The sequence below is a fragment of the Rhinolophus hipposideros genome, assembly GCF_964194185.1.
Source record: "Rhinolophus hipposideros genome assembly, chromosome: X".
NCBI lineage: Eukaryota > Metazoa > Chordata > Mammalia > Chiroptera > Rhinolophidae > Rhinolophus > Rhinolophus hipposideros.
The window spans coordinates 55,508,726-55,565,295 of record NC_138046.1 but is presented as its reverse complement, the minus strand read 5'-3'; the positions used below and the strand labels follow the sequence as shown (position 1 = coordinate 55,565,295).

Sequence of the window (56,570 nt, the reverse complement as noted above, 5' to 3'; positions counted from 1 at the left end):
GTTAAAAACAATCACAAAAACCACAATTACTTTTGCACCAACCTAATACATATGTACCACTACTTCTTTATACAGTCCTCCATTCAGGGACACCAGGATTCCTTTATATATTTGCTTATGTAAATAACGCTGCAATGAACATATGGATGAGCATGTCCCCTTGAAGTAGCATTTGGGGTTTGTTCAAATGCATACCCAGAAGTGGAATAACTAGGTCCTTTTTTGTCTCTTGTTATAGTCTTTGTTTTAAGGCCTATTTTGTCTGCTATAACTATTGCTATTACAGTGTTTGTTTGTTTCCGTTTTCATGAAATATCTTTTTCCATCCCTTTACTTTTAGTCTCTCTGTGTCTTTTGATCTGAAGTGAGTCTCTTGTAGGCAATATAAGTAAGGGTCTTGCTTTCTTATCCAGTCAGTCCCCCTATCTTTTCATTGGAGCATTTAATCCATTTACATTGAAAGTAATTGCTGATAGGTATGTAGTTACTGCCATTATATTATTTATGTTTCTGATTTTTTTTTCATCTTAAAGAAGTGCCTCTAAGATTCCTTGTATTAGGTTGGTGTAAAAGTAATTTCAGTTTAAAAAGTTGAATTTTTTCACTCCTATGTTTATTGCAGCACTTTACACAATAGCCAAGATATGGAAACAACCGAAATGCCCATCGGTAGATGACTGGATTAAGAAGCTGTGGTACATTTATACAATGGAGTATTACGCAGCCATAAAGAAGAAAGAAATCTTATCATTTGCAGCCACATGGATGGATCTAGAGAACATTTTGTTAAGCGAAATAAGTCAGAAAGAGAAAGACAAGTACCATATGATCTCACTTATATGTGGAATCTAAAGAAAAGACTATGTGAATGAACTAATCAGAAACAGTTTTGGGGACACAAAGAAAAAACCGAGAGTTGTTAGATGGGTGTGGGGGGGGTTGGGGATAAGGGGAAAGGTGAAGGGATTGGGAAGCAGCTGGTAACCACAAGATGGCCTCAGGGTTTTTTGAAAATTAATTTGGGGAAGGTATTCAATAATGTAAAGATTTTGTTGGGTATCCGATGGACATGCGTCTTATTTGGGAGACCACCTCAGGGATACTGTGGATACCTGATCATGGCATTGTACACCAGAAGCTAAACATTAATGAATGCCAACTATAATTTTATATATATAATGTGATGGCTCAGTGTGAGGTCGGAGGGATAGTGGATGGGGGGAGGGGCGTTCACAGTGTGAGGGATATAAATGATGAACGTCTAAGTATTACCTTGTCTTGTACACCTGAAACTAACAAATAAATTAAAAAAAAAAGAAAAAAAAAAGACTGGAAATGTATATACTGAACTACATCAGTGCTTACTTCTAGGGAGACAGGGTGAGTAATATGATGAGTAAAGTGGGATTCTCATTTATTTATTATTGAATTATTATAAGGAGATTGTGTCACTATTGTAATGTTTAAATTGGCAAAAAATAAACATATTTTAGATCACATCTGATCAGAAAAAAAAAAAGTTGAATTTTTTTTTTTCAACAACCTCAATTTCTTTTGCACTAACCTAGTAACACTACTTTGGTGGTGATGAACTCCTTTAGGTTTTTCTTTTCCGGGAAGCTCTTTAGCTGTCCTTCAATTCTAAATGATACCTTTGGTGGATAGAGAGAGTAATCTTGGTTGTAGGTTCTTTATTTTCATCACTGAATATTTCAGGCCAATCCCTTCTGGCCTGCAAAGTTTCTGTTGAGAAAGCAGCTGACAGTCTTAGAGGAGCTCCTTTGTAACTAACTGCATTTCTCTTGCTGCTTTTAAGATTCTCTCCTTTTATTTAACCTTTGGCATTTTAATTATGATGTGTCTTGGTGTGGGCCTCTTGGGTTCATTTTGTTTGGGACTCTCTGTGCTTCCTGGGCTTGTATGAGGTCTGACAATGAGGTTCACTAACTTCCCACCATGCGTTTACATTGGCAGCACTGTACAAACATCTCAGTAAGGTTTCATAACCTCAGTATATCAATGTCTCATGGCTGTGTTCAAGACACTGACATGGACAGTGTCTTGCTGAGAGGCATTCATTATTGTTGTTGCATGTTTTTTGTGCCGTCACGACAATGACTGAGCTTGAATTTGAGCAATAAACAAACATCACATTTCTTGTTAAACTTGGCAAGAGTAGAAGTGATATCAGGGACATGTTAGACCAAGTTAATGAGGATAATGCCATGAAGAAAATGGCAGTGCACAAGTGGATTAAACATTTTTCTTAGGGGAGAGAATGCGTCACTGAAGAAGAGAGGTCAGGGCATCCAGTAATGAGCAAAACTGATGAAAACATTGCAAAAGTTAATTGAATTGTGAGGGAAAATCATCGACTGACTATGACAAGCATAGCAAACCATGTAAACATCAATAGAGAAACAGTTAGGAAAATCTTGTTAAGGCAGTCCCAGGAAACTAATACACCATCAGAGAAGTCTTTCAATTTTGGTAGTTCATTAGATTCAACTTAGTAACATTAAAGATACTGATGACTACTCCTAGAGATTCTGATTCAATTGCTTGAGTCTGGCGATTGGAGGGGATTCTAATGGATATCCAGAAATGAAAACTATATATCAAAGAGAATAGTTTTCTGAATCATATCGAGCTCGGTGAGAGTGATAAACTAGCATCACTTAGAAGGTATTTTCTCCCCGAATTGCCCTCCTTCCACTCTTTTACCCCCAGCCCACATCTTAATTTTTCTACCCTAACCAGATCCTTACAGATGGACCAAGAGATTCCCCCACGTCTTAGTCCTGTTCTAGATCTAAGTTCAATCCTAATTGGAGGCACCTTAAGTAGCTTCAGCCCCACTTCTGCCCTCCCAGCTAAGAAAAATGAGTCTCTAGAAGCCTCACATTCTTTCTGTTAGCTTCAGCCAAGGTAGCTCTCTAGAGCTACATCTGGCCACTTAATACAACTAGAAAATGGGCAAAAGACATGAACAGATAATTTAATGATGGCAAATAGGCACATAAAAAGACATTCAACATCTTTAGCCATCATAAAAATGTGAATTAAAACCACAACGGAATATTAAAGACACCTATCACAATGGCTAAAAAATGTTGACAACACCAAATGCAGACAAAGCTATAGATAAAATGAGCCATTCTTACGTTGTTAATGGGATTGGAAAAGGGTACAGGCACTCTGCAAAACAATTTGGTATCTTCTTTAACAAAATAAACATGCTATCACCATATGATACAGAAATTGCACAATGGGCAATTTCACAGAGAAATAAAAAAATTGTGTTCATGCAAAAACCTGTACATGAATGTTCATAACAGTTTTATACATAATAGTATAAAAGTGAAAATAGCCCCAATGTTTCTTCAACAGATGAATGGTTAAACAAAGTGATACACCCGCAGCATGGAATTCTACTCAGACATAAAAAGGAACAAGCTATCGATACACTTAACTTGGATGGCTTTCAGGGGAGTTATGCTGAAGGAACGAAATCCATTCCAAAAGGTTGTACACTATAGGATTCCATTTACATGACATTTTTGAAATTATAAGAATGTTTGAAAGAGGTTAGGGATGTGTGGCAATGGAGAGGTGTGTGTGTTATAAAGGGAAGCATGAGGGAAACTGGCGGTGATGGAAGTTTTGTATTTTCTTTGTGGTGATGGTTACAGAATCGACATAGCTGATAAAAGTGCATCACTCTAACACACAAATGAGCGCAGGTGGAACTGGTGAAATCTCAGCAAACTCTGTGGAATATACCAAAGTCGATTACCTAGTCTGATATTGCGTTGTTGTAATGCAAGACATTATCGTTGGGAGAATATGAGTGGAGGATACACATGACCTCCCTGCACAATTTTTGTAACTTTTGGTAAATCAATAATTATTTCAAAATAAGAAAGAGAAAAAAACAACACAGGAATTGTGGGGAAAAGAGGGTTAGGCACACAACACTCAAAATCTTTGTCAGTGATACATTAAAAATAAGATAAGAACCTACTAAAAACGTTAGCATGGTTTTAGACCAGTTAAATGATTAAGAAATCCATGAATACTGCAATACATATGGCACTCCACTTGCTAAAGATGTTAAGTTTGTTTACAAAAGTGAGTGTCACAGCTTGTGAGTTATCGTGAAGTGGTAGAAAGAAGGGTATCAGGATACAGGGACCAAAGCTCGGATTGTAAGGTAGTCCAGGAATGGAGTCTCTACTCTATCATTTTCAAGCACTGTGGAGGCCTGATCTAGAGATGGCCATGGATGAAGGGGGAGATGGGACCTGCTGGTCCTGGCCCCTTTGGCTCATGGTTGGGGCAGGGAAAGAACAACCTAAGACACAGAATGCAATGTTCAATGCCACTCTTTAATATGAAAATGAACAAGGATCATGAGTGGGAAAAATACAGAACAACTAACAGGCTTCAAGGTAAACTTTGGCTTCTTGGTCAGCCGGGCTCCAACCTTAGACATGGATGTGGCCTCAGGTTGGAAAAGAGATATAACAAGTATGACGAGGATGAAGATGAGGACACCTGAGGGCTCCTTTACTGGGCTTTGTTTCCAAGATTCCAGGTCACTACACGATGGCCTCCTCTGGAATCTTGCCTCCTTCAACTAGAGAAAGTCAAGAGAGAGAATGGGGAATATAACAGAGCCAGGAGCCCTAAGGTTCATCCCCAGGCCACCTGATTTCTGTCCCATTATCCTTCCTGAAAGCCTGGAGATCCATTTCCTTTCATCTCTGAATTCTCAGACTTTACTTTTTGACGAGTAAAGAATTTTATAGTTCATATAGTCAATGGTAATGTAATATCTATGTACGGTGCCTGATGGGTAGTAGATTTGTTGGGGTTATCACTTTGTGAGGTGTGTAAATGTCTAATCACTATGTTGATTTGTACACGTGAAACTAATAATAAAAAAAGAATTATGTAGTTCCGGTATAGTCTATTCATTGTACTGAAAGCACCTGAGGGAGGACAGATGACCTCACTTAGGACAAAATGGAGACACTCTGACCACACAATGTTATTGCTAAATCTGTGATACAGAAAGAAACCTCCAAATTCTCCAAGATGTATGTACCATAATGAGCAGGTGGCACTGCATGTAATACTGAAAAAGTAGTGACAAGGCAAATGTCTATCAACAATAACTTGTGGCCTACTGGCATTCAATTGTTTAATACACAGATCTTAGCAGGAACAAGGTAGCTTAATATATACTGAGAGGAAACTATGCTGGCGCTAATAATTAATAAATAAAACAAGTTTCAAAACAGGATGTACACTAGGAAAACTGGGTTTTATATTATATTTAAATATATTAGTATAAAATTAAGGGATTGTTCACAGGCAAACTTTTGTACGAAACAGGAGATTTTAAGATAATCACGTTCGAGTTCCCACTATTCACTCCTTTGCTCCTTCCAGCTCCCTCCTATCCACATGCACAGCCAGCACTCACTTCTGAGTTCACTGGAGACTCATCCCAGACTGGGTGGAGAAAGCCTGCACCATTTCCTGCTGCTGCTGGGAGAGGCTGGGCCCAGAGCTTGATATGGGTGCCGGCACTTGGATGGAGAATGCACTTTCAGTCTTGCTGGGGGTGATGTCTCTCACAAATAGTTCATCATTCACGATGAATATACTGGAGGGAAAATGGGTCCTCAGAGAGCTGACGGAAATACAACCCCACATCCCCACCAAGGATCCTGCTCCCACTGCCACTCAGCAACCAGATTCCTTCCATACCCCAATTGTGCCTGTCCCCCAGGTTACTTGGCTGCTAGCTCTGACTCTCTCACAGAGCCCACTCTTGGAGAGATTCTCTACCAGCTTCACTAACTTTACAGGTTTAAACCCAAAGCAATTACTCTGTAAAACAGCTTACATGACAGGACAGTCTAATCCCATTTTTAGAGGAAGACATTGTGTCACAGAAAGGTCACGTGACTTGACCAAGGTCACAACCTGGTGAATGCTGGGTCAGAAAGAGAACCCAGTGCTCTAACCCCAGAGCCCATGCTCTTAACCCTTATGCTGGACTGTTGCTTGGATCTACCTGTTGGCTTCCCACAATGTTGAGAAAACCCCAAGGACATGTACATTCCCACACCCCTGGGCCCAGGCTGGGCTGTGTGTCCCCACCCACAGTGCAGGACTCACCCGGAACTGCTGGCAGGGATAGCGATGAATGTCCGGGTGAAGGCACGCACAGAACCTTGAGACTTTCCTTCCACTTCCACAAAAAACAAACAACAGCCCCTTAGATTTACACATGCTTCACATGCTCACACTGCCTTCCCCTGTCAGGGTCTGGCTTAACACTCATGCCAAAGTGAACAACTGTTCACTGGGAATCAGGGTGTGGGGGATGGGGAAGGCAACAATAGGGGCCATCTGCTCTCACTGACAGGGATGTTACCACGTGCTGGGCCCTGGGACAACCCCTTCACAAGTCCATAGGTTTCATTTTTTGCAGCTACCAAAGAAGTGGACATTGTTAGACCCACTTTGCAAATGAGAAACATGAGAGGTTAGGTAATGGGCCCAAGTTCTCCGAGTAAGCATCTAGGACAACAGATTTCAAAGGCCACAGTGTGTGCCCTTAACGCCCAATCTGTGTGGGCATGGATGCAGGTCTGACCAGGATGGTTTGTGGTCAGAAGGGATTCGGAAGAACACAGAGGGAATAGGAAGGAAATGGGAGGGATAAAGAATTTGGGAGAGTTCAGAGAGGGAGCCCTTCTGGGGGGAGGCAGCTGTGGGACATCTGGGGAGGGGAGTCTACACACACTCACCTTCCTTGAACACCCCATTTACAGAGAAGCAGAGCATCCTTTCCTGAAAGGGAAGGGCCCAGGTGCTCAGTCACCACCTATGCTTCCTACCCACCTACAGCTTTCTGGGCCTGCCCCAGAGAGGAAAAACGTGCTCACCGTCTGGAACCACACGTCCACCACGAAGGAGAGGAGGTCATGCTGTGTTTTGGGCAACGCACAGAGGGAGCACACAACGTCACGTTTTGTATGCTTCAGCAGCTGAACCCGCAGGTCTGTGGGGAGGACAATGAAAGTCATGGTTGCCACACCCTGGGCCCCATGACTGACCCCTTCATGCCCCCTTTCCCTGCCCAATCTAACCCATTACACACGCACAAGGGTCCTTGAGGTTCTTCATATTCCTGTTATCTTTGAAGTACTCAAACAAGCTGCTTCTAGGAGAAAAGAGGAACAGGCGGTGGTGGTCTGGCCAGTGTGGGTGTTTCCTGAAGCTGACTGGGGTACACTGGGGAGCCAGATGGCCCAAGAGCTGGTCCTGAGCTGTGATACTCACGAGGCTGGATCCTCAGGGTTGTATGGAACGGTCAGGGAGAAACAGGCCTCGTCGTCATAAGCAGCGAGGAGACCCTGTCGGTCTCCAGAGTCATAAATAAAGTAGTATCTGTGGGGGAACAATGAAGGCAGTCTATCTCTATGGTGTGGACCTCAAATAGAACTTGAAAATGCCCATGAGAAGATCTGTGCACGGATGACCCAGTCTGTCTCAGCCCTCCCCATTCCTGGTGGTCCCAGCGGTACTTACTCTTGCAGGAACTGGATGACTAGACTCTTCAGTGACTCAGATCCTTTATAACTTTCCTAGAATCAAAAGACATTTAAGACTATGTTGCTGATAAAGCCACCCTTGCAATACCCCAAATATTCTTTGATTCTTCTTTCTTACCTTGCAAGGTGTTGATAAGTAGGGTCTGTCATTGTCAACGATAATTGGTGGAGATAACTCCCGGCCATCCTGGAGAAGAGAAGAGAAAGTCATCGATGGAGACCAGGGAGGTGGTCCCGGATGATCAGGAAAAGGATGGGCCCAGGAGAGGGTGAGGGTCAGAGGTCAGGTACGAAAGGACCCTGGATATTCCAGGGACATGATTACAGTGGGCGTCTGCATCCTGAGGTCCTGGAAGTCTCTACTGTTATATTCTCTGTGTGCATGTGTGTGTGTGTGTGTGTGTGTGTGTGTGTGTGTGTGTGTGTACATTTTCCAGAGAACATATTCATGTCTTTTTTAGGAGTTCATGTCCCTGAAATGGATAAGGGTCTGATGCAAACATGTAATCTAGACAACACCCAAAGTTCTTGAGGGCAGGTGTGGAGGTCGTCAATGCTAGTAAGAGACAATGATGAATGTAGGCACTTACCAGGCGTAACAACTTGGGGAAACAGTTCTTGATGGCACTGTCCAAAACCAAAAATAGAAAGGAGTGGTTGATAGTTCGTGTGGTAACGCTTCCGTCTAGCTAAAACACTCATGACATAAACAGATACCAGTGTGTTCTGCCCACCCAGCAGCCCTTTTTGCCCCTCGAAGCCTCTGATTTCTAGGGTTCTGGGCCCACTCCCCTGCTGAGCACTGAGCACCTGTCACATGGGATGTCTGAAGCATGCAGTCTCATCTCTCTCCACAGCTTCACATTCATATCCATTCTTTCTCTCCCTCCCTCCTTCTTTCTCTTCTTCCCTCCCTCCCTCTCCTGTCCACTGGGTAGCTCCCACCTAAACTGCCCTGACTCCCTTCTCCAGTGCCACACAAAGCAGCATTTGGATCCCAGGATCCAGGGCTTCTTCCCCCTTCTGCCTCCCTCCCTTCCTCCAGGTCCCCACTGAAGGCTCCAGACAGAAGAGGGAATAGGGTGGGAGCCCAGGGCTTTGCTACTTCACTGGGGGTCCAGCATTCTGTCAGGGCCAGGAGACACCCAAGGGATGGGCAGGGAGGCCGGGGCAGGGGGGTGACTGAGGCAGTGTGCAGGAAGAAGGGAAGGAAAGAGAGGGGGATGAAGACAAAAAGGGAGTGAAGATACAAGGGGAGTGATGGGGGAGACGTAGGGGAGTAGAGACAAGGGAGAAAGAGAAAGCAAAGGCAACGGAAAGAAGCTCTGCCATGGGGGTGGGGTCAGGAAAGAGAGAAGAAAGAAAAAATGTTTCCCTTATGTCTGTATACCTTTCCGTCACCTTCCCCTACCTGGTCCTAAGACAGCAGGTAGGAAGGGAAAACATGCACCACTAGATGCTGTTTGAACCTTTGTCACCTTTGGGAGGTCAGTCTGAACTGGGCAGGGGAAACGGAGCAGCCACAGGTCAGGAGACCTTCCCTAGAAGGGGTAAAAGGTCCGCCCCAGCTCAGCATGGGGTAGAAAGTCTGTGGCCTCCTCCCATGTTCACCATCTGCTCTCCTCATGGCCCCTGTGCCTGTCTTAGTTGATCCCTTGCCTGAGGAATCATATCCATGTCGGGCTACCCAGGGCTCCTCTGAAGGTCCAGGCAGGAAGATGTGATGTGTGAAAGGAGGGCGGGGCAGTGCCCCTGAGAGGTCTATCCTTCTGTCTCCTCAACCACCTCCACCTTCTGCCTTCCATTGCTCCCTCAGGAGGCCCTGTGCTCACTGGTGGTAACCCACTTCTGGCCCTGACTCAGGAAACCCTGGTATCTCCTAAGGAGGGCCCATCTCCTGGCATTGGGCCAAAGGAACAGATGTTGCCTGGCAGACACATCACCATGGTGCACAAAGTCCCCATGTCAGCCTGCGATTTGAGGGGAGACGATTTTAGAGCATGGGAAAGGGGGTTCCAACCAAAACAGGATAGGGAAACTATATAAACTCAGAATCAAAAAGGCCTGTCTCAGCATGAGGCCTGCGCTGGAGGTCCCTTCTCAGTGCAGAGCACCGGCATCTGCCTCAAAGCTTGGATCCTGTAGTACTGGTGAGGAGGGGTAGCACTGCTTCCTGGAGCACACTCTTGGATGGGCATATTAGAGGAAACTAGGTGCAGAGTCAGGAATCAGAACCCAAACCAGGAGAACAAGTGAGCAGGTCAGAGGAAGAACAGACCTGTAGGCACAGGTGAGAGAAACAGAAAAGAGAAGGCAGAGCCTGTGGTCCTCCCAGAGGACCAGGGCTGCCACTTTCTGTAGATGGACACTGTCAGAGATAGTTCAGGCTTCAAGAGGACAAAATTCTCCACGAACGGTGACAGGGGTTCGCACTGACCTTATATAGGTGGACTGGTCTGGGAAGGTGATGCACAAGGGGTTCCCTTGCAGCCACAGCTCTTCGAGCTTCAGACCTTTCATTTTGTCCAACTCCCGGACAGAACCCAGCTGAGAAATGTGGAGAAAAAAACAAAACACTAATCCAATATATATATATATATATATATATATATATATATATATATATATATATATATATATATATATATATACACATATATATATATATATGTATATATATATATATATATGCACCACCATGTTTCTTGCAGCGTGAATCACAATAGCCAACACACGGAAACAACTGAAATGCCCATTGGTAACAAATGGATAAAGAAATTGTGGTACATTTATATGGTGGAGTATTCATCGGCCATAAGAATGAAATCTGGTAATAGTCATGAAAATGGCGGCGTGAGGTGAGCCTCTGTAAAGCTCCCCTGGGATTTACAACTAATCGAACAACAATAACTCCACAAAGGATTCCCTGCACAGCACACACCCAAGATGAAGAGGCCCACTACTGAATTTACCTAAAAGGTGGGAGAATCGCACAAGCAGGGGACGAGGGAAGGGAGAAGTGCGGAGACGGAGCCGCGTGGGCGCGGGACTCAGACCTAGCTCAGTGCTCTGAGCTCGCTGCATCCCGGAACTACTGCAGCTGCGGGAGAAGGAAGGACTCAGAAGCTAGGGCTCCACTTACGGCCCACAGGGCTGAGGGGGCAGCATATAACACGGCTGAACACAACGATCATGGCAGAGACCTCAGAGAAAAGACTGAGAGAAGAAGGCTGAAAACGGTGGTGTAAGCCCTCAATGCCAAGCAAAGAACGGAAACCATAGGCACTGAGACTGGCCGCCCCCTCACTACCATCCAAGAGCTCGCCCCGCCCCCACCTAACCCTGTGCTAGAAGCAGAACAGTAGCAGTGTCAGATCAAAAGGACAAGACATTTGCTGTTCTGAGAACTGTGGACCGCAGACACAGATTCGCAGCCCAACTAGTTCCAGCAAAAGGGAGGGAGCTGTGGAAGCAGGACCAGCTGTGGTAGTGGTCCCAGCCATTGCTCTGGGCCACCTCTCACAACACACCCCGCCACCGGACCCACCTATCTCGGTGATCCCTGCAGGAGTAAACAGAACTGCTGAAACATACGGGCTCTGAATCTGGTTCAGAAAGAGCTTTGGAACTTCAAAAGCTCTCCGCATCCCCACAGAGACGAGGCGCCCTATGACTCAGGCAACTGTTAACAGAGGAGAAGCCCATTTCCCAGGGAATACCCCAATTGTGTGAGAAGCTGGAATAGTGCAGAGAAAACATATCACTACTGTGTGACACAGGAAAAAATGGCTGCAGTCGGAGAGAACATAAAACATTCTACCAACAAGTATTGGCAAACAAAAGAAAGATCTCTTCCTATCGACCTGTTGCAGAAGCCACTCCTGTAGATGTCTAGGAAGAGAAATAATAAATCAGTAATTGCCATAAATAACCAAGGCAACAAGACAGCTCAGAAAGAAAGTGAAAAGTCTCCAGAAAAGGAACTTAAAGATATGAAAATATGTGAAGTAAATGACAGAGAATTCAAGATTGCAATTCTGAAAAAACTCAACGAGATGCAAGAAAACACAGAAAGGCAATTTAATGAATTCAGAAACGCAATCAAAGAACAACATGAGCATTTTACGAAAGTGATTGAAATTTTAAAAAGAACTAAAGAGAAATTCTGGGGATTAAGTACACAATAGATGAAATTAATAATGAAATAACAAGCTTAGGTAGTAGAGTTGATAAATGGAGGAAAGAATCAGTGACATTGAAGATAGAAACCTGAAAATTACACAGATGGAAGAAGAAAAAGACTTGAGACTTAAAAGAAAAGAAAGAACTCTACAAGAACTTTCGGACTCTATCAGAAAGAGCAATATAAGAATAATGGGCATACAAGAAGGAGAAGAAAGAGAGAAAAGAACAGAGAATATATTCAAACAAATTGTTGATGAGAACTTCCCAAACTTGTGGACAGAACTGGATCCTCGAATCCAAGAAGCAAATAGAACACCTAATTACCTCAATCCCAACAGGCCTTCTCCAAGGCACATTGTATTGAAGCTGTCTAAAATCAACAACAAACAAAGAATCCTCAAGGCAGCCAGGGAAAAGAAGACGGTAACTTACAAAGGAAAGCCCATTAGATTATCATGAGATTTTTCAGCAGAAACTCTACAAGCCAGGAGGGAGTGGAACCAAATATTCAAAGTATTGAAAGAGAGAAATTATGAGCCAAGAATAATATATCCAGCAAAGATATCTTTTAAATATGAAGGAGGAATAAAGACCTTTCCAAACATACAGAAGCTGAGGGAATTTTCTAACAAACAACCTAGACTACAAGAAATACTAACAGAGGCTATTCGACCACAATCAACAGGGACAATTTCTGGCAACATACAAAGGGGGAGAGTAAAGCCCAGACCGAAATATAGGAATGGAGAAAGTAAACAAGCTGAAGAAAATGGAATAATCTATATATCAAACTTTCTTTTACATAAACTTAAGGGTAACCACTAAAAAAAAAATCCAAACTGAAATATATACTGTAATAAAAGAAGAAACAGTGGGAAACATCATAGAATACCACCACACAGAAATAACAAACAACAAAAGGCAAAGAAACAATGGAGACACAGCCTTACCAGAAAACTAAAGATAGAATGACAGGAAATCCTCACGTGTCAATAATCACCCTAAATGTAAATGGACTAAAGTCACGAATAAGAAGACACAGAGTAGCAGATTGGATCAAAAAACTAAACCCAACCATATGCTGTCTCCAAGAGACACATCTCAGCTACAAGGACAAGCATAGACTCAAAGTGAAAGGGAGGAAATTGACACTCCAAGCAAATGGTACCCAGAGAAAATCAGGTGCAGCCATAATGATATCAGACAAAACAGACTTCAGGGTGAAAAAGATAGCAAGAGACAAAGATGGACATTTCATAATGGTAAAGCGGACAATACAACAAGAAGACATAACAGTCATCAATATTTATGCCCCCAATCAGGGAGCACCAAAATATACCAAGCAACTACTAACAGAACTAAAGGGAGAAATTGACCAAAACACAATCATACTAGGACACCTAAACATATCATTGACAGCTATGGATAGATCATCCAAACAGAAAATAAATAAAGAAATAGCAGCCCTAAAGACACATTAAATGAAATGGACATAACTGGCACATATAGAGAACTTCATCCTAAAACATCAGACTTTACATTATTTCTGAGTGTACATGGAACATTCTCAAGGATAGACCATATATTGGGACATAAAATCAGCCTCAACAAATTTAAGAAGACTGAAATCATACCAAGCACATTCTCTGATCACAAGACTTTGAAATTGGATATCAACTGCGAAAAGAAAGCAGGAAAAAACACAAACACATGGAGATTAAACCACATACATTTAAAGAACGACTAGATCAAAGAAGAAATTAGAGGAGAGATCAAAAGATACACAGAAACAAATGACAATGAAAACACATCCTATCAAAATTTTTAGGATGCAGCGAAAGCAGTTTTAAGAGGGAATTTTATATCATTGCAGGCCTATCTCAAGAAACAAGAAAAATCCCAAATAAGTAACCTCATGTTACACCTTGAAAAACTAGGAAAAGAAGAACAAGTAAAACCCAAGGTCAGCAGATGAAAGGAAATAACAAAAATCAGAGCAGAACTAAATGAAATAGAGAACAAAAAGACAATAGAAAAAATTAATGTGACAAAGAGTGGTTCTTTGAAAAGATTAACAAAATCGACAAACCCTTGTCTAGACTCACTAAGATGAAAAGAGAGATGACAGTAATTAACAACATCAGAAATGAAAAATGGGAAGTTATCACGGACACCACAGAAATACAAAGGATCATGCAAGAATACTATGAAGGACTATATGCCACCAAATTCAATAACCTAGAAGAAATGGACAAGTTCTTAGAAACATATAGCCTTCCAAAGCTGAACCATGAAGAACTGGAAAATTTAAACGGACCGATCACCAGTAACGAAATAGAATCAGTCATCCAAAACCTTCCCAAAAGCAAAAGTCCAGGACCAGAAGGCTTCACTAGTGAATTCTACCAAACCTTCAAAGAGGATCTAATACCAACCCTGCTGAAACTCTTCTAAAAACCTGAAGAAGAGTCAGTACTCCCTAACTCATTTTATGAGGCCAATATTACCCTGATACCAAAACCTGGTAAGGACAACACAAAAAAAGAAAACTACAGACCAATATCTCTGATGAATACTGATTCAAAAATCCTAAACAAAATTCTAGCAAATCGAATACAACAATGCATTCAAAATATTATTCATCACGACCAAGTGGGGTTCATCCCCGGGGCACCAGGATGTTTCAACATCCGCAAATCCATCAATGTGATACATCACATAAACAAAATAAAGGACAAAAATCATATGATTCTATCAATTGATGCAGAAAAAGCATTTGACAAGATACAACATCCATTTATGATTAAAACACTTAATAAAATAGGTATAGAAGGAAAATACCTTAACATAATAAAGGCCATCTGTGACAAGCCCTCAGCTAATCTCATAATTAATGGTGAAAAACTGAAGCCGTTTACTCTACGTTCAGGAACACGACAGGGCTGTCCCGTCACCTTTGCTTTTCAACATATTGTTGAAAGTCCTTGCCAGAGCAATCAGGAAGGACAAAGAAATAAAAAGGCATCTAAATTGGGAATGAAAAAGTTAAATTATCACTCTTTTCAGATGACCTGATGCTATATATAGAAAACCCTAAAGACTCCACCAAAAAGTTATTAGAAACAATCAACAAATATAGTAAAGTTGCTGGCTACAATATTAACGTACAAAAGTCCATTGCATTCCAATATACTAACAATGAAATCTCAGAAAAACAAATACAAAATAAATTCCCTTTGCAATTGCAGCAAAAAGAATAAAATGCCTAGGAATACACTTCACCAAGGATGTGAAGGATTTATATGCTGAAACCTATAAGACACTTTTAAAAAAAATTGAAGAAGACACAAAGAAATGGAAAGACATTCCATGCTCATGGATTGGAAGAATCAACATAGTTAAAATGGCCATATTACCCTAAGCAATATACAGATTTAATGCAATCCCCATCAAAATCCCAGTGGGGGCTGGCCTGGTGGCTCAGGCGGTTGGAGCTCCGTGCTTCTAATGCCGAAGGCTGCTGGTTCGATTCCCACATGGGCCAGTGGGCTCTCAACCACAAGGTTGCCGGTTCGACTCCTGCAGTGGATGGTGGGCTGCGCCCCCTGCAACTAACAACGGCGGCTGGACCTGGAGCTGAGCTGCGCCCTCCATAACTAAGATTGAGCAACTAAGATTGAAAGGACAACAACTTGACTTGGAATAAGTCCTGGAAGTGCACACTGTTCCCCAATAAAGTCCTGTTCCCCTTCCCCAATAAAATCTTAAAAAAAAAAAAATCCCAATGGCATTTTTGAAAGAAATAGAACAAAAAATCATCAGATTTGTTTGGAACCACAAAAGACCCCGAATAGTCAAAGCAATCTTAAGAAAAAAGAACAATACTGGATGTATCACACTCCCTGATTTTAGCTTGTACTACAGGGATACAATAATCAAACAGTATGGTATTGGCAGAAAAACAGACACATTGACCAATGGAATAGAATTGAGAACCCACATATAAAATCACATAAATATGGATAGATGATTTTTGACAAAGAAGCTAAAAACATGCAATGGAGGAAAGACAGCCTCTTCAATAAATGGTGCTGGGAGAATTGGATAGCCACGTGCCAAAGTATAAAACTGGATTGCTATCTGTCACCATGTACCAAAATTAATTCAAAATGAATCAAAGATTTAAGCATAAGACCTGACACAATAAACTGCATAAAAGAAAGACCTAACACAATAAACTGCGTAAACTTATGGACCTTCGGTTCAAAGAGCATTTTATGAATTTGACTCCAAACGCAATGGAAGTAAAAGCTAAAATAAATTAATGGGAGTATATGAAACTTAAAAGCTTCTGCACAACAAAAGAAAGTATCGACAAAATAAAGAGCCAACATACTGAATGGGAGAAGATTTTTGCAAACAGTGCCTCCGATAAGGAGCTAATATCCAAACTATACAAGGACCTCATGAAGCTCAACAACAAAAAAACAAAAAACCCAATTGAAAAATGGGCAGAGGACCTGAAGAGACATTTATCCAAAGAGGACATACAAATGGCAAATAGACGTATTAAAAAATGCTCAACATCACTAATCATCAGAGAAATGCAAATAAAAACCACAATGAGATATCACCTCACCCCAGTCAGAATGGCTATCATCAACAAGACAAATAGCAACAAGTGTTGGAGAGGCTGTGGAGCAAAAGGAACCCTCATACACTGTTGGTGGGAATGCAGAATGGTACAGCCGTTATGGAAGGCACTGTGGGGGTTCCTCAAAAAATTACGAAGAGAATTACCATATGACCCAGCAATCCCTCTCCTGGGTATCTACCCCAAAAAATTTGAAAACATTTATACATAAAGACACGTGTGCTCCAATGTTCATTGCAGCTTTGTTTACGGTGGCCAAGACATGGAAACAACAAAAATGTCCTTCGATAGATGAATGTATAAAGAAGTTGTGGTATATATGCACAATGGAATACTATTCTGCGGTAAGAAAAGATGATATTGGAACATTTGTGACAACATGGATGGATCTTGAGAGTATAATGATAAGCGAAATAAGTCAGACAGAAAAAGCAGAGAACCCTATGATTTCACTGATATGTGGTATATAAACCAAAAACAACAAAAGAACAAGACAAACAAATGAGAAACAAGAATTCATAGACACAAACAATAGTTTAGTGGTTACCAGAGGGTAAGTGGGGTGGGGGTGGGAGATGAGGGTAAGGGGGATCAAATATATTGTGATGGAAGTAGAGCTGACTCTGGGTGGTGAACACACAATGGGATTTATAGATGATGTAACGCAGAATTTTACACCTGAAATCTATGTAATTTCACTAAGAATTGTCACCCAAATAAATTTACAAAAAAAAGAATGATATCTTACACTTGCAACAACCTATAGGTAAGATTTGGATGGACCTAGAGAATATTATGCTAACTGAAATAAGTAAGTCAAAGAAAGACAAATACCATGTGATATCAGTTATATGTGGAATCTGAAGAGCAGAATAAATGAACAGGCAAAATGGAAATTGACTCAGAGACATAAGGAAAAAATAACTGATGGTTGCTAGTTGGGAGGGAGATGGGGATGGGGGAGAAGGTAAAGGGATTAGAAAGTGCATATTAGTAGTCGCAATATTGTCACGGGGATATGAAAGACAGTTTGGGAATATAATCAATAATGTTGTAAAGATTTTAGGGTGTCAGACGGGCACTGTCTTATTAGGCCACTTCACAGACTGTGTAGATGTTTGACCACTGCGCTGTACAGCTGAAGCTGAGGCTGAAGCTGAATAATACTGAATGTACACTATAATTACACACACACACACATATTACATATAGTCACAACATGTGGAGCAAAGCATAGGGAATAGGGTCAATGGAATTGTAAAAGCTATATACGATGTCAGAAAAATAGTAGATGGGGGACCAGTTATCACTTTGTGAGGGTTGTAAGTGTCTAACTATTACACTGTTTTGTACACCTGAAGCAAACAGAAAAAAAAAAGAAGAAGAGGTCCTAGGGGAAGAAATAGACATCCAGACCCTTTCCTTCCCCCACAGGTGGTTTCCACTACCTCCTGTCATCACTCTGATGTTCATCCACCCCCTTTCAAACCAACTTGGATCTGCTCCCGTTTCTCACCTGATTTTTGGAGAGGTTCAGGATCTTGACAGTGGGGGCCATCTGTATAAGGTCAGACAGGCCATTCAGCTGGTACAGTTTGTTGTTGCACAAGTTCAAGGACAACAGCTTTTGGGGAAAACAAGTCAGAGTGACGGTTACTATCTAGGACCTCAGGGACAAATCTGCCCCCTGACAATGAGTTCTGCCCTCTACCGGAACACCAGCACTGGGTCTAAGGCCTCACCTCAGGGAAATTCTCTTTGATGATCTGCAGGGTGGCAGCCATGCAGTTTCTTCGATTCAGGATTATATCAATACCAAGGCCCACCAAGTCTTCAGGAAGACGAGAAGAAGGAATCAGAGGCTGAAAGGGTCCACGGCCACCACCAACCCCTTAACATGCTACCATCCATAAGTCTCCTTTCCAGGCGGACCTTACTGTCCTCTCACCTGCCCTAAAATTATTAATGTCAGCCATACCTGGGTCATAGCGGAACATCTGGAGGTCAAGAGCTTTCCGGGAGGGATCACATCGCTTGTTCATGATCAGCTGCAGAGAAAGATCGAGAGACAGCACTGAGGCTATGGTGGTGATAGGAAAATTGGGAAACGGAGGAAGAAGAGGTGGGTCTGGGTGTGGGCACACAACATGCCTTGAGTCTGCATTACCTTTAGCTGCTCCATTTCCTTTGGCTCCAACTTATCCCGCACAGAGTAGGGTATAGCACAAGGATTGACAAAGATAGGTATCTGCAGGAAGGAGCGGTGGGGTAAGCACTAGGAACTCCAGTTCCAAAGAAGACTACCAGCCCCTGACCTATCCTTCTGCCCCTGGACTAGGTACAGGTAATGCCCTCCACACACACCTTTTGGTTCTCCTCATCACAAATCTTGTAGCTGACATCCTTCAATGCAGAGGCAGCGCTAGCACCCTGGACAAAGAACTGGGCCCGGTTGTTTGCATAGTTGAACTACAGAGATTGAAGCAACAATAGTGACATAAGCTTATGGCCCCTGCTGAGCCAGGTCTCTCCCCCTTCCCTGTGTGCCCTAATGTGGCTTCACCGTCCTCTCTTACATCCACTGGAGTGAAAGGGACACTGCAATGGCTCTGGATTGAATTCATTAGCCATATTGTGTCATACTTCATCCCATCAGGAATCTAACGGTGAAAAGAAAAAGAAGGGAGAGAGCAGAAACAACATGCAAAGAAGGCTAGAGAACAGGCCCAACACAGTATTCTTTTTCCCACCTCAACCGAATTAAAAAGGATTTCTAAAAAAGGGACCGGAGACATGATTTCTTATGTTTGTGCCAAATATGGAGATCTGAAATCCCTCTCTCCATTCAAAGCTCTCTTCCATATAATCAACGTAAAGTGTTAGATACGATCCTTCTTTTATAAATTTCTAGGAGATCCTACCTAGTGCAGACACTGCTTGCCCCTCTGACAAGTTCTCCAGAGACTTGACCCTCCATCTCCTACACGCATCTTGACCCAAACTAAGACATCCAGAGTGAAGTCATTCCATCTCCTTGGCAGTATTTCCACTTTTGCCTTTACAGTCTCTTCCATTTTCCCTACAGTCCTCCTGCCTCCTTTATACTGCTTCTCTGACTTTTCCCTTAGACAAGAATGTTACCTCCTAGTAATAAAAAGGAAAGATTACAAACTGTCCCCAACAAAATACCTAGCATCTTTATATGAGACCAACACAAGTCTAGCTGACCATTTTCTCCTGCACGTTCCACATATTTTTCAGGACACTCACCGTGATTTTGAACCAGTTCCCCAGGGTTCCATCTTCTGTGTTCTGCCCCACTTCTCCCTCAATAGGTTTTCTAGCTTTCCGCAAGGTAATCTGGGTAGGGCCTTCATTATGCAATTTCATTCTCTCTTTGTGTAGGATGGTATTTGGAGTACTATAGGAAGAAGTGGAGCAGAGGGTGGCCATAAATGCTAAGAAGTCTTCTATACATCCTCACCTCTCTGACACCAGGACTACAATTAGGATTGCTCAACCTTTATTCTACTTCCAGCATTCTTCAATTTTCCAGTGAGAGGAGAAAAAAGAAGACCACGGACATTGAAAAAGTTGCAGTCCCATGGGCAAATGCACACAAAGCAAGCTGCCTAGTCACTTACCGTTTTACTTGGGGGATCTCCTGGACATCCCTAAACCCCTCATTTCCATCATCATCCTGTTGTTGTGAAGGCTGAGGCTTCTTTCCACCATGTGCAAAATCACACTGAAAACAACTCCAACTTTTCTGTTGTCCTTGACGTGAGCTACCAACATCTTTGTCTTCTGAAAAGGGGAACAAAAATACAACTTTGAGAACATATCAGTGGCCCACTTCCCAGGTACCACATCTTAGACCAATGCCATGGTAGGGCAAGCAAAGTGCCACCCTAAGGCACCATTCCACAGACTCCAGAAAGGAAACTCCTCTGCCTATCCAGATAGGAGAACCTTATCTAACATATGGTACTGTCAGGGGAGAGATCACAGACGAGGAAGTAGAGGAGGAAGAAGAGGAAGAGGAGATAACTGCGTTGAACCTTTTTAAAAATGGAGCAGGATTTAAAAAGAAGTGTATGCATCCATGGGTTAGACTGAACACCAGCCATACACGAGGATGGCATGCGAATCTGGCCCCTCTCAGGCCTCCCTAACAACTACACCAACACCTGGAAGGCAAACTCTCTCATGCTTCCCAAACCGAATCAGACACCAAACCGATTCCACTAATACTCAGCAAGCTGTGCTTCCTCTGCCAGGGCAGTACAAGCTTTAATGTCAGGTGGGACTGAGGTATCAGCCTCCTAAACCATCCCCCTCCCTTCAGCCTTGCCCCAACTATACTCTGTTTGAAATATCCAGAGTGAGCTTCCTCTTTGGCCAGTTTGGAATGCCTTTCGGTTCAGGAGACAACTCTTTCTAACCTTGGCTCTTTTATAATAAGGGTGTGAATGATTGAAATGAAATGACGTTTCAATTACCACTTCCAAATCTTTAGGGATTCTTCTTTTCTCTTTCTGTTATCAATTATTTTTTTAAAAAGTTTTGTTTTACTAAAATTAATTGGGGTGACAATGGTTAGTAAAATTACAAAGGTTTCAGGTGTACAATAGTGTAATACATCATCTATATATCACATTGTTTGTAATCAATTTCTAATTCGACCCCATTATGGTCAGAGAACATGCTCTGCGTGATTTCGATTGTTTTGAAATTGTGAAGGTTGGTTTGATGGCCCAGGAGATGATCTATCTTGGTGAATGTTACATAGAGACCTGAAGAAAAATTGTACTCTGCTGCTGTTGGGTGGAGTGTTCTACTTGTCATGTAGATTGTGGGGACAGAGCCAGGTGTGCAGTTTCCAGACTCTCGGCCTCACGTGGAAAGTTGCTGGCTTAGGTAGTAAATGGCCATCAATTGTGATTGGATGGCCATCAGCTGTGGCTAGTTGGCCGTCAGCTGTAACCAGTGAGCCATTGGACACTAATATAACTGCCATGGCTATGCTAGCAAAAAATGGGGACTAGCAAGAAGATGGTGGCTGAGCTAGCAAGAGTGGATTACAGTCAGCATGGCAGATTGCAGTTAGCAAGTGAGGTTGGCTGGCAGAGAGAAGTGGACGGCGGGTTGAGGATCGTGTGGCTCCTGCTTCCTGTGTCGCCAACCCAACTGCCAGCGAGAATATGACTTCCCTATCTATGGCTCCATGGGTGCTCCTCTTTGGCCTTATCATGTCCTGCATTCTTATGTGGGGAGCGAGACCAGAGACCCTGCATGACACCCCGCATGAGAAGATCCTATTAGTTTATTGTGTTATTCAGATCTCCTATATCCTTCCTGGGTTTCACTCTAGTGATTCTATGACTTGCTGAGTGGGCAGCTGTTGAAGACCCAAAATATAATAATGGATTTGACTATTTCTCTTTTCAGCACCAGAAATTTTCGCTTTGTGTATTTCAAATTCTGTCATTTGGTGCATATACATTTACTATAGCTATATCTCCCTGGTGCATTGATCCTTTTATCATTACGTAAAGGCTCTTTTTGTCTCTTACTAATTTTCCTTGGTCTGACATCTACATCTACTCTACTGGAGAGTATAGCCACAGGTATGTTTATAAAGTGTCTTGGTTATATCACACCCTGTATTAACAACAAGGAGCTTTGTTGCAGTCCACCTCTTCCCCCAACAAACACTCCAGCCAACATATGTCATTCACCATGTAGAAAGATTTGGAAGCTTTTCAGCATCTATAGAAATAAGACACTATCCACGCATAAGTTAGATCATATGGTGTTTGTCTTTCCCTGTCTGACTTATTTCACTTAGCACAATATCCCCTAGGTCCATCCGTGTTGCCACAAATAGTAGGATTTCATTTCATTTTGTATGGCCGAGTAATATTCCATTGTATATATGTGCCACTTCTTCTTTATCCAATCATCTATTCATGGGCACTTAGGTTGCTTCCGTATCTTGGCTATTGTAAAAAATGCTACAACGAACACAGGGGTGTACACCTCTTTTCGAATTATATCTGAGTATATCTGTTTTCATATTCTTTGGCAAAATACCCAAAAGAGGAATTCCTGGATCATATGGTAATTCTATTCTTCATTTTTTGAGGAACCTCCATACTGTTTTCCACAGTGGCCGCATCAATTTACAATCCTACCAACAGTGTACAAAGGTTCACTTTAGCACATGAATAGTTTCCAATATAAGACATAGTCTGCTAAGAATATTTAACGATATTTACACCGATGTACTTCTCCAATAACACAGTGCATGGAAGAAGCCTAATTTCCTACAATATGCTTAGCCATTCAAAAGTCATTCTTACACTTTGTCCCAGAAACTTTTCAATTTATTATGCAAATTATTATCTGCCTAAATATATACGTATAGTTATAAGGCTGTGCTTTACAGGCTCTTTAACACAGATGGATGGTGCAGCCATATAGTGTCTGATATTGTCAAAAGTGGAGTAGAAATGATTGTGTTTGGAATCAAGGATGGACAGAAAAGCAGTGACTTGAGTACTTGACACACAGAGTGAAAAGAGATGGATGTATCGGTCTGAATGATGAGAGTGAGCATTGGGAGGAGAACAAAACACAAATGGAAAAAGCCTCTGAGGCACTGAATTCATCCTGATGATACACATCTCGTCTGTCTCTATTATTTCACCTTCCAGTTGAACACCACAGAAACAGTTCCCACACAGTCTGAGAAAGGAGAGAGAGTACAGGGGAACAGCATGCAAAGATGGGTCCCTTGGACGGAAGGCTGGAGTTCAGGGTGTCTTGGTTCCAAACATCACTGTACACCAGACTTTGAGTGATTCCCATCCTAGTGCTCAATTAAGCCCTAACAGATTCACACATTATTGGTTATGGGCATAGGATATGAGGTCAGATTGGACAAGCTTTGACTCCTAATAGTAAATTCTATGTTCCATGGCAAGTAACTTTGACTTTATGGTGACCCACATAAATTTTTCCCCCTTAAACTGAGGATAGTAATAGTTTCTACCTCATGAGGTAATTAAGAGAATCGAGTTAATATATGGAACGATATGGAAAGCACCTGGAGAAATGCTTGTGACCTAGTAAGCTTTATAAGTAAGTTAGCTATTACTAGGCCAGGTACTTAGTACAATGTCTGGTTTTTAGTAAGAAAAGAATACGTGTTATTTGTATTCGTTGTTACTAGTCCCCTGGAAAATGAGAAAGAAAACAGATGGGTGTATGGAAGAAGCTTTCAGTGTCAGCTATTAACATCTGATACGATTCAACACACTTTCATAAAATAAAATAAAAATTCCACAGATTGGGAATAAAAGAATACACCAGTAATCAACAGAGAAATGCAAATAAAAATCACAACATCCTATCACCTAACCCCATTATGATGGCTACTATAAAAAAAAATGTAACAGGAAATAAGTGTTGGGGGGGATATGAAAAAGATGGAAAGTTAGTGCACTGTTGGTGGGAATGAAAAATAGTACAGCCTCCATGGAAAACAGTATGGAGATTCCTAAAAATATAAAAAAGTAGAAATACCATATTTGGGGACAGAACCAGGAATGCTGTTTCCAGGCTCTGGGACTCACATGGAAAGGTGCTGGCTCAGGTAGTAAATGGCCATTAACTGTGACTGGATACCCATCAGCTGTGGCAAGTTGGCCGTCAGCTGTAACCAGTGAGCCATTGGCCACTAATATAACTGCCGTAGCTAAGCTAGCAAAGGGTGGCGTGGTGGTGTGGTGTGGTGGAGTGTGGATTGCAGAGAGGCAGATTGTAGCTAGTAAGTGAGGTTTGTTGGCAGAGGTAAGTGGACGGCGGGTTGCGGATCGTATGGCTCCTGCCTCCTGTTTATCCAAACTAGCTGCCAGTGAGACTATAGTATTATGACTCCCCTACCTATGGCTCCGTGGGTGTTCCTTTTTGGCCTCGCCATCTCTGTCGTTCTTATGCAACGACCAGGACTAGAGACCCCAAAAGAGACACCCCCGTCACCCCGCGTCACACCATAAAACCCAGCAATCCCAATTCTGGATATATAAGCAAAAGAATTGCAAGTAGAGTGCTAAAGAGATATACACACACCTGTGTTCATAGCAGCCCTATTCATAATATACAAGCGGTAGAATCTACTAAAATGCCCAGCCATGGATGGAAGGATGAACAAATTATGGTACATACACACAGTGGAATATTATCCAACTTGAAAAATGAAGACAATCCTGTCAGATGCTTCAACATGGATGAACCTTAAGAACATTATGCCAAATGAAATAAAGCGGACACAATAAGACAAATACTGTATGTTTCCACTTATATTAAGTGTCTAAGGTGGTCAAATGCACAGAAACGGACAGCAGAATGGCGGTTCGAGGGACTGGGGGAGAGACAATAGTAATGGAGAGATGCTGTTTAATGTATAGATGTTCAGATTTACAAAATGTTTAACAACAATGTGAATATACTTAACAGACCTGAACTGTACACGTAAACATGGTTATGGCGGTAAATTTTATGTTGTGTTTGCTACCATAAATAAAAAAAACTGTACTACAGTGTCATTACTCAGAAGGAAATATTAATGAACGTTATGGTTAGGTGTATAAATATAAGCATGAAGAAGTCAAGGAAAAGTAACATGTGAGACTGCCAACCGTGTTGGTAAACGAGTGGTAGTAAGGCAGAATATTTATACTTTCATGTCTATGCTTTGTTTGTATAAAAGGCTGGGTTGGGTTTTTGCCAGGTGTTTCGGGTGAAGTACTATTCCTGTTGACTCATTACACAGCTTAAAAGAAATAATTCATTAGTGATAATCAGATCCACCAGTCTTCTCTCTGATTGATAGGCTGCATCCCTTTGGATGACTCACCCAATTTCACTTGATCCCAAATTACTTATACAGAGAAATTAGGCATTTAGGGGTAACCACCACTTTATCAAGATGTGAAGCATATGCCACACTCCTAAAGCTTCCCAATTATTCTTTACATCTCCCAGGTCCACGTAAACCTCGATCTGCTTTCTGTCACGATATATCAGTTTTGCCTGCTCTAAAATTTCATACAAATGGAGTCATTCATCCTGTATGCCTTTGTGTCTGGCTTTGTGAGTCAGTGTAATATTTTTGAGATCCATCCATGTAATATTTTTGAGATCTCAATATTTTTGAGATCTCCAATATGAGATCCATATTCTTGCCTTTTTTATGGCTGCGTGATATCCCATTGTATGTGTCTGTTTTCCTTTGATAATGTTTTAATAAGGTTTGTCATGTGGGGGACTCTGCTCGCTGCGCCATTTGTCATGTGAGGCATCAGGGGGGGTCTCTGTTCCCGCTCCCCACATAAGAACACGGAGCCATAGATAGGGGAGTCATACCACTATCTTCTCACTGGCAGCACTATAGTCTCACTGGAGGCTGGATTCACACGCCCTGTAACCTGCTGTCCGCTTTTCTGCCTGCCAAACAACCGACTCGACTCGACTCGACTCGACTGACTCACTCATCAGCGCAGCGAGGCAGTTATATCAGTGGCTAATTGACTAACTGGTTACAGCTGATGGCCAATTAGCCACAGCTGATGGCCAACTACTACCCTAGCCAGCATCTTTCTACGTGAGGCCGAGAGCCTGGAAACTACTCTCTGGGACTCTGTCCCCACAAGTTTCAGGAGGAAGTGAAAGTAGATCTTTGTGTTAAATCAGCTACCTTTCTTGAATAGTCTTCTATTATTTTATAATCAATATAATTTCTTCCTTTATGTGGGGACAGAGTCCAGAGAGCAGTTTCCAGGCTCTTGGCCTTACGTGGAAAGGTGCTGGCTCGGGTAGTAGATGGCCGTCAGCTGTGGCTAGTTGGCCGTCAGCTGTAACCAGTTACCAATTAGCCACTGATATAACTGCCATGGCTGCATTGGTTGGTCAGTTGGTTGGTGGGTTGGCAGGCAGAGAAGCAGACAGCAAGCTGAAGGTCGTGTGGATCCAGCCAGTGAGACTGTAGTGCCGCCAGTGAGATGATAGTGGTTTGACTCCCCTATCTATGGCTCCGTGGGTGTTCCTTTTTGGCCTCACCATATCCTGCGTTCTTATGTGGGGAATGGGAACAGAGACCCCACAGGCTGCCTTGCACAACATGGCGCAGCGAGCAGGGTCCCCCGCACGACACTTTATCACTCCTTTATTTCTCTGGGGAACTATTATCTTAAGACCTTTTTCAGCCTTTTCTATTCCCTCAGTGCAAATCATCTGATTTGTTGAGTTTGTTCTGTCCATCCTATGCTTACGCTGGGTTGTGACTCTCTCTTGCACACGAGGCTTCACTGCCTAGTCAGCTGTTGGGCTCCTGGGTGCTGGAATTTAATCCATACCTTGCCCTGACCTCACCAGTGGTTTAGCTTCCTCCATGGCTCTACCACTGGAGGCCACTGCTATACCACTGTGTTTAACCATTTCCTTTCTTTATTATAAAGAGATTGTTCTCTCTTTCTTACATGGAAATTATTCTCTCATGCTTCCCAGAACAGCTTGCATTTATAATTATTGGAATTATGCGTATTTATTACTGGAATATTATTATTCCAAAATCACAAGTATAACATTTCCAAATTAAGTACCGTAAAATGTTTGCACTCTGAACACTGGAATTGTTCAGGTAGTTCTCAAACTTGTTTACACACTAGAGACACCTGGGGAGATTGAGATAATCAGTAGCACTAGGCTACACCCACAGCAAGTAAAGCTGCACTGGGGTCAGACACAGGCAAACACATTTTTAAACTCTCCATGTGACTGCAGTGTGCAACCAATTTTGAAAACTGCTGTTCAAATATCAGCTTTTGGTTGATGTTTGCCAGAAGTTCCTCAAATAGCTGTCACCTCATTTTGCTGAGTTTCTACTCAGTGTTGTTTCGGGGTGCTAATGATTCCTTTAGCTTAGACTAGGGATTGGCAAAGTATGGCCCATGGGTCAAACTTGGCCTGTCACCTGTTTTGGTAAGGCCTGCAAGATAAGTGTGGTTTTCACATATTTGAATTGTTGAAAAATCAAAAGAATATTTCTTGACACATGAAAATTATTTGAAATTCACATGTCAGCATCCATACATAAAGTTTTAATGCAACGCAACCATACTGTATCTACTGCAGCTTTCACTCTACAATAGCGGAGGTGAATAGTTACAACAGAGACCAAATGGCCTACAGAGCCTCAAGTATTTATGATCTGGCCCTTTCCAGAAGAAGTTTTTTGAGTTCTGGCTCAGAGCAAGTGTCCTAAAAGCAAGTGCACAGTAACTCTGGTAAATGGCTGAGTTTACAAAACAGCCCCTTTGGCAAAGCCCAGAAAGAAGATTTACCATAGATACTTAAGACTTCATTATCGGGCCTTTTCTTCAGCATCCACTTCTTCCTGGTGTTCTGGGTCAGGTGTGGGAATTGAGTAAGCTATCTTTCGCTATCAAGATGGCTCAAGTCACACATCTAGAGTTTTATTTACATACATTTTACGTACGTACATTTTATTATAAATAACTATTTACATTTTATTAACTTTTACATTGATCAAATGCAACTTTCAAAGAAGTTCAGATATTTCATGATCTAAGGGCTCTGTTAAGCTATTCTCCACCTCCAAGTCTGCTGATGGTCAAACCAACATGACTAGCCTTCCATCCCAGCTGCCTATTCAGGTGAACAGCAGCCATCTTGACCCGGGAGGTTAACTGCTTCTATAAGGTGTGGTACAAAAAAAAAAAATGGTGAATGTTTAAATGAAAAAAGATTACAGTAAAATGTATATAGTCATTAATCTCCCTCAAAATACTCCCCCTCGCATAGAACACACTTATCCTGTTGTTCTTACCACTTTCTGAAACACTTCTGGAAGTCGTCATTTGTGAGTTGTCTTTAAGAGCATTTAAGAAATAAGGTGTGTAGAAAATGGTCTGAGAAATGGGCAAACGGTTTTATCCACTGTCATGACAATGCTCCATGTCACACATCACTTCTGGTGTGGCAATTTCTGTTAAATAAAAACATTGCAGTGTGTCCTCATCCACCATATAAACTGCATCTGGCACGGTGTGACTTCTGGCTCTTCCCCAAACTCAAAATGACAATGAAAGGTAAATATTTTGAATCGATTCAGGACATCGAGGCAGTCACAACAATGCAACTAAAGACACTCACGGAAGAGGACTTCCAGAACTGCTTTAGAAAGTGGCAAGAACAATGGGATAAGTGAGTTCGAAGTAATGGGGAGTATTTTGAGACGGGTTAATGGCAATGTGTCCTTTACTATAGGATTTTTTTTTAAGTTTAAATTCACTGTAAGTTTTGATCACACCTTGTACTTGGCCTATGACTCCCAGATCCCAATATCCTCACTGAAATGAGGATGAACATGTCAATGACAGGATCTCTCATGTCATCTCTGGACTACGGAAGTCCGCCAATTCAGAACACTTCAAAGATGAAGATGTCCTCCTCACCAATACGTCCCTGAATTCTGTGAGGAAAGGAGTGTCCTCTGAGTCCCAAAAGCACCTGCTTGTTCCACCAACTCACTGACTTCAAAGACATTTCTATTCAAGTGACCACCAGTGGTAAGTCTTTGCAACTCTTTTACCATTGCGAGCCGTGGAATTCAATATTTCATCCTTTAATGTCAACATGATCCTTACTATCTTCAGATCTACCTGGGCAGACAATCTAATCTAGAAACTCATTTCTTTCAGGATCCTTTGCTTGCAACCAATTTTGGTGTTAAGAATTCTATTAATCAATGTTCCCACTTGCCTATGCCAGAATTCATTCTAGCTAGCTATTTCATGCAAAAAAGACATATTTAATAAAATGCATTACGTAGCTTCCAAAACTTCATGAGGGCCAGAAAAGCTGGCTTGTAAGCTGCATAGCCAGCGAAGCCCATTCACACCATAGGATTCTCGTTGCTGAAAAACCACTGCTGCTTGACTGCTACATGACATGTATGGCAGAGAATGAATTCTAGAAACTGTGCTATGTATGTCCCAGAAAACCCAAAGACCTTTCCCATCATACACATCACTGGGCCGTGTGTGGCTCCCATCTCATTCACTTACCCCTCCAAGTCTCTCTACAGTGCATATGTTTGGCAGATGGAAATCTGTTTTGAAACTTAAATACAAAGGGCTCTAGTTCGCGAGTGTGCACACACACATAGCTGTCCATTCTTGCTTTAAGCTTTCCAGTCTCTATAGTATAGGAAAGCATATAAGAGTGTTTATGAGTGTTGGACTATCTTCCAAGTTAGACAATTCATAGTATATTGCAGAAGACCATTTTCTACTATTCTCAATGATATATTCACAATGAAAATGTTATTTTCTATTTGTTGAAATTATTTTGTTTATACTAGTCTTACATGAAATATACTTTCTAGAGGCACTATGGGTTGCAGGCAACCAGCCCCAACTCATGCTGAAGTCTTTTTTGGACAATACTCAAGTGTCTATGGACACGAGATGGGTGGTGGCTGGCCACAGTGTGCTTTGAGACTTTTGAGAGGCACCCCAGGCTTAGCACTGGCGCCAAACCTGAATCTGCATTAACCTGGTGAACACTTGCCCACCCTGGTGACTACCTGGGACCCTGCCTCACCCGACTCACATAACAGCTGTGGCTCTTTCAGCAGCTGATTCTTATGGGCCGGCAGATGGCCAGAGGCCTTGGGGTGTCCAGTGCCTTTTGATAAGCTACCCTAGGCCTGGTACAGGTAGCAACTAGCCTCGGTTCTCAGTGTGGCCTCTCACTCATGCGTCCAGGTCCAGCACAGCAATCAACTGTTGATAGCTCTGTAGCTCTTATCAATTAGCCCCCACCAGTCACAGACAGTAACTGACCTTGGCCTGCATGGGAGCCCCTTCCAGGAGGCCCCAGAACCAATATACTTGGAGGCCACCTTCACAGCACAACAGAGCACTACCTGATTATCCCCAAAAGGAGCAAACCCAAAGGGTGGTCTCAACAGGCATATGAGCACACTGGGGAGAATCCCACTCTGTGGGGTCAGCCTCCCATACAGCAGCTCATGTGATGTGGGTGTAACCAATCTTCATAGCCAGTCAGCCTGAGAGTCAGTCCCACCCTGTGACAAGCCAACAGCAATCAAGGCTCAACTACAACAGGAAGGCACACACAACCCACACAAGGTTCACTCCCTGAGCATTCAGCACACGAGATGAGGAAGATCACGCCACTGGGGCATACAGGTCTCCTACTACATAAAGTCACCCAATGAACACTGAGAGACATAGGACTTCTACCTAACACAAAAAATAGAACATAGAGAGGAAGACAAAATGAGGAAACAAAGAAATATGTCCCAAATGAAAGAACAAGAGAAACTCCAGAAAATGAACTAAAGGAAATGGAGGCAAGCAACCTCATAGAAACAGAGTTCAAAATACTGGCGATAAGAATGCTCAAGGAAATCAGCATAAATTTCAACAAAGAGAGAGTAAGCATAAAAAAGGACACGGAAACCATAAAAAGGAACCAGTCAGTAATAAAGAATACAATACCTGAAATGAAGAATACACTAGAAAGAATCACCAGCAAATCAGATGAAGCAGAGGACTGAATCAGTGACTTGGAAAACAAAGTAGCAGAAGACACCAAATCAGAACAAAAAGAAAACACTATTTAAAAAAATGAGGATAGTTTAAGGGAACTCTGGGACAACATAATGCATAACAACATTCACATCAGAGAGGTACCAGAAGGAAAAGAAAGGAAACAAAGGATGGAAAACCAATTTGAAGAAATAATGACAGAAAATTTCCCTAACCTTGAGAAGAAAGTAGACATATAAGTCCATGGAGCACAGAGTTACAAACAAAATAAACCCGAAAAGGCCCACACCAAGACACAATATAATTAAAATGCCAAAGTTTGAAGACAAACAGAGAATCCTAAAAGCAGCAAGACAAAGGCAACTAGTTATTTATGAGGGAGCTTCCATAAGACTGTCAGCTGATTCATCAACAGAAATTTTGCAGGCTATAATGGAGTGGCAGGAAATATTCAAAATAGTGACAACCAAGGGCCTACAACCAAGGGCCTACAACCAAGACTACTCTAAGCAGCAAGGCTATCATTTAAAATTGAAGAAAAGATAAAGACCTTCCCAGACAAGAAAAAGCTAAAGGAATTCATCACCAACAAGCCAGTATTACAAGAAAAGTTAAAGGATTTCTTAAAAAAAAGAAAGGGGGGAAGAACATAAATATGAACAATAAAATGGCAATAACTATGTATCTATCGATAATCACTTTAAATGTAAATTGATTAAAATCTCCAATCAAAAGACAGGGTAACTGAATGGATAAAAAAAAACAAGACCCTTACATGTGCTGTCTACAAGAAGACCCACTTCAGATTGAAAGACACACACAGACTGAAAGTAAAGGAAAAATATATCCCACGCAAACAGAAATGGAAAAACAGCTGGGGTAGCAATACGTATATCATACAAAGTAGACTTTAAAACAGAGGCTATAATAAGAAACAAAGAAGAACATTCCATAATGACAAACGGATCAATTCAACAAGAGGATATGACCTTAGTAAATATGTCAGCACTCAACATAGGAGCACCTAAATACATAAAATAAATCTTGACTGCAACAAAGGGAGAGATCAACAGTAATACAGGCAAAGTAGGTGACTTTAACACCTCATTGACACCAATGGACAGATCTTCCACACACAAAATCGACAAGGAAACAGCGGCCTTAAAAGACACACTAGAATAGATGGATTTAATTGATATATTTAGACCATTTTACCCCAAAGCAAGAGTATACATTCAAGTGCACGTGGAACATTTTCCAAGATAGGTCACAAAACAAGTCTCAATAAATTTAAGAAGACTGAAATCATATTAAGCGTCTTCTTTGACCATAATCGTATAAAACTAGAAATAACTTACAAGGAAAAAACTTGAAAAACACACAAACACGTGCAGGCTAAGTAACGTGCTACTAAAGGATGAATGGCTTAAAAATGAGATCATGGAAGAAATCAAAAGCTACTTTGAGATTAATGAAAATGAAAACACAGTGATCCAAAATATATGGGACAGCAGTCCTAAGAAACAAATTCATAGCAACAGAGGCCTACTTCAGAAAACAAGAAAAATGTCAAATAAACAATTTAACCTTATACTTAAAGGAATTTAAAAAAGAACAGGAAATGAAGCCCAAGGTGAGTAAGAGGAAGGAAATTAAAAAACTCAGAGTGGAAATAAATGAAATAGAGACTGAGAGAAACAATACAAAATATCAACGAAATCAAGAGCTTGTTCTTTGGAAAGATAAACAAAATTGATAAACCTTTAAACAAACTCATCAAGAAAAAAAGAGAGGACCCAAATAAATAAAATCAGAAATGAAAGAGAAGTGACAACTGACACCACAGAAATACAAAGGATTATAAGAAAGTACCACAAGCAGTATTATGCCAACAAACTGGACAAACTGGAAGAAATGAATAAATTCCTAGAAACACACAGTCTTCCAAGACAGAATAAAAAGAAACACAAAATCTGAACTGACCAATTACTACTAATGAAACGGAATCAATAATCAAAAAACTCCCAACAAACAAAAGTCCTGACTGGATAGCTTCATAGGTGAACTTTAACAAACACTCAAAGAAGAATGACCACCTATCCTTCGCAAAGCATTTTTAAAAATTCAAAGGAGGGAAAGTTCCCAAGCTCATCCTGATTCCAAAACCAGACAACGACATTACAAAAAAAAAAGAAAATTGTAGGCTGATATTCCTGATGAACACCCATGCAAAAATCCTCAACAAAATATTAGCAAAGTGAATTCAGCAATACATTGAAAAGATGATACACCATGATCAAGGGGGATTTATACCTGGGATGCAAGGTTAATTCAATATCCGCAAATGTATTAACATGATACACCACATAAAAATGAAATATAAAATTCATAGGATCATATATATCAATAGGTGCAGAAAATGCGTTTGACAAACCCAGCATCCATTTACGATAAAAACTCTCAGCAAAGTGGGAATAGAGGAAACATACTTCAGTATGATAAAGGCCACATAGGACAAACCCACAGCTCACATTGTACCAAACAGGGAAAACCATTCTCCTTAATATCAGGAATGAGACAAGGATGCCAACTTTCATTACTTTTACTCAACATAGTACTGGAAGTCCTAGCCAAAGCAATCAGACAAGAACTGACTCTGGGTGGTGAACACACAATGGGATTGATAGATGATGTAATACAGAATTGTACACCTGAAATCTATGTAACTTTACTAACAATTGTCACCCCAATAAACTTTAATTTAAAAAAAAAGAAGAAAAAAAAAAAAAACAAGTCCAGCCCGGTGGCTCAGGTGGTTGGAGCTCCATGCTCCTAATGCCAAAGGCTGCCGGTTTGATTCTCCATGGGCCAGTGAGCTCTCAAACACAAGGTTGCCGGTTCCACTCTTCGAATCCCACAAGGGATGGTGGGCTCCACCCCCCATAACTAAGATTGAACACAGCACCTTGAGCTGAGCTGCGCTCAGCTACCGAATGGCTCAGTTCGTTGGAGCACATCCTATCAACCACAAAGTTGCCAATTCGACTCCCTGAAGGGTTGGTGGGCTGCACCCCCTGCAACTAACAACAGCAACTGGACCTGGAGCCGAACAGCACCCTTCACAATTACGATTGAAAGGACAACATCTTGACTTGGAAAAAATCCTGGAAGTACACACTGTTCCCCAATAAAGTACTGTTCCCCTTCCCTTTCCCCAATAAAATCTTTAAAAAATAAAGAAAAAGAAACTAAAGCATCCAAACGGAACAGAAAGAAATATAATCGTCACTATTTGCAGATGACATGATGCTACATATAGAGGATCCAAAATATTCCACCAAAAAATATTAGAACTAATGAGTGAATTCAGTAAAGTAGCAGGATACAAAAGGAATATTTGGAAATCAGTTGCAGTGTTATACACCAGTAATGAACCATCAGAAAAGGAAGTTACAAAAACAATCATATTTAAAATTGCATCAAAAAAAAATACTTAGGATGACGTAATAAAAATGGCGGCATGAGGTGACCTCTGTAAAGCTCCCTGGAATTTACAACTAATCGAACAACAACTCCACAAAGGACTCCCTGCACAGCAGACAGGCAAAACGAACAGGCTCACTACTGAATTCACGTAAACGTGGGAGAATCGCGCAAGCTGGAAAGGGTGGAAGGGAGAAGTGCGGAGACGGAGCCGCGCAGGCACAGACACAGACCTAGATCAGTGCTCCCAGCTCGCGGCATTCTGAAAATACCGCAACTGTGGGAGAGGGAAGAAATCGGACTGCTAGGGCTTTGCTTATGGCCCAAGGGCAGGCGGGGCAGCATAAAACATGGCTGAACCCAAGGCTCACGACAGAGACCTCGAAGAAAAGACTGAGGGAAGAAGGATGAAAACGGTGGTTTAAGCCCTCACTGCCAAGCCAACGGAAGCCTTAGGCACTGAGATTAGCCGCCCCCTCCCTACCTTCCCAGAGCTCGCCCGCCTCACCTGCGCAGTGCTAGAAGCAGAACAGTAGCAGTGTCAGATCAAAAGAAGAGAAAAGAGAAAGATTGAAATTTTTAAAAAGAACCCAAGAGAATTTCTGGTGATTAAGAACTCAATAGAAGAAATTAAGAATGAAATAACCATCTTAGGTAGTAGAGTTGACCAGATGGAGGAAAGAATCAGTGACATCGTAGATAGAAACGTGGAAATTACACAGATGGAAGAAAAAAGAGACTTGAGACTTAATAGAAATGAAAGAACTCTACAAGAACTTTCTGACTCTATCAGAAAGAGTAAAATAAGAAAAATAGGCATACCAGAAGGAGAAGAAAGAGAGAAGGGAACAGAGAATATATTCAAACAAATTGTTGATGAGAACTTCCCAAATTTATGGACATAACTGGATCCTCGAATCCAAGAAGCAAATAGAACACCTAATTACCTCAATCCCAACAGGCCTTCTCCAAGGCACATTGTATTGAAGCAGTCAAAAATCAAAAACAAAGAAAGAAAAATCAAGGCAGCCAGGGAAAAGAAGACGGTTACCTATAAAGAAAACACCATTACATTATCATCAGATTTTTCAGCAGAAACTCTACAAGCCAGGAGGGAGTGGAATCAAATATTCAAATTGTTGAAACAGAGAAATTATGAGCCAAGAATAATATATCCAGCAAAGATATCATTTAGATATGAAGTAGGAATAAAGACCTTTCCAGACATACAGAAGCTGAGGGAATTTTCTAATACACGACCTGCACTACAAGAAACACTAAAGGAGGCTATTCAACCACCATCAACACGGACAATTTGTGGCAACCAAAATATAAAAAGGGGGAATGTAAAGGCCTCAACCGGAATATGGGAATGAAGAAAGTAAGTGTGCTGATGAAAATGGAATACTCTAAATATCAAATTTTTTTTTTTACATAAACTGAAGGGAAACCACTCAAAAAAACCAGAACTGAAATATATAGTGTAATAAAAGAAGAAACAGAGGGAAACATCATAGAATACCACCACACAGAAATAATAGAAAACAACAAAAAGGCAAAGAAACAATGGAGTCACAGCCTTACCAGAAAACTAAAAATAGAATGACAGGAAATCCTCACCTATCAATAATCACCCTAAATGTAAATGGACTGAACTCACCAATAAAAAGGCACAGAGTAGCAGATTGGATCAAAAAACTAAACCCAACCATATGCTGTCTCCAAGAGACACATCTCATCTACAGGGGCAAGCATAGACTCAAACTGAAACGATAGAAATTGACATTCCAAGCAAATGGTACCCAGAGAAAATCAGGTGTAGCCAGAATGATATCACATGAAACAGACTGCAGGGTGAAAAAGGTAACAAGACACAAAGATGCACATTTCATAATGGTAAAGGGGACTATACAACAAGAAGACATAACAGTCATCAATATTTATGCCCCCAATCAGGGAGCACCAAAATATACCAAGCAACTACTAACAGAACTAAAGGGAAAAATTGACCAAAACACAATTATACTAGGGGACTTAAATGCATCATTGACAGCTATGGACAGATCATCTAAACAGAAAATGAATAACGAAATAGCAGCCCAAATTTGACACATTAGATGAAATGGACACAACTGAAATATATAGAGCACTTCATCCTAAAACATCAGACTATACATTCTTTTTGAGTGAACATAGAACGTTTTCAAAAATAGACCATATATTGGGACATAAAATCAGCCTCAGGAAATTTAAGAAGATTGAAATCATTCCAAGCATATTCTCTCATCACAAGACTTTGAAATTGGATATCAACTGCAAAAAGAAAGTAGGAGAAAACACAAATACGTGGAGATTAAACAACATACTTTTAAAAAACGACTGGGTCAAAGAAAAAATTAGAGATCAAAGGATACATAGAAACAAGAATGACAATGAAAATACATCCTACCAAAATTTTTGTGATGCAGCAAAACCAGTTTTAAAAGGAAATTTTATATCATTGCAGGCGTATCTCAAGAAACAAGAAAAATCCCAGATAAAGAACCTCAATTTACACCTTAAAGAACTAGAAAAAGAAGAACAAGTAAAACCCAAGATCAGCAGAAGAAAGGAAATAACAGAAATCAGAGCAGAACTAAATGAAATAGAGAACAAAAAGACAATAGAAAAAATTAATGTCACAAAGAGCTGGTTCTTTGAAAAGATTAACAAAATCAACAAACCCTTGACTAGACTCACTAAGATAAAAAGAGAGAAGACACTAATTAACAAAATCAGAAATGAAAAAGAGAAGTTCTCACGGACGCCATAGAAATACAAAGGATCATGCAAGAATACTATGAAGGACTATATGTCACCAAATTAAATAACCTAGAAGAAATGGACAAGTTCCTAGAAACATATAGCCTTCCAAGGCTGAACCATGAAGAACTGGAAAATCTAAACAGACCAATCACCAGTAACGTAATTGAGTCAGTCATCCAAAACCTTCCCAAAAGCAAAAGTCCAGGACCAGATGGCTGCACTAGTGAATTCTACCAAACCTTCAAAGAGGATCTACTACCAATGCTGCTCAAACTCTTCCAAAAAATTGAACAAGAGACAGTGCACCTTAACTCATTTTATGAGGCCAACATTACCCTGATACCCAAACCTGGTAAGGACAACACAAAAAAAGAAAACTACAGACCTATATCTCTGATGAATAATGATGCAAAAATCCTAAACAAAATTCTAGCAAATCGAATACAACAATGCATTAAAAACATTATTCACCACGACCAAGTGGGGTTCATCCCCGGGGCACAAGATGGTTCAACATACGCAAATACATCAATGTGATACATCACATAAACAAAATAAAGGACAAAAATCATATGATTATATCAATTGATGCAGAAAAAGCATTGGACAAGATACAAAATCCATTTATGATTAAAACACTCAATAAAATAGGTATAGAAGGAAAATACCATAACATAATAAACGCCATTGTCGTGCGGGGCGTCAGGCGGAGTCTCTGGTCCCGCCCCCCACATAAGAAGGCTGGACATGGTGAGGCCAAAAAGGAACACCCACGGAGCCATGAGTAGGGAAGTCATATCACTATATTCTCACCGGCAGCATCCGCCTCTCTGCAATCCGCTCTTACTAGCCGCCATTTCTTTGCGAGCGTAGCCACATCAGTTATATTAGTGGTCAATGGCTCACTGGTTACAGCTGACGCCAACTAGCCACAGCTGATGGCCATCCAATCAGACTTGATGGCCATTTATTACCTGAGCCAGCACCTTTCTATATGAGGCCGAGAGCCTGGAAACTGTTTTTGGGGCTTTGTCCCCACAGCCATATATGACAAGCCCTCAGCTAATCTCATAATTCATGGTGAAAAACTGAAGCCCTTTGCTATACATTCAGGAACATGACAGGCTGTCCCCAGCACCTCTGCTTTTCAACATACTGTTGGAAGTCCTTTCCAGAGCAATCAGGCAAGAGAAAGAAATAAAAGGCATCCAATTGGGAATGAAGAAATTAAATTATCACTTTTAGCAGATGACGTGATGCTATATATAAAATACCCGAGACTCAGATCAAAATAGCGGCGTGAGGTGAGCCTCTGTAAAGCTCTCCTGGAATTTACAACTAATCGGACAACAATAACTCCACAAAGGACCCCCTGTACAGCAGACAGGCAAGACGAAGAGGTCCACTACTGAATTCACCTCCAGATGGGCGAATCGCGCGAGCAAGGGAGGAGGGAAGGGAGAAGTGCGGGGACGGAGCCGCGTGAGCGCAGGACGCAGACCTAGCTCAGTGCTCCGAGCTCGCTGCATCCTGAAACTACTGTAGCTGCGGGAGAGAAAAGAACTTGGACTGCTAGGACTCCGCTTACGGCCCACAGGGCTGAGAAGGCAGCATATAACACGGCTGTACCCAAAGCTCAAGGCAGAGACCTCGGAGCAAAGACTGAGGGAAGAAGGCTGAAGACTGTCGTTTAAGCCCTCACTGCCAAGCGGAGAACTGAAGCCTTAGGCACTGAGACTAGCTGATCCCTCCTATCCTCGCCCCACCTACCCAGTGCTAGAAGCGATAAAGTAGAAGTGTCAGATAAAAAGGACAGGATTTTTGCTGTTTTGAGAACTGTGGACCGCAGAAAAAGATTCACAGCCCAACTAGTTCCGGCAAAGGGGAGGGAGCTGTGGAAGCAGGACCGGCTGTGGTTCTGGTCGCCACCATTGCTCTGGGCCACCTCTCACAACTCACCCCGCCCCTGGCCCCACCTATCTGGGAGGATCCCTGCAGGAGTAAATAGAACTGCTGAAACATACAGGCTCTGAATCGGGTGCAGAAAGAGCTTTGGAAATTCAAAAGCTCTCCGCACCCCGACAGGGACGTGGTGCCCTATGACCCAGGTGAACTGTTAAGAGAGGAGAGGCCCGTCTCCCAAGGAATCCCCCCACTGTGTGAGAAGCTGGAAAAGTGCAGAGAAAATATAGCACTACTGTGTCAGAGAGAAAAAAAAAAGGCTGCAGTCAGAGAGAAAATAAAACATTCTTCCAACAAGTACTGGAAAACAAAAGAAAGACCTCTTCCTATCAACCTGTTGCAGAAGCCACTCCTGTAGATGTCTAGGAAGAGAAATAATAAATCAGTAATTGCCATGAATAACCAAGGCAACAAGACAGCTCAGAAAGAAAGTGAAAAGTCTCCAGAAATGGAACTTAAAGATATGGAAATATGTCACTTAAATGACAAAGAATTCAAGATTACAGTTCTGAAAAACCTCAAAGAGATGCAAGAAAACACAGAAAGGCAATTTAATGAACTCAGAAACGCAATCAAAGAACAACACGAGCATTTTACGAAAGAGACTAAAATTTTAAAAAAGAACCAAATGGAATTTCTGGAGATTAAGAACTCAATAGAAGAAATTAAGAATGAAATAACCAGCTTAGGTAGCAGAATTGACCAGATGGAGGAAAGAATCAGTGACATCGAAGATAGAAACCTGGAAATTACACAGATGGAAGAGAAAGAGACTTGAGACTTAAAAGAAATGAAAGAACTCTACAAGAAGTTTCTGACTCCATCAGAAAGAGCAATATAAGAATAATGGGCATACCAGAAGGAGAAGAAAGAGAGAAGGGAACAGAGAATATACTCAAAGATACTGTTAATGAGAACTTCACAAATTTGTGGACAGAACTGGATCCTCGAATCCAAGAAGCAAATAGAACACCTAATTACCTCAATCCCAACAGGCCTTCTCCAAGGTACATTGTATTGAAGCTGTCTAAAATTAACACCAAAAAAAGAATCCTCAAGGCAGCCAGGAAAAAGAAGACGGTAACCTACACAGACAAGCCCATTAGATTATCATCAGATTTTTCAGCAGAAACTCTACAAACCAGGAGGGAGTGGAACCAAATATTCATACTATTGAAAGAGAAAAATCATGAGCCAAGAATAATATATCCAGCAAAGATATACTTTAGATATGAAGGAGGAATAAAGACCTTCCCAGACATACAGAAGCTGAAGGAATTTTCTAATACACGACCTGCACTACAAAAAATACTAAATGAGGCTATTCGACCACCATCAACAGGGACAATTTGTGGCAACCGAAACATAAAAAGGGAGAGGGTAAAGGCCTGAACCAAAATATGGGAATGGAGAAAGTAAGCATGCTGAAGAAAATGGAATACTCTAAATATCAAACTTTGTTTTACATAATCTTAAGGGTAACCACTCAAAAAAAAATCCAAAACTGAAATATATACTGTAATAAAAGAAGAAACAGAGGGAAACATCATAGAATACCACCACACAGAAATAATAGACAACAACAAAAAGGCAAAGAAACAATGGAGTCACAGCCTTACCAGAAAACTAAAGATAAAATGACAGGAAATCCTCACGTATCAATAATCACCCTAAATGTAAATGGACTGAACTCACCAATCAAAAGGCACAGAGGAGCAGATTAGATCAAAAAACTAAATCCAACCATATGCTGTCTCAAGAGACACATCTCAGCTATAAGGACAAGCATAGACTCAAAGTGAAAGGGTGGAAATTGGCACTCCAAGCAAATGGTACCCAGAGAAAATCAGGTGTAGCCATAATGATATCAGATGAAACAGACTTCAGGGTGTAAAAGATAACAAGAGACAAAGATGGACATTTCACAATGGTAAAGGGAATTATACAACAAGAAGACATAACAGTCATCAATATTTATGCCCCCAATAAGGGAGCACCAAAATATACCAAGCAACTACTAACAGAACTAAAGGGAGAAATTGACCAAAACACAATTATACTAGGGGACTTAAATGCATCATTGACAGCTATGGACAGATCATCTAAACAGAAAATCAATAACGAAATAGCAGCCCTAAAAGACACATTAGATGAAATGGACATAATTGACATATATAGAGCACTTCATCCTAAAACATCAGACTATACATTCTTTTTGAGTGTACATGGAACATTCTCAAGGATAGACCATCTATTGGGGCATAAAATCAGCCTCAGCAAATTTAAGCAGGTTGAAATCATACCAAGCATATTCTCTCATCACAAGGCTTTGATATTGGATATCAACCATGAAAAGAAAGCAGGAAAAAACACAAATATATGGAGATTAAACCACATACTTTTAAAGAACGACTGGGTCAAAGAAGAAATTATGGAGAGATCAAAAGATATATAGAAACAAATGACAATGAAAATACATTCTATCGAAATCTTTGGGATGCGGCGAAAGCAGTTTTAAGAGGGAAATTTATATCATTAGAGGCCTATTTCGAGAAACAAGAAAAATCCCAAATAAATAACTTCATGTTACACCTCAAAGAACTAGAAAAAGAAGAACAAGTGACACCCAAGGTCAGCAGAAGAAAGGAAATAACAAAATCGGAGCAGAGCTTAATGAAATAGAGAACAAAAAGACAATAGAAAAAACTAATGTGACAAAGAGCTGGTTCTTTGAAAATATTAATAAAATTGACAAACCTTTGGCTAGATTCACTAAGAAAAAACGAGAGAAGACAATAATTAACAAAATCAGAATGAGAAAGGGGAAGTTATCACGGACACCACAGAAATACAAAGGATCATTCAAGAATACTATGAAGGACTATATGCCACCAAATTCAATAACCTAGAAAAAATGGACAAGTTCTTAGAAACATATAGCCTTCCAAGGCTGAACCATGAAGAACGGGAAAATCTAAACAGACCAATCACCAGTAAAGAAATTGAATCAGCCATCCAAAACCTTTCCAAAAGCAAAAGTCCGGGACCAGAAGGCTTCACTAGTGAATTCTACCAAACCTTCAAAGAAGATCTAATACGAATCCTGCTCAAACTCTTCCAAAATATTGAAGAAGAGTCAGTACTCCCTAACTCATTTTATGAGGCCAACATTACCCTGATACCAAAACCTGGTAAGGACAACACAAAAAAAGAAAACTACAGACCTATATCTCTGATCAATACTGATGCAAAAATCCTAAACAAAATTTTAGCAAATCGAATACAACAATGCATTAAAAAGATTATTCATCATGACCAAGTGGGGTTCATCCCTAGGGCACATGGATGGTTCAACATACGCAAATCCATCAATGTGATACATCACATAAACAAAATAAAGGACAAAAATCATATGATTATATCAATTGATGCAAAAAAAATTTGAAAAGATACATCATCCATTTAAGTAAAACACTTAATAAAACAGGTACAGAAGGAAAATACCTTAACATAATACTATAACATAAAGGCCATATATGACAAGCCCTCAGCTAATCTCGTAATTAATGGTGAAAACCTGAAGCCCTTTGCTCTACGTTCAGGAACACAACGGGGCTATCCCCTATCACCTCTGGTTTTCAACATAGTGTTGGAAGTCCTTGCCAGAGCCATCAGGCAAGAGAAAGAAATAAAGGCATCCAAATTGGGAATGAAGAAATTAAAATGTCACTCTTTGCAGATGACATGATGCTATATATAGAAAACCCTAAAGACTCCACCAAAAAGCTGTTAGAAACAATCAATGAATACAGTAAAGTTGCGAGCTACAAAATTAACGTACAAAAGTCCATTGCATTCCTATATACTAACAATGAAATCTCAGAAAAAGAAATACAAAAAAAAATTCTCTTTGCAATTGCAGCAAAAAGAATAAAATACCTAGGAATAAACTTAACCAAGGATGTGAAGGATTTATATGCTGAAAACTATAAGACATTTTTGAAAGAAATTGAAGAAGAAACAAAGAAATGGAAAGACATTCCGTGCTCATGGATTGGAAGAATCAACATAGTTAAAATGGCCATATTACCCAAAGCAATATACAGATTTAATGCAATCCCCATCAAAATCCCAATGGCATTTTTTAAAGAAATAGAACAAAAAATCATCAGATTTGTTTGGAACCACAAAAGACCCCAAATAGCCAAAGCAATATTTAAAAAAAAGAACAACACTGGAGGTATCACACTGCCTGATTTTTGCTTGTACTATAGGGCTACAATATTCAAAACAGCTTGGTGTTGGCGGAAAAACACATAGATCAATGGAATAGAATTGAGAACCCAGAAATAAAACCACATAAATATGGACAATTTTTGACAAAGAAGCTAAAAACAAACAATGGAGGAAAGACACCTTCTTCAATAAATGGTTATGGAAGAATTGGATAGCCACGTTCAAAAGAATGAAACTGGACTGTTATCTGTCACTATGTACCAAAATTAATTCAAAATGGATCAAAGTCTTAAGCATAAGACCTGACACAATAAACTGCATAGAAGAAAACAGAGGTACTAAACTTATGGACCTTCGGTTCAAAGAGCATTTTATGAATTTGACTCCAAAGGCAATGGAAGTAAAAGCTAAAATAAACAAATGGGACTAAATGAAACTTATAAGCTTCTGCACAGCAAAAGAAACCATCGACAAAATAAGAGGCAACCGACTGAATGGGAGAAGATTTTTTCAAACAGTTCCTCTCATAGGGGTCTAATATCCAAAATATACAAGGAACTCATGAAACTGAACAACAAAAAAAACAAACAACCCAATTGAAAAATGGGCAGAGGACCTGAAGAGAGAATTCTCCAAAGAGGACTTACAAATGGCAAATAGACATATGAAAACATGCTCAACATCACTAATCATCAGAGAAATGCAAATAAAAACCACAATGAGGTATCACCTCACCCCAGTCAGAATGGCTATCATCAACAAGACAAATAGCAACAGGTGTTGGAGAGTCTGTGGAGAAAAAGGAACCCTCATACACTTTTGGTGGGAATGCAGACTGGTGCAGCCGCTATGGAAGGCAGTGTGGAGGTTCCTCAAAAAATTATGAATAAAATTACCATATAACCCAGCAATCCCAGATACCCAGCAATCTCCTGGGTATCTACCCAAAGAATTTGAAATCATTTATACATAAAGACACATGTGCTCCAATGTTCATTGCAGCTTTGTTTACGGTGGCCAAGACATGGAAACAACCAAAATGTCCTTTGATAGATGAATGTATAAAGAAGTTGTGATATATATACACAATGGAATACTATTGGGCGTTAAGGAAAGATGATATAGGAACATTTGTGACAACATGGATGGATTTTGAGAGTATAATGCTAAGCGAAATAAGTCAGACAGAAAAAAATAGAGAACCCTATGATTTCACTGATATGTGGTATATAAAACAAAAACAAGACAAACAAATAAGAAACAAAAACTCATAGACACAGACAATAGTTTAGTGGTTACCAGAGGGTAAGGGGGGTGGGGGGAGGGAGATGAGGGTAAGGGGGATCAAATATATGGTGATGGAAGGAGAACTGACTCTGGGTGGTGAACACACATTGGTATTTATAGATGATGTAATGCAGAATTGTATACCTGAAATATGTAATTTCATTAAAAATTGTCACCCCAATGAATGAATTAAAAAAAAAGACAAGAAAAAAAAAAAAGAAAACCCTAAAGGCTCCACCAAAAAGCTGTTAGAAACAATCAACAAATACAGTAAAGTTGCTGGCTACAAAATTAAAGTACAAAAGTCCATTGCCTTCCTATATACTAACAATGAAATCTCAGAAAAAGAAATACAAAATAAATTCCGTTTGCAATTGCAGCAAAAAGTATAAAATACCTAGGAATAAACTTAAGCAAGGATGTGAAGGACCTATATGATGAAAAGTATAAGACATTTTTGAAAGAAACTGAAGAAGACACAAAGAAATTGAAAGACATTCCATGCTCATGGATTGGAAGAATCAACATAGTTAAAATGGCCATATTACCCAAAGCCATATACAGATTTAATGCAATCCCCATCAAAATCCCAATGGCATTTTTTAAAGAAATAGATCAAAAAATCATCAGATTTGTTTGGAACCACAAAAGACCCCGAATGGTCAAAGCAATCTTAAGAAAAAAGAACAATACTGGAGGTATCGCACTTCCTGACTTTAACTTTTCCTACAGGGCTTCAGTAGTCAAAACAGCATGGTATTGGCAGAAAAACAGACACGTAGACCAATGGAATAGAATTGAGAACCCACAAATAAAATCACATAAATATGGACAGATAATTTTTGACAAAGAAGCTAAAAACATGCAATGGAGGAAAGACAGCCTCTTCAATAAATGGTGCTGGGAGAATTGGATAGCCACGTGCAAAAGAAGGAAAATGGACTGCTATCTGTCACCATGTACCAAAATTAATTCAAAATGGATTAAAGACTTAAGCATAAGACCTGAAACAATAAACTGCATAGAAGGAAACATAGGTACTAAACTTATAGATCTTGGGTTCAAAGAGCATTTTATGAATTTGAGTCCAAAGGCAATGGAAGTAAAAGCTAAAATAAATGAATGGGACTATACGAAAGTTATAAGCTTCTGCACAGCAAAAGAAACCATCGACAAAATAAAGAGGCAACCAACTGAATGGGAGAAGATTTTTCAAATAGTTCCTCCGATAAGAGGGTAATATCCAAATTATACTAGGACCTCATGAAGCTCAACAACAAAAAAACAACTGAATTGAAAAATGGGCAGAGGACCTGAAGAGACGTTTCTCCAAAGAGAACATACAAATGGCAAATAGATATATGAAAAAATGCTCAACATCACTAATCATCAGAGAAATGCAAATAGAAACCACAATGAGATATCACCTCACCCAAGTCAGAATTGCTATCATCAACAAGACAAATAGCAACAAGTGTTGGAGAGGCTGTGGAGAAAAAGGAACCCTCATACACTGTTGTTGGGAATGCAGACTGGTGCAGCCTTTATCGAAGGCAGTGTGGAGGTTCCTCAAAATATTACGAATAGAATTACCATATGACCCAGCAATCACTCTCCTGGGTATCTTCGCAAAACATTTGAAAACATTTATACATAAAGATACGTGTGCTCCAATGTTCATTGCAGCTTTGTTTATGGTGGCCAAGACATGGAAACAACCAAAATGTCCTTCGATAGATGAATGTATAAAGAATTTGTGGTATATATACACAATGGACTACTATCTGGCATAAGAAAAGATGATATAGGAACATTTGTGACAACATGGATGGATGTTGAGAGTATAATGCTAAGCAAAAAATAAGTCAAACAGAAAAAACAGAGAACCCTATGATTTCACTGATATGTGGTATATAAACCAAAAACAACAAAATAACAAGACAAACAAATTCGAAACAAAAACTCATAGACACAGACAATAGTTTAGTGGTTACCAGAGGGTAAGGGGGTGGGGGGAGGGAGATGAGGGTAAGGGGAATCAAATATATGGTGATGGAAGGAGAACTGACTCTAGGTGGTGAACACACAGTGTGATTTATAGATGATGTAATACAGAATTGTACACCTGAAATCTATGTAATTTCACTAACAACTGTCACCCCAATAAATTGAAAAATAATAATAAAAAATAAATAAATATAAAAAATTTAAAAAAACACCTAGGAATAAATTTAACCAAGGTTGTAAAAGATCTTTATTCAGAAAATTATAAGACACTGAAGAAATAAATTGAAGAGGCAAATAAATGGAAACATACCTTGCGCTTATGGAAAAGAAGAATTAACGTCGTTAAAATGTCCATACTACCCAAAGCAATCCATATATTCAATAAATCCCCATCAAGATACCAATGGCATTGTTTCACAGGACTAGAAAAAATAATCAGAAAATTTATATGGAACCATTAAATATCCTAAATAGGCACAGCCATCTTGAGAAAGAAGAAGAAAGTTGGAGGTATCCACTACATGTGTCATGCAGGGTGCCATGTGGATCTCTGATCCCATTCCCTACATAAGAACGCAGGACATGGTAAGACCAAAAAGGAATACCCACGGAGCTACAGATAGGGGAGTCATACCACTATATTCTCACTGGCGGCATCCACCTCTCTGCAATCCGCAATCCACAATCCACCCTTGGTAGCCCCCATTTTCTGCTAGTTATATTAGTGGCAGTTATATTAGTGGCCAATGGCTCACTGGTTACAGCTGACAGCCAACTAGCCACAGCTGATGTCCATCCAATCACAGCTGATGGCCATTTACTACCTGAGCCAGCACCTTTCTATGTGAGGCCGAGAGCCTGGAAACTGCACTCCTGGCTCTGTCCCCACAACATGATATCAAACTATACTCCAAGGCCATACCAATCAAAACAACATGGTACTATCATAAAAACTGAAACATAGATCAATGAAAGAGAAGAGAGAGCCCAGAAATAAACCCACACCTGTAAATGACCTGTATGGTCATTTAATCTACAACAATGGAGGCAAGGATATACAATGGGGCAAAGACAGTCTATTCAATAAATGGTGTTGGGAAAACTGGACAGATACATGCAAAAAAATGAAACTAGACCTCCTTCTTACTCAATGTAGGAGAATAAACTCAAAATGAATTAAGGACATAAAAGTAAGACCCGAAACCACAAAATTGCTAGAAGGAAACATAGGCAGTAAACTCTCTGATACTGCCCTTAGTAATATTTTTTTCTGATATGCTCGTATCTCCTCATTCAAGGAAAACAAAACAAAAAATATACAAATTAAAAACCTTTTAGTTGTACTACATAAACCAAAAAGGTTTTGCACAGCAAAGGAAACCATTAACACAATCAAAAGACAATCTCCTGAATGGGAGAAGCTATTTGCCAATGATACATCTGATAAAGGGTTAATATCCAAAATTTCCAAAAAAACGCATACAACTCAACACCAAAAAACTAAACAATCCAATTAATAAATGGGCATAGGACCTGAATATATCTCCCCAAAGGGGATGTAGGGATGGCCAATAGAGATGAAAAGATGGTCAACATTACTAATCATCAGGGAAATGCAAATTAGACCCACAATGAGATATCGCCTTGCACCTGTCAGAATGGCCATCATCAATTAAAAATAAAAAGAAACAGCTAGTGTTGGCAACAAAGTGGAGAAAGGGGAACCCTTGCGCACTGGTAGTGGGATTGCAAACTGATGCAGTGATTATGGAAAACAGTTTGGAGTTTACTAAAAATAAAAAAAACAGACCTACATTATAACCTAGCAATTCTACTTCTGAGTATTTATCCAAAGAAATCCAAAACACTAATTCGAAAAGATACATGCACCTTTATGTGCACTACAGTGCTATTTACAATATCCAGAAATGGATGCAACCTAAGTGTCCATCAGTAGACAATTGGATAAAGAAGAGGTGATACATACCGTGTTTTCCCCAAAAATAAGACCGGTCTTATATTAATTTTTCCTCCAAAAGTTGCATTAGCGCTTATGTTCAGGAAATGTCCTCCTGAAAAATCATGCTAGGGCTTGTTTTCTGGTTAGGTCTTATTTTGGGGGAAACACGGTATATACCAGGGGTGTCCAAATTGTGGCCCATGGGCCAACTGCGGCCCATGATCCATTGTTAATTGGCCCGCAGCAAATTCCAAAAATATATATAGTTTACTTAAATAAACCAGGTGAGGCAATACGTACTTCACCTCAAGTGAGTGGCCCGGCTGTTTGTGTATTTTACCGCATATGGCCCTTGGTAAAAAATGTTGAAAAAAGTTTGGACACCCCTGGTCTATACAATGGAGTATTACTCAGCCATAAGAAATGATGTCTTACCATTTGTGACAACATGGATGGATCTAAAGGGCATTATGCTAAGTGAAATAAATCACTTATATGTGGAATCTAAAGACCAATAAATAAAACAGAAAAAAAAGGAAACAGACTCCTAGATACAGAGAACACACTGACAGTTACCAAGTGGGAGTTGGGTTCAGGGCCCAGGTGAAAAGGTGAAGGATTAAGATGTACAAATTGGTAATAATAAAATAGTCACAGGGATGTAAAGTAGAGCATAGGGAATATAGTGAATAATTTTGTAATAAGTATGTATAGTGCCAGGTGGGTACTAGAATATTTGGGGGATCACTTCATAAATTATACAAGGGGCTAACCGCTACTCTGTACACCTGAAACTTATATAAAATAATAGTGAATGTCAACTATAATTGAAAAATAAAAATTTTATATTCATGTAACCTTTCCAGAAATAAAGCATGAGAAATAATATACATATACACACACACATTTTCACACACACATATACACTATTTCCAGTTAGCTGAGAGTTATTGGTGTTCTTGTTTAATCTTCATTGGTTGTTGAATTTTATTGGATGCCTTTCTCTCGCTGAAGTCTTTGTGATAATCATCCTTTTTTTACTCCTTTACTTTTTCATGTGTTGAATTACATTATGGATCTCCTAATGTTACAACAACATTGCAAGTTTGGGGTAAACACAACTTTATTATCCTGTGTTATCTGTTTTAGCCATTGCTGGATTTCATTTGCTATTCTGATTTCCACTTTTTTTCATTTCTATAACTGATTACGATTGACCAGTAATTTTTTCTTGTCATGCATTGTTTGTCAACAATCCACTTAACATTAGTATTTTTATTTCTTCAGTATAAAAAGGTCATATTTTTACTAGAATCTATCCATTTAATATAAATTCTCAAATTATCAGCATACTTTTTCATAATATTCTCTTATCTTTTACATATTTACGGTAAGTGTAAGCACGACACTTTTTCCATCCCCAAGCGGCTTACGTGTGCATTCTAATTTTCTTGAACCATTTTGCCAGTTGTTTATTTTCTTATATTTTGAAAGCACTAACATCTAGCACTTTTAGTCAACTCTTTCATATGTTATTAATTTCATTAAAACTTGCACTTCTTTTTTTCTTGACAATAAGTAAAGGTATGATTATTTTATATTAAGTATAAGATAAATGAACAGTCTTTTCTTCAACCATCTGGTTTTCTTTTATACTTTTTATCCTTGAATAGCATGGATATCCAAATTTGCAATATATTTATTTACTTGGAAAAGACCCGTGGGTAATGCTGGAGATTTAAATAAAGTCCATCAACTCTATTAAATCCCACTGTTGGAATATCAGATGATTAAGGGAGATGGGATTGCAGCATTGAAGTAAAGGAATTTCTATAAGTATATATGAACTTCATTTAAGTAGATAGCATACAATATGTAAAGAAGAACGAGTAGAAACAGCATGGTGACTCGTTTTCTGAGTTTATGGGCACTTTTCTCTCAAGTGTGTACTTTCGTTTTCAATAAATTGCTTTCCCTTTCCTGCATCTCTCTCCCTCTTAAATTCTTTCTTGAGTGGAGACCAGAACCTGGTCACTGCTGCTCCAGGTTGAGTCCTCTCTTGGAGATCCCCATGAACCTCCTGCAACATCTCTTCTGAGGAGATTTTGGACGCTGGAGGGAAGTGACGTCACAAGAATGGTGGCAGCAAGGTGGTCTTCTTGAGTTCTCCTCTGGAACTTACCGCAAATTGAATATCTATAACCCATCAAAGGACTCTGCTCATCACACAGAATAGCTAAGAGACTCCTACGAGGATTACATGAAGGTAGGCAAACTGGGCGAGCAGAGGAAGAGGGAAGGGAGCCCAGTGGAGATGCAGGGGTCCCAGGACAGAACAGAGACCACAAGAGCCAGGAGGTATGCTCTTTCCCTGCCATGCACAGCTGATCTCTCCTGCCGAAAGAACAGCACATCCAGCCTTTGAGGCAGTAAACTCATCTGAGACTGCTAGCTGGGTCCAAGGTCAGACAAAAGGTGTAAACACCATACCTGGGAACTTCCCCCCACTAACCAATCCTACTCCCACCCTTCCAGAGAATCAAGCTGGCCCCTGAACTGAGGAGTAGTGTCAGATTACAGAGGAACACTAGCTCTCAGGATCTGGGAAGACCCAGCTTGCAGTTGTGACCCAGGGAAGAGGCTGGAAGAGTGTGAAACTGCTGGGCTGGTAGAGAGAAGACTACTACATCCCCAACCCCAACCTTTTCTGGCCGGGCTAGGGCCGGGAAATTACAACTGTGGAGACACACCCAGGGGTCAACAACAGGTGACAGATGCAGCGCTGGGCTTTCAGCAGCACAGAAATCTCACACCCTCCGCACACACACACACACACACACACACACACACACACACACAGAAGACGTGTCCTAAGACTCAGGAGGCCTGGGCACAGGGATGGCTGTGTTACTCTCAGTGTGCATATGTGCAGGCAAGAGCAGAAACTACACTGACTTTTTAAAAACTACCATCCAGACCCCTCAGCCCCACGCATCTAAATCTGCAGTCCCAGGGTCACACTGGGCACCAGGCGACCAGCTCTGCTAGCACAAGATGCAGAGGACTCCTTGGTATAGCAGAGGACAACCTGGAGATTATTTGGAGGCCTTAAGCCAAGATTGACGCTGCTTTTTTTGTTTTGTTTTGGTATTTTTGATATTTTTGCCTGTGTTGAGAGTGGGTTATCAGTTGTTTTTACATGTGAGTGTATTTTTTCTTTGTTGTTGTTGTTGTTGTTATGCTCGCTGATTTGCTTTGTTCGGAAATTGCCCTACACCAGGGCCCAGCCCAAGAGGCACAAGATTCAATACACCCAGAGACCAACTCCAGACCAAACCAGAGTATTACCGGGTTTGACCCACAAGTGACACACCCAGAGGGAATTCTCTACAGGCACAAGAGCCCATACGGGCCAAACCTCATTTGAGCAGTCAACCCTCGCTGAGCAAATCATCCATGGTGGGCAGAGTCAAGTCTCACAACTAGTCAGCCTAGGAATCAATCATACCTCTGACAAGCGGAAAGCAATTAAAATTCAACTTTTACAGGACAATACACACAGCACAAAGGTCACCCTTGGAGGACATGCACAGGAGACTAAGGAAGTGGTGCAAGTCAAATGTAAAGGACACATACTACATAAGGTAACCCAGCAAAAACCAAGAAGCCTAGGGGATCTACCTAATACATCGAAGCAAACATAGAGAGTCAGCCAGAATGCGGAAATACAGAAAAGTCCGAAATGAAAGAACAGAAAAAAAACCTCAAGAATTGGAACAAAATGAAATAGAGGTAACCAACCTGTCAGAGACAGAGTTCAGAACACTGATCATAAGAAAGGTTAAGGAGCTTAGTGATGACAAGAAAAAGGATAGAGAAATCATACTAAACACCCAGTTAGAACTAAAGAATACAATAACTGAAATAAAGAACACAGTTGAAGGAATTATCAGCAGGTTAGATGAGGCAGAGGATCGAATCAGCTACTTAGAAGACAAGTTAGCAGAGATCACCCAAACTGAACAACAAAAAGAAAAAGAATAAAAAGCTGTGAGAATGGTTTCAGAGACCTCTGGGATAACATCAAGCGCAACAACATAAACATAATAGGAATACCAGAAGGTGAAGAGAAGGAGCAGGGATCGGGAAGAAGAGGGTGAAGGATCGAGAACATATTTGAAGTAATAATGTCTGAAAACTTCCCTAACCTGTTGAAGGAAACCGACAAACAAGCCCAGGAAGTGCAAACAGTTCCAACCAGGATAAACCCACACAGGTCCACACCAAGACACATTATAGTGAAAATGACAAAATTTAAAAACAAAGAGAGAATCCTAAAAGCAGCAAGAGAAAGACAGCAGGTTACATACAAGGGAACTCTATTAATACTATCAAATGACTTTTCTACAGAAACCTTGCAGGCTAGGAGGGAGTGGCAGGAGGTACACAAAGTGATGGAAAACAAAGGCCTATAACCTAGATTGCTTCATCCAGCAAGGCTATCATTTAAAATTGAAGGAGAGATAAAGAGCTTCCCAGAAAAGAATAAGCTAAAGGAATTATTACCACCAAGCCAGCAATGCAGGAAATATTAAAAGGGCTTCTGTAAAGAGAAGAAATATGAAAAGAATCTAACTACAAATTAAAAAATGGCAATAACTGTGGACCTATCAATAATCATTTTAAATGTAAATGGATTAAATACTCCAATCAAAAGACATTGGAAGACTGAGTGGATAAGAAAGCTAGACCCATGTATATGCTATATACAAGAGACTCACCTCAGATCAAAAGACACACACAGGCTGAAAGTGAAGGGTTGCAATAAGATATTTCATGCAAATGGAAATGGGAAAAAAGCTGGAGTTGCAATACTTATATCTGACAAAATAGATTTTAAAATGAAGAACTTATTAAAAGACAAAGATGGGCACTATATAATAACAAAGGGATCAATCTGACAAGAGGACATTACCCAAGTAAACATTTATGCACCCAACACAGAAGCACCTAAATATATAACACAGATATTGACTAACATAGAGAGATCAACAGTAACACTATCATAGTAGGGAACTTCAACACACCTCTGACAAAGGACAGGCCTTCCACACAGAAAATCAATATGGAAGCAATGTCCTTAAATGACATATTGCACCAGTTGGATATAATCGATACTTTCAGAGCATTTCACTCGAAAGCTGCAGAATACATGATCTTCTGAAGCACACATGGAACATTTTCCAAGATAGACCACATGTTAGGCTACAAAACAAGTCTTGATAAATTCAAGAAAATTGAAATCTTACCAATTGTCTCTCTAACAACTATGAAATTAGAAATTAACTACAGGAAAAAAAACTGGAAGACACACAAATTCACGGAGGCTGAATAACATGTTACTAAATAATGAATGGGTAAACCAGGAGATCAAGGAAGAAATCAAAAGATATCTCGAGAGAAACAAAAATGAAAACACGATGACCCAAAATCTATGGGATGCAGCGAAAGCAGTCCTAAGAGGGAAATTCACAGCAATGCAGGCCTACCTAAAGAATCAAGAAGAATCACTAATCAACAGTTTATCATGACACGTAAGGGATCTGGGAAAAAAACAGCAAAATAAGCCCAAAGGGAGTACAAGGAAGGAAATAATAAAGATCAGAGCAGAAATAACTGAGTGACCAGAAAAACAATACAGAAGATTGATGAATCCAAGAGTTGGTTTTTAGAGAAGATAAACAAAATTGACAAACTTTTAGCCAGACTCATCAAAAATAGAGAAGACCTAATTAATAAAATCAGAAATGAAAGAGGACAAGTGACAACAGACACCACAGAAATACAAAAAAAATTTAAAATTACTATGAATAAATATATGCCAACAAATTTGACAATCTGGAAGAAATGGACAATTTTCTAGAAGCATACACTCTTCCAAGGCTAACTCAAGATGAAATGGAAAACCCGAATGGACTGATTACCACTAGGGAAATTGAATCAGTAATTAACAAACTCCCAACAAACAAAAGCCCTGGACCAGATGGCTTTACAGTTGAATTTTACAAAACATTCAAAAAAGAATTATTACCTATTCTCCTCAAGCTATTCCAAAAAATCCAGAAGAAGGGAAGGCTCCCAAACACTTTTTACTAGGCCACTATCACCCTGATCCCAAAATCAGACGAAGACATTACAAAAAAAGAAAACTACAGGCCGATGTACCTAATGAACATAGATGCAAAAATCCTCAACAAAATATTAGCAAACAGAATTCAGCAATACATTAAAAAGATCATACACCATGATAAAGTGGGGTTCATTCTTGGTATGCAAGTGTGGTTCAACATCTGCAAAGCAGTTAATGTGATACACCACATTGGCAAAAGAAAAATGCAAATCGTATGATCATATCAATAGATGCAGAAAAAGCATTTGACAAAATCCAGCAGCCATTTATCTTAAAAACTCTTCAGAAAGTGGGAATAGAGGGACCATATCTCAACATAGTAAAGGCCATATATGATAAACCCACAACTAACATCATACTCAATGGGGAAAAGCTAAAACCATTCCCTTTAAGATCAGGAACAAGGCAAGGTTGCCCACTTTCTCCCCTTCTATTCAACACAGTCCTGGAAGTTCTAGCCACAGCAATTAGACAAGAAAAAGAAATAAAAGGCATCCAAATTGGTAAGGAAGAAGTAAAATTGTCATTATATGCAGGTGACATGATACTATATATAGAGAACCTGAAAGACTCCACCAAAAAAACTATAAGAACTGATAAATGAATTTAGTAATGTAGCAGGATACAAAATTAATACTCAGAAATCAGTTGCACGTGTACATACCAATAATAAAATATCAGAAGGAGTAATTAAGAAATCAATCCCATTTACAATTGCTTCAAAGACTGTAAAATACCTAGGAACAAATTTAACCAAATAAGTAAAAGATATGTACTCAGAAAATTAGAAGACACTGAAGAGAGAAATTGAAGAAGATGCAAATAGATGAAAACACATACCATGCTCATGAATAGGAAGAAATAATATCGTTAAAATGTCCATACTGCCTAAGGTAATATACAGAATCACGCAATTCCTATCAAGCGACCAAGGACATTTTTCACAGAAATAGAACATACAATCCTAAAATTTATATGAAACCATAAAAGACTCCAGATAGCCTGGACAATCTTGAGAAATAAGAACAAAGTGGGAAGTATAATGATACCTGACATCAAATTATACTACAAGTCTACAGTAATCAAGACAGCATAGTACTGGCACAAAAAAAGACACATAGATCAATGGAACAGAATAGAGAACCCAAAAATAAATCCATGACTATATGGTCATTTAATCTACGACAATTGAAGCAAGAATTTACCGTGGGGTAAAGACAGTCTATTCAATAGATGGTGCTGGGAAACCTGGACAGACATGCAAAAATATGAAGCTGGACCACCTCCTTACACCATACACAAGAATAAATTGAAAATGGATTAATGACTTAAATGTAAGATCTGAAACCATAAAACTCCTTGAAGAAAACATAGGAAGAAACTTTACAGACATTACCCGGAGTAAGATTTTTACTGATATATCCCCTTGGGCAAGGAAAGTAAGAGAAAAAATAAACATGTGGGATTACAACAAACAAAATTTTTTCACAACAAAGGAAAC

The 56,570-nt window shown here is 40.2% G+C and overlaps 1 protein-coding gene across 1 annotated transcript; it reads right to left on the bottom strand.

Moving 5' to 3' along the window:
- Nucleotides 1–4,407: 4,407 nt before the first annotated feature.
- LOC308495019 (nuclear RNA export factor 2-like) lies at nucleotides 4,408–26,931 on the bottom strand (the record flags this gene model as incomplete). The annotated part of the gene is made up of 20 exons (XM_081043016.1): nucleotides 4,408–4,639; nucleotides 5,492–5,674; nucleotides 6,193–6,265; nucleotides 6,828–6,870; nucleotides 6,966–7,081; nucleotides 7,185–7,243; nucleotides 7,363–7,470; nucleotides 7,612–7,667; nucleotides 7,753–7,875; nucleotides 8,225–8,261; nucleotides 10,072–10,181; nucleotides 17,990–18,097; nucleotides 18,216–18,304; nucleotides 18,452–18,521; nucleotides 18,641–18,721; nucleotides 18,838–18,942; nucleotides 19,050–19,133; nucleotides 19,744–19,894; nucleotides 20,118–20,280; nucleotides 26,895–26,931. 19 exons carry the CDS (start codon nucleotides 26,929–26,931, stop codon nucleotides 5,500–5,502), a joined length of 1,788 nt encoding a protein of 595 aa, XP_080899142.1. The 3' UTR covers nucleotides 4,408–4,639; nucleotides 5,492–5,499.
- Between the last annotated feature and the right edge of the window lie 29,639 nt (nucleotides 26,932–56,570).